Below are 61,225 nucleotides of genomic sequence, written 5' to 3'. Positions count from 1 at the left end.
AAATATGTTGTTTGTGTGCGTTAGCACTCTTTCCTACATTCAGGAAGATGGAAGATATGGACCGGATTTATTCACCTTTTAACGTTTATTGATTAGTAATGGGAAGTAGTTAGACAATATTATTTATTCGTGCAGAGCAGCGCCTAATGAGTAACCATGTTACAACTCGTGGAACTATATCTTTCCTACAAATCATTCAGCATTGAAGAGCAGTTATTGTTGGAAAGTATTTTCCTGTTTTTCGTTGAATCCATATTGATTTCATCAGACTTGTATCATAACGCAAATGAAATATTTCGTAGGATAGTCTATCATAAGAGGGAAAATATTTGATGACTGCCGGCTAATCAAAAATATACATTTCAAGTGTGCTACAAGAACGAACTGAGCACAATGCCAAAGGAACAGGATTTAAAAATGCCATCGGCAGAACTGAAATCTAGTTACGGTCTTGACAAAAAATAAATTTTATCCTCTTTAATATTAAAGTGTGCATATCTTTGATGTCTCCCTCGATTCGAAACGGGAATCAAGAAAAAACAGACATGTTAAGAGTGTGTGGCGCACAGAGGCTGGAGACGACATTTCTGTATTGCTACTGCATTGTTGTGTCACATCTCGCCGACAGACCGACTGTCTCTCTCCGTCAGTAATTCTCTTTTGCGTTAGTGGAATACTTGCTACGAAAGTGACAATGGTAGCAGCAGGTAACCCACCGATTTAGCAGAACTAAACTAACAGAATCCGGTGATGGTATAATTACAGCACTGGGTGAGACGATCGGACTCCTCGCAACGCAGCAGTCTCTGTGATAAGGAGTAGTGAAGATCTGCTATATGTTGTCACATAGGAGTATCATTAAGCTATGGACTACAAAGTAGCAGAATTTGGAAACGTAATAAGCAAATTGTTAACCTATGTTCTTCAACAGAAGAAGCAAAAGTGTTCCACTATCTGCATTTACCACCTTCTTCCTCCATAGCTAAAGCCAGCAAAAATAGTTGGAGATGACAGCCAGTTGTACCGTTGATATATTTAGTCCACCTGAAGATGCTGCTGTAAACCAGAGAAGAGCCAGACATAAAAATAACACGAATGAACTTTTATAAAATAATATGTGAGACGCGCTATGTAAGCGAAAATGAGTGAGAAACTCAGCAAATGAACTCGCAATTGGGAATACGGACTACCATCAGCTGTAGAATGGAATGACGACAATGAAAATTCGTGGCTGACCAGAACTCAAACCTGGATTTCCCACTTATCGCGAGCAGTCGGCTTACCATTTTTTTCCCTTTCTTTTCCTTTGTTTTTGCTTTTTATCTTTTAATTTTGTTCGGTATTGTTCGTTGTGTTTGGTCTGGGCGGACGCCACAAGACATCCGTTCAAGTTGATCGTCCATTCATTTACTCAGGTTTTTATTACAGAGGGCGGACCGCCCTCTGACCGAACACGCTGAGCTACTGTGCCGGCTTACCATTTGACTATCCGTGCACGACACACGGCCACACCCAAACTTCCATATGTCGTCAACCATACGTCTACGACCTGTACTCGTACATCCATTATGTATATTCCCGTACAGGTCAACGATGTACTTGAAACTCCCTTGCCCAGAATGGGCCGAGAAATGAAACATTGCAGTTTCAGTCAGCGACCTATTGGCTGACGTCGTCTCACAGCCGTCTATTCTCTTGCCTTCTTCATCTTCGTACCAGTGCTTATGGCTACCCTGGAACATCTGTAACGCCGCCGCGTTATCTAAGCGATCCCGAGACGGAACGCGCGCATCTTCTTTGGATATTCCCGACGTCTTCAAGTAATCCAACCTCCCCAACCGCCCAACGGTTAAGCGCTTTCTTTTTTCGACGAATTACAGTTTCTTAACCTTCTTCCAGTTATAGTCATTCCTTGCCTATGTAATGGAACTCTCGTCTTGGTCAAAAAACTTTTATTTTGTTTCTTCCTTAACGCGTTTCGGAATTACTCCATTTCACTTTCGCTCAGTAGGAGTAAGCTGGACGCGATACTTAGTATCAACAGTGTTCTGATACTTTGACAGTGGCGTAGTACCGAAACGCCTAAGGAAGAAATGAAATAAACATTTTCAGTCAAGATGACAGTTTCATTATAAGTGCAGAACATGACCACGACGTTTCACAAAGTCTTCATGCAGTATGTGTTCTTTTCTTGCAATCTGCTGTACGTGGTCATCGCACTTTCGGTCACTCTGGATGGTTGCTGATAGGTATTACACGGTTGTTGCTGTCCCACTAGTTTCTCGCCAGAAGCGTGACTGAACGTGATTGCTCTCCTCGCCTGTTTGCGCATAGTGTGATACTTTCGTTTACGCGTAGTATCTTACAGCTATTTGCACTGTGGATCAACTGCTACTCCCTCTATTAACCGCCGATCCTCCGTAGTTTCTTCTGCATTTAGTTACAATGTTCTGCTGTGTGAGCCTTGCTAAAAGACTACACAGTGGTCTGAGAAATGCCTCATGGAGCCTCTGGCTTCTACGCTACATCATTTATTTGTAAGCACCACCGGCCCTATAACACCCCGTTGGAGTACTCACGTATCGATTGAAGCCAGCGATACCTTTCATCGTAACGTGCTGCAGAAGCCGCTGCATAGCCTGGAAAGGCCTACGGGCGCTGTTCTGTCCCGTCCTTGTCTCCGAGCGGTGCTGGAACTCTGCGGCCTGCGGTTGACGCAGGGTCACATGTTGAGAACCGTTCACTAACAGAGGCGTCTGACCTACGTCCCGTGTGAGCTGCGGCCGTGAACGGACCTCTGCCTTCGCAACCTGATATCAGCAGTGGAAAATTCGAAAAAAATTAAAAGATGAAACGGCCCAGTACTCCTCTCTAGCTCAGTTGCGCACCAACTGTCATAGGACCGCCATATTTTAACAACTGCAAGAGGAATTTTAAAAAACTAATAACGTTGGATTACTAAGCCCTCGTAAAATTTAATGTAGTAGTTGGTAAATAAGTACGCGTGGGGAAGTTGGAGTCAGAAGAATTTGAAATAAAGAACAGACTTAAGCAAGGAGATGCCCTGTCTCCGCTACTTTTCAATTTAGTCCTAGAATATATTATACGAATGGCAGCAGATAATTCAGAGGGTGTGGAGTTAAATGTAAATATTAAGATATTATGGTATTCAGATGATCTAAACATCATTAGCGATAGGAAAGGATCTGTAACAGCAAATGCGAATACGTTAATCAAGGCTACTGGGGATGTAGGTCTAAGCATAAGTGAAGACAAAACAAAATACCTGGTTACTACTAGAATGCCAACAGCAGTAGATCAGGAAATGTTACGAGTTGGACACAAGCACTTTGAAAAAGTGAACACATTTAAGTACCCAGGCGCGGACATCACTTCGAGAAATTAGATTGAATCCGAACTGAAGGAGAGATTACGGGCGGGAAATGCGTGCTATTTCTCACTCAATAGATTACTTTCATCATGGATATTGTCTAGGAATTTTAAGATTAGAATACACAAAACTATTATTCTACCAGTTATGCTGTATGGGTGTGGGACTTGGTCTCTCACTGTGCAAAATGAAAAGCCGTTTCGAGTATTTGAAAACAAAACTGAAGGAGCAAATAGGGATGACATTAGCGGAGAGTGGCGAAAACGGCATAACAAAGAGGTTCACGAACTCTATTCAAACCCTGATATAATCAGTACTATTAAATCACTTTGGCTGTGATGGCAGATCACGTAGCTCGAATGGATGAGGGCAGGGCAGCGCGCAGAATACTGGTAGGGCACCTAGAGGGAAAACGTCCTGTTGGGAGACCAAGGCGTAGATGGGAGGACAATGTGAAGGCTGATTTGAGGAGCCTAGGTACTGAAGGGGAATGGCAGAAAATAGCCCAAGACAGGGACAGGTGGCGAAAATACGTTGCTGCGGTAATGGACTCTCGAGTCCGGTATGACCAGCAAGTAAGTAAGTAAGTTGGTATCTCTTTGCGGTTGCTGCCAATCAGTATACAAGAGCCACACATGCTTTTTAGTACCTGCATGGCGAACATTGTTGTTAGAAAAGGCTGATTGTCCGACTCCAACGGTTTCCTGACATTGGTGGTGTGCCTGTTTTCTGACAGTCGGTATATTTGTTTTATATCTTACAATTTATGTTAATGTGGCAACTTAGGTGAAATATGAAGCAGTCACAGCATTTGTGGTGCTGATGTTGGTTTTGGCACTAACGTATTCGGTGATTTGTTTAAAGAATCTGATAAAGACACAGACAGTATAGAAATTACGGAAGACAACTTCCTCAAGGGAGCAAAATATGCTTGTTTTGTCGTTGGATCAAGCGAAGAATAACAACGATGTTATGTAATCACTGCTAAAGAGCAATTTGTACACGACACAGAGCTGGGTCTTGCTTAGACTGCAAATAACAGTGTCTAAAGCAGAATACTCTCTGTTAATTTGTGTGTAAAATACTCCTGGAGTTAGTGTGTAAAATGATTTCTTCTTCAATAACGTTCTGAGCTCTAAGACACGACATTCTGTGCTTATTTCGTACGGTACGAAACATACAACAGCAGATCTAACAACTGTAATCAACTAGTGCATGTTGTTGTTGTCGTCTTCAGTCCTGTGACTGGTTTGATGCAGCTCTCCACGCTACTCTATCCTGTGCAAGCTTCTTCATCTCCCAGTACTTACTGCAACATACATCCTTCTGAATATGCTTAGTGTATTCAGCTCTTGGTCTCCCTCTACGATTTTTACCCTCCGAGCTGCCCTCCAATGCTAAGTTGGTGATCCCTTGATGCCTCAGGACATGTCCTACCAACCGATCCCTTCTTCTAGTCAAGTTGTGCCACAAACTTCTCTTCTCCCCAATCCTATTCAATACCTCCTCATTAGTTACGTGATCTACCCACCTATTCTTCAACATTCTTCCGTAGCATTACATTTCCAAAGCTTCTATTCTCTTCTTGTCCAAACTATTTATTGTCCATGTTTCACTTCCATACATGGGTACACTCCGAACAAATACATTCAGAAACGACTTCCTGACATTTAAATCTATACCCGATGTTAACAAATTTCTCTTTTTCAGAAACGCTTTCCTTACCATTTCCAGTCTACATGTTATATCTTCTCTACTTCGACCATCATCAGTTATTTTGCTCCCCAAACAGCAAAACTTCTTTACTTCTTTAAGTGTCTCGTTTCCTAATCAAATTCCCTCATCATCATCCGACTTAATTCTACTACATTCCATTATCCTGGTTTTGCTTTTGTTGATGTTCATCTTATATCCTCCTTTCAAGACACTGTCCATTTCGTTCAACTGCTCTTCCAAGTCCCTTGTGGTCTCTGACAGAATTACAATGTCATCGGCGAACCTCAAAGTTTTTATTTCTTCTCCATGGATTTTAATACCTATTCCAAATTTTTCTTTTGTTTCCTTTACTGCTTGCTCAATATACAGATTGAATAACATTGGAGGGAGGCTACAACCCTGTCTCACTCCCATCCCAACCACTGCTTCCCTTTCATGTCGCTCAACTCTTATAACTGCCATCTGGTTTCTATACAAATTGTAAATAGCCTTTCGCTCCCTGTATTTTACTCCTGCATACCTTTAGAATTTAAAAGAGAATATTCCAGTCAACATTGTAAAAAGTTTTCTCTAAGTTTACAAATGCTAGAAATGTAGGTTTGCCGTAGCTTAATCTATTTTCTATGATAAGTCGTAAGGTCAGTATTGCCTCACGTGTTCCAACATTTGTACGGAATCCAAACTGATCTTCGCCGAGGTCGGCTTCTACCAGTTTTTCCATTCGTCTGTAAAGAATGCGTGTTACTATTTTGCAGCTGTGACTTATTAAACTGATAGTTCGGTAATTTTCACATCTATTAGCACCTGCTTTCTTTGGGATTGGAATTATTATATTCTTCTTGAAGTCTGAGGGTATTTTGCCTGTCTCATACATCTTGCTCACCAGACGGTAGAGTTTTGTCAGGCCTGGCTCTCCCAATGCTGTCAGTAGTTCTAATGGAATGTTGTCTACTCCCGGGGCCTTGCTTCGACTCAGGTCTTTCAGTGCTCTGTCAAACTCTTCATGCAGTATCGTATCTCCCATTTCCTCTTCATCTACATCCTCTCCCATTTCCATAATATTGTCCTCAAGTACATCGCCCTTGTATAGACTCTCTATATACTCCTTCCACCTTTCTCCATTCCCCTCTTTGCTTAGAACTGGGTTTCCATCTGAGCTCTTGATATTGATACAAGTGGCTCTCTTTTCTCCAATTTTCCTGTAGGCTGTATCTATCTTACCCCTAGTGAGATAAGGCTCTACATCCTTACATTTGTTCTCTATCCATGCCTGCTTAGCCATTTGGCACTTTCTGTCGATCTCATTTTGAGGGCGTTTGTATTCTTTTTTGCCTGCTTCATTTGCTGCATTTTTATATTTTCTTCTTTCATCAATTAAATTCAATATTTCTTCTGTTACCCAATGATTTCTACTAGCCCTCATCTTTTTACCTACTTGATCCTCTGCTGCCTTCACTACTTCATTCCTCAGAGCTACCCATTCGTCTCCTACTGTATTTCGTTCCCACATTCCTGTAAATGTTCCTTTATGCTGTCCCTGAAACTCTGTACAACCTCTGGTTTAGTCAGTTTATCCAGGTCCCATCTCCTTAAATTTCCTACTTTTTTGCAATTTCTTCAGTTTTAATCTACAGTTCATAACCAATAGAGTGCGGTCATAGTCCACATCTGCCCCTGGAAATGTCCTACAAATTAAAATCTCGTTCCTAAATCTCTGTCTTAGCATTATATAATCTATCTGATACCTTTTAGTATGTCCAGGATTCTACCATGTATACAACCTTCTTTTATGATTCTTTAACCAGGTGTTAGCTATGATTAAGTTATGCTCTATGCAAAATTCTAACAGTCTGCTTCCACTTTCATTTCTTAGCCCCAATCCATATTCACCTACTATGTTTCCTTCTCTCCCTTTTCCTACTGTCGAATTCCAGTCACCCATGACTATTAAATTTTCATCTCCCTTCATTACCTGAATAATTTCTTTTATCTCATCATAGATTTCTTCAATTTCTTCGTCATCTGCAGAGCTAGTTGGCATATAAACTTGTACTACTGTAGTAGGCATGGGCTTCGTGTCTATCTTGGCCACTGTAATACGTTCATTATGCTGTTTGTAGTAGCTTACCCGCACTCCTATTTTTTATTCAATATTAAACCTACTCCTGCATTACCCCTATTTGATTTTGTATTTATAACCCTGTATTCACCTGACCAGAAGTCTTGTTCCTCCTGCCACCGAACCTCACTATATCTAACTATATTCCCACTATATCTAACTTTAACCTATCCATTTCCCTTTTTAAATTTTCTAACCTACCTGCCCGATTAAGGGATCTGACATTCCACGTTCCGATCCGTAGAATGCCAGTTTTCTTTCTCCTGATAACAACGTCTTCTTGAGTAATCCCCGCCCGGAGATCCGAATGGGGGACTATTTTACCTCCGGAATATTTTACCCAAGAGGACGCCACCATCATTTAACCATACAGTAAAGCAGCATAACCTATAAATAACGACTTCCATTGAATAAAATTTGGGATAGTAATATTTAGGGGAGTTTTGTAGAAATGTAACATTTTCTCGCCTTCGATTCACAAGACCTACGGGAGAGGAAAGTAACGAGCAACGATGACATACCTGTATAACTGAACATGGATGACATACGTGTAGCTGATTATCATACGGGAGACACTACTTGTGCTGAAGTGAAGAAGAAGACAAGCAGAAGGGTGGAACGGGTGCAACGCAACCTTAGGTTTGAAAGCTAAGGAAGAAGAAGAACTGATATGTCCCTTTCTGATATCTTTCTCTGGGTTATGAATAAATCAAGATATATGAAGGCGGTGTAATAATGAGATGAAAGAAGTCTCATTGGTGTATACAAAACCCTGTCCTACTTGAATTCTACTGTTAGACAGACGGCATGGTCAAACACCGCCTGCAGAAGGAGATACCTGTGACGTAGCGCTTCGATACACAATTGACTCATGCAAGATTAGCGAGTGAAACATGAAGTGTATGAAGGTGTTTGCTTTTAACAATGAACCGCAAGTCATTATTAGGTAGAGGAAGTATACCGATCAAATGTAATGTCACGTTAAGAGGCGAGATTATGATGCCTGGAATTTGATAAGGCGACAGCTGATGGGTGAGACAAGCGGAGGACTCAAGATGGCCTGCACGTCCTCCTCAGATGGCAACGTGTGCCGCGACAAGTGGCTTATACAAGCCGATCGTTTCCTTCATGCGAGGCACATTGCTCACGATATCAATATGTTCATTGGTAGTGTATGGTTACCATAAACAATACACTGTACTAGAAAACTTTTTCTCAATTGCTACCGTGGTAGCTGTCACTATCTGACGAGAATAGATCCTAGGTAATGTGTTCGCCCCTCCAGTATTCCTAAACCGTGTCTTCGCAGTATGCGGAAAGTGGGTATATCATGTCACACCCGCAACGACTAAGGCATCAATGTCATGGAGACAACTACAGTCACTATCTTTATTGCTGTACTACCGCACAGGACAAGATAATGCAGTTAATAGTAACAAATAAAATTTTTATCAAACAGGGTGAAAAAGGCGAAGTATTAGGTGGAAAATACAGATTTCAGTATTTACAGCTACATTATTACGATTATACCACACATATGTATTGTCTCCTCCAAACACTGGAAGCAAAAAGAATGAATGCTGGATATCCGATAGTTGCGGATTCTACCAATGTCCCTAAGTTTTACGACAAGAAATATTTTTTGAGCTTCTTTACAAGAAAACAGGGATGAGGTAAGGAAATATTCTTTCAATTACTGGAAGATCTTAGTGGTAAATTAGTATCATAAAACACTTTTTTTTAATGATTCAAAGCCAAAGTGAGTATTTTTTAACCAACACACTGGATTCATTGAACCTTCCGTTCAGAAATACTTTAACGTGTTTGTAAACAATGGTTATTGGTCTTTTTACGTAGCCGATCAGTTCAGTATCAAGTGAGTAGTCTTCCTCGTCGTGTTTACAGGATGAAATTAACTTCTATAGACGTATCCACAGCCGAGAGTAAGCTGGAAGAAATTTTGATCCTCAGCGTACGTCACGTAACTGCACCATAGTCATGCGTGTTTTCTCAAACCTGACCACCGAGACTCATTGCGTAAGGGGCCGGCAGTGGTTAAGTGGACGATGATGGTAAGCGTGCAAGTGGCCTTCATGATAATTGAGAATAGGATGTTTTCACCAGTTATCGTTCCTCATTTTCTTTTATTCACGTAATCATCTGCCTATTTCCAGCCATACCACTACTTTGCACAACCCTTCTTTACACTCGTTTCGACGAAAGAGATGCGTCTTTACTACACAAAGGAATTAAGGGAAACACTGTCACAAAATAAAAGTCGTCCGGATAATATTTCTAAGACTAACGCATAAACTGTTCCTGTTAATGATCAGGAGAACTATCCATTACAGGAAATACTGGAAACCGAGATTTCGATGCACTAGTCCGCTGCAACATGTTTGTGGATGCGCATCTTCAAATGGCTCTGAGCACTATGTTACTTAACTTCTGAGGTCATCAGTCGCCTAGAACTTAAACATAACTAACCTAAGGACATCACACACATCCATGTCCGTGGCAGGATTCTAAACTGCGACCGTAGCGGTCGCTCGGTTCCAGACTGTAGCGCCTAGAACCGTACGGCCAATCCGGCCGGCGATGCGCATCTCCCAAATGCTCTGTCCGGAGCACTTGGCTGCGTATTTTCGTTTGAGTGAGAAAGAAGAGCAGACTTATTTAGTGACCAGTGAGGTGCAACACAAAACTGTGTTCATGATAAATCAGCCCGCGTTCATTGTCGAGAGCAATGCGAAGGACATTTCGTGGAAAATGTGTACGGAGATCTTTAAACAGGAGTTTACTGGTGAAACTGCTTACCCAAAACCTCCAGCAACGTACGCAAGAAGCAAAGGAGCAAAGTGGTGCGAGATAGTATGCAACAAAAAACAAGGAGCAAAATGCCGCGAGCTGGTCCCTTTAGCGAATAAAAGTCATAATTATATGCAAAGAGTTCTAACACGAAAAATTTTTGCTAGTCTGAAGTAAAGCCTGCAATGAAGTCCGTGAGTCCAGTGAGGATTAAGAAATGTTCGTGTCGGAACATTAGCTAAAAGGACTTGTATCTGTATGCTTACAAATTTATTGGTCTGCCTGAGTTACTGTGTCCAGGCGAACTTCTGCGTTATCTGCTCGTGTTTCTGAATGAAATGGATCCAGGACTGTTGGATATTCAGTTTTTTGTGTCATCGGCTGAGACCGTTATGCACCAGAAAATCATTTGGATTACTCTGTATTTAAGGAAGGCCCTAGGAAACGACTGCCATTGAATTGAATCTAGTAACTAGAAGGCGTCTCTGTCTCCCATTTTAATTCCTGATGGATTGCCGCACAGGATTCCTTGCTCGTGTGCCGCTGCCACAGGTGAAAGTACCGGAAAAACAGGTAGTAAGGATTCTTCGGAGCGCATCTTGGTGAGCTGCCAAGCCTGGCGGTGTCGATGGCCCATGGAGCGCGAGCTGGCTGCCGACCTTGTCCGGCGCGCGGCGCTGCTTGGAATGAATTCCAGCCTCACCTCGCGCTACTGGAAACTAGTCCAGGAAGCCCGGCGTCACGCCGACAGCGGATTACTCACCCTGACATTCTCTCCGTCTTTTACGAACCTTGCTTCCGGCACTTTCATTTCTGTCAAACTCTAAACACACGTGGCTTCTGGGTAGGCCGCCCGTACCTCCCTAAATTTTCCATCGTCTCTATTTGTGACAACCAGAATTCACCTGAAAACTATTCATCACCATACAACGATGACAAAAGACGTACTTAAAACAACACATGTGCCGCAATAATAGTGAATTAAAAGGCAAACAAGGAGCTTTCGTGTAAAATTAACACATTTAAATGAACGTTTTCCGTCTTCTGAAAGCCAAGCGATGACTTTTTCATGTATATGTATAACCCCTATACACATAGATGTATCCTCGCAGATATTCCGACGCTGCCATTCCGTGTCACTCTAGAAAATCGTGGTCCAGACGCAGCCGACAGCTTTAAGCTGTTGGTCACCTTAGTGGGACGATGATCAGAGTTTCAGATCCCGTTGGTGGGCAATGAAGGTCCACCAATAACAATGTTGCGAGGGCCCACAGTAGTCATAAACAGCCTCTCACTCTGTGCGATCACGAGATGGTACATAATGAACTGTTGTTTTACGCAAGTTTCAGTAAGGGCTATAGGAATTATTTCTGTACTGCGGTTATCTACTTGTTTATAAACCACACGTGTTACACCTACATCTACATCTACATTATACACTATGTGATCAAAAGTATCCGGAAAACCACAAGAACTCACGTTTTTCAAAGTAGGTGCATTGTGCTGCCACGGTGAGAGAGTAGAATGGGGGACTCCGCGGAACTCAAAAAATGGTTCAAATCGCTGAGAGTTCAATGGGACTTAACATATGAAGTCATCAGTCCCCTAGAACTACTTAAACCTAACTAACATAAGGACATCACACACATCTATGCCCGAGGCAAGATTCGAACCTGCGACCATAGCGGTCGAGCGGTACCAGACTGCAGCGCCTAGAACCGCTCGGCCACAATAGCCGGATCCGCCGAACTCAAGGTCTTCGAACGTGGTCAGGTGATTGGGTGTCACTTGTGTCATAAACCTGTACGCGAGATTTCCACATTCCTAAACATCCTTAGGTCCACTGTTTCCGATGTAATAGTGAAGTGGAAACTGAAGGGACGCGTACAGCACAAAAGCGTACATGCCGACCTCGTCTGTTGACTGACAGAGACCGCCGACCGTTGACGAGAGTCGTAATGAGTAATAGGCAGACATTTATCCAGAACATCACACAGGAATTCCAAACTCCATCAGGATCCACTGCAAGTACTTTGACAGATAGACGGAAGTTGAGAAAACTTGGATTTTATGGTTAAGCGGGTGCTCATAAGCCACACATCACGCCGGTAAATGTCAAACGACGTCTCGCCTGGTGTAAGGAGCGTAAACATCGGACGATTGAACAGTGGAAAAACGATGCGTGGCGTGACCAATAACGGTACACAATGTGGCAATCCGATGGCAGGGCGTCGCTATGGCGAATGCCCGGTGAAAGTCATCTGCTAGCGTGTGTAGTGCCAATTCGGAGGCAGTGGCGTTATGGTGTGTTCGTGTTTTTCATGGAGAGGGCTTGCACCCCTTGTTGTTTTGCGTGGCGCTATCAGAGCACAGGCCTACATTGATGTTTGAAGCACCTTCTTGCCTCCCTCTGTTGAAGAGTAATTTGGGGGTGACGACTGGATCTTTCGAAACTATCCAGCACCTGTTCATAACGCACGGCCTGTTGCGAAGTGATTACTCGACAGTAACATTCCTGTAATGCACTGGCCTACACAGAGTCCTGACCTGAATGCTATATAACGCCTTTGGGTTGTTTTGGAACGCCGAACGTCCCAGTTCTCACCGACCGACATCGAAGGCTCTCCTCAGTGCATCACTCCGTGAAGAATGGGCTGCCATTCCCCAACGAACCTCCCAATTCCTCATTGAACGCATGCCTGCGAGAGTGGAAGCTGTAATCAAGGCCAAGGCTGGGCCAATACCATATTTAATTCCATCATTACCGATGGAGAGGCCGCGAACTTGTAAGAAACTTTCAGCCAGGTGTCCGGACACTTTTGATCACATAGTGTACATACTCCGCAAGTCACCATATTGCTCATGGCGGAAGGTACCCTCTATCTCTACTAGGATTTACCTAACAGGTTCCATTCGGAAATGTAGCGAGGGAAAAACAAGAATAACAAGTGTCTATATGTTTACCTAGGAGCCCACATACGGATAAGAGTGGTCACTTTCCTGAGAGCCATCTGACTATACGTTTGTCTACGATGAACACTCGTCCTCAAACACAACATGTTGTGTTCTATTACTTAAAACCTTAAAACCACTCTCATATCTGAGAAAGTATTCCGTATGACCCGATCTTTGTTAACAGTCTACACAGATCTGTAAATTTTTGTCACTTAACGCAGTAAATTGTGTCAGTGTTTTTAAAACACAGCTAACAGAGACTGCGAAGAAAATGGTTTGAATAAATCAGTTCACTTTTTACGTTCAAAAATATGAAATTTCTTATTCAACTCATAACTTACCTGAAAGACAATATTTCTGTTATTTGATGCATTACATTCTATCGGTTACTTACAATTACAATTAAACTCTTCTTCTTGTTTTACTTTTGCTCCCCTTCTGTCACCAGCAGTCAATATACTCATGACTTCTACCCTGCAGTTACTCTAACGTAATAGTTATTTCGTCTGTTAATATTCGTTACTCCACATGGAACTAAAGGCCGTTTACTTAAGGCGATCGTGCGTGCACTGTACCATAACTCATTTTCATAAGCAACAAGCATTTGTTCTCAATTTTAGATCTGAAGCTTCTGCCATTTCTCCATGTTTTAAATCCTCTCTCCTGTATTTGTAGCTAAAACTGACCACAATAATGTCATAGCCATAGCCTAGTCTCCTACTCGGTTACACACATACACTGGGTTTCCGGAAATTCCCTTTACAAACGTCTTGTATTTGTAGAGGGGAGAGAACAAAGACTGGTTTGACTAGCAACTCGTGTCCGGAAACGTACAGTCGCCGTTCTAGGACGCGTTCAGTGAAGAAGCTTAACTCACCCACTTCTGATTCATGTCTGAATTATGTGTAACGCAGTACAATTATTAGGTAAAAATTCGAAAGGAAACATAACGAAACATTATCTATCAGTTAAGAGCATTTGTTTGTAGTGACACTTAAACAGTACATGTTTATATTATTCCGAAACAAAGGAGAACCGAGAATACTTTACGTACAGAACAGTACTGATACATTACAACAGTGGCTCGAAGTGGCAACCACCAACGTTTTTACAGACATAGTTCTTACGAAGCACGTTCTGGTACACACTCTCCATCCCACCTCTTACTTTTCAGTTTCTAGTGCAGTGGCCAGATTTTCCTCTGTCTCTATAGCAGTCCCGTGGGTTTAACTTTGCATATGACTCCACAAAAAGTTATCCATAGGAGTTAAATCCAGTGACCCATTCGAATTGCTACCTAATAATGGTACGGTGTCACGCCTACGTCAGTTCTTCAAGGAGAAATTGATGAGTTAAACCTGTGAATTGAAACCGCCGTAGAACGGAAACAGTACGTTTGCGGACATAGGTTATTGTTCAAAATCGGTACATCAGAACTCCTGAAAATAGACGTTCACTGTGAATATTGTATCACAGACACAGTCCAGTTGACAGTTCATAGACGTCAATAAACCTATCCAAAGATGTAAACAACCATTCAAGAGTGGCGCCTATTAGACGGAGGGGGCCCGACAGCCGATCAGTTCCAATCATTTCCACGAGGAAGGCCAGGAAGGAGGTACATGGCTCGCGTTGTCTATAATTCAACCATGCCTAGGCTGTCAAAACCGGAGTTCGATCGCGTCCTCATTGTTACTTTGTACCAGGAAGGGCTCTCAACAAGGAAAGTGTTCAGGCGTGTAGGAGTGAGCCAAAGTGATGATGTTCGGACATGAAGGAGATACAGAGGGACAGGAACTGTCGATGGCATGCCTCGCCCAGGCCGCCCAAGGTCTGCTAATGCAGTCAGTGACCGCTACCTGCGGATTATGGCATGGAGGAACACTGACAACAACGCCATCACGCTGAGTAATGCTTAGGGTGCAGCGACAGGACGTCGTGTTACGACTCAAACTGTGCGCAATACGCTTCCTGATGAGCAACTTCCCTCCCGACGTCCATGGTGAGGACCATCTTTAAAGCCACGCCACTATGCAACACGGTGTAGATGGGTCCAACAACATAAAGAACAAACCGTCAGGATTGGCATCACGTTCCGTTCACCGATGATTGTCGCGTATGCCTTCAAACAGACAATACTCTGGAGGCAACTTGACACTGTCCAGTGATTGCAGCAAGGTGGAGGTTCCCTGATGTTTAGGGGTGGCATTATGTGGGGCCGACGTACCCCGCTGGTGGTCATGGAAGGCTGCGTAACGGCTGTGCGATACGTGAAAGCCATTCTCCGACACGACAGTGGAACCATATCGGCAGCATATTGGCGAGGCATTTGTCTCCATGGACGACAATTCGCTCCCCAATCTTGCACATCTTTTGAATGACTTCCTTCAGGATAACGAAATGGCTCGATTACAGTGGCCAGGATGTTTTCCAGATATGAACCCTATCGCACATGCCTAGTATAGATTGAAAAGGGCTGTTTATGGACGACGTGACTCACCAACCAATCTGAGGGATCTAAGTAGAATCGCCGTTGAGGAGTGGCACAATCTGGGCCAACAGTGCCTCGAAGAACTTGTGGATAGTATGCCACAGCGAATACAGGCACGCATCAATGCAAGGATACGTGCTACAGGGTACTGAAAGTGCTGGTGTTTTCACCAATCTGGTCCACCACTTCTGAAGGTTTCGCTGTATGGTGATACAACATCTGTGGTTTTCAATAAAAAGGGCGCAAATGATGTTTATGTCGATCTCTATTCAAATTTTCTGAACAATTTCCTCAACTCTCGGAATCGAGGATATGCAAAACTTTTTTTGATGTGTGTATGATGTACTGATTCCCTCTACAAGTTCTAGAAGTTGGGAGTTTCGGAACGCTCTGTAGGGTGCGTCAAACTACTTAAATTATTTTTATGATCGAGGTCTTTACGTGAAGTTCCTCTGAACGTTACATACAGACGGATCTGTAAGCGTTTTCAAACTAGTAAACAGTGTTCTCTTTTACGTTGAATGATGTTCTTAAACCAATCTATGATTAGTGCACAGCATTCTGAATCTATGTGTATTGTTATCTTGGACTGAGCTGTAAAGATTTCCAAACTAACTTTGCTCTCAGTTGTCATGGAGACCCATTACCCGCATTTAATTCGAGCAACGGGCCGCAGCAGCTGTGTCTGTTGTTTTATTTCATACGTGCTTCATCTTTGCAGTATCGGCGTAAGAATATACATCCTAACTCTGTCTTAGTTTACAGCATCTTTTTTCTCAGTACTGGAGGAGTGAATCTGCGTATTCTGTCTCTATGGAAACTGTAGACAGTTCTGAAAGTATATTAGACAGTATATAAAAAAGGAAAGTACAACGGAAGACAGTATCATTGTCTTAGTTTATTGATAATATTGTATAATATATACATTCTTCACAAAGGAACGTTGTTCAGGATGACATTTCAGCCCAGCAGAGCAGCCTTAGCGTGGAGGTGGGCAGCAGCGGCGAGAGCGCCAGGGGCGGCGTAGGCAGCGGGGGCGGCGTAGGCAGCGGGGGCGGCGTAAGCCACGGGAGCGGGAGCGGCGTACGCCACAGCGGGGGCGGCGTAAGCGTGGCCGGCGTAGGCGTGGGCAGCGTGGGCGGCCAGAGCGGCGGCGCCGTTGACGACGGCGTCACGGGCCTGAGTCTGGGCGACGGCGGTCAGGTGGGCGGCTTTGGTGACGGCGACGTCAGGGGTGTCAGCCAGGTAGCCGTCGGAGCGCACGGCGATAGGGGCGGGGCCGTAGGCGGCGTAGCCGGCGTGCACGGGGGCGGCCACCACGGCGGGGGCGGCGTAGGCCGCGGGGGCGACGACTGCGGCGGGGGCGGCGCCCAGGTAGCCGGGCTTGGCCACGGCGACGGCCAGGACGGCGCTCAGGACGATCTGAAAAACGAAAAAGTATCGTTAGGCAGTGCTTTACTACTCAGTTAATTCCCTAAATCAGGAGTCCTCCATACGGAGATACACAGTTTGTTGATGCAGTGAGTTATAACGATCTACACACAGTGGTAGCAGTAAGTACCAGGGTGTTCATGGCTGGGTGAGTTGTTGCTGCTGCTACTGCTGCTGCCGAAATGTGCCTCTGCTGTGTTGGGCACGGCTTTTATACACGGCCGGACCAGTGCGCGTCACCTAACGTGAAAGTATCACTTCTCACGTCGTGGCCTTGTGTGAGGTCCCGTGCTGGGCGTTGTCTCGTGCCCGGCGGATTTGTTCCGCACGCTGCACTGACCTAGAGGTTCTCCTGAACGGACGAGGTTTCAATACACCCTATGTTATACGTATCTCTGCTGACGTTTTGATCCAAGTATTTGCTCGAATAATACGACAGCATGGAGGTGTAGAGGACGACGTGTGACGGTGATGTGCAGTCTGGCATACACTGTTTCAATGTGAAAACCTTTTAATATTTAAGTGTGTATGAAAGTTGCACTCCGCCTCCGTAGCGTAGCAGTAGCGTTACCGTGTTGATTCCCGGCACGGGACTGGATGTTGTGTGCCATTCATCATCATTTTCATGATTCATCCCCATTACGGCATAGCAAACTGCTTCCACTGGGACCTTGCCTAGTACGGCGGTGCAGGTCTCCTGCATTGCCCCCTATGCTCTGTCAAGGAGTATGGGATCTCTTTATCATCATCATCATCATCATCATCATGAAAGAAAAGGGTCAGTATGCAACATCTAGTTGTGCTCGATCAATGAAAACGAAATTATGTCGATGTGAAAATCCTACAAACATAATAATAAGTTATTCAAACTAATGTTGACGTACTTCATAAGCCACGTTGTATAGCTTAATGTAATATTTGGTATCGTTTCGGCTTTCGTCCATAAGTCAGTAAGAAATTCCGTTCTCAGTGTCCCCTATGTAGACTGTAATAACACCATAGCTACCTGAACTGAATCAAATCTACATCTACATGGGTACATTGCAAATCACATTTGAGTGCCTGGCAGAAGGTTCATTGAGCCACCTTCTCAACTCTCTTTTATTCCAATCTCGTATAGCGCGCGGAAAGAATGAACACCTATATCTTTCCGTACGAGCTCTGATTTTCCTTATTTTATCGTGGTGATCGTTCCTTCCTATGTAGGTGAGTGTCAACAACATATTTTCGCATTTTGAGGAGAAATTTGGAATTTCGTCGGAACGAAAAACGCCTCTCTTTTAATGATGTCCAGGCGAAACCCTGTATCATTTCTGTGACACTCCCTCCTATATTTCGTGATAATACAAATCGTGCTCCCTTTATTTCAACTTTTTCGATGTACTCCGTCAGTCCTATCTGGTAACGATCCCACACCGCCCAGCAGTATTCTAAAAGAGGACGAACAATCGTAGTGTAGGCAATCTCCTTTGTAGGTCCGTTAGATTTTCTAAGTGTCCTGCCAACAAAAAGCAGTCTATATTTAGCCTTCCCCACAACATTAGCTAGGTGTTCTTTCCAATTTAAGCTGTTCGTAATTGTAATACCTAGATATTTAGTTGGATTTACGGCTTTTAGATTAGACTGATTTATCGTGTAAGCGAAGTTTAACGAGTTCCTTATAGCACTCATGTGGATGACCACACACTTTTCGTTGTTAAGGGTCAACTGCCAATTTTTGCACCCTTCAGATATCTTTTATAAATCGTTTTTCAGTTTGTTTTGATCTTCTGATGGCCTTATTACTCATCTGCAAACAACCGAAGACGGCTGCTCACATTGACTCCCAAATCGTTTATATAGATAAGGAACCACAAAGGGTCTATCACACTACCTTGGGGAAGGCCAGAAACACTTCTGTTTTACTAAATGACTTTCCGCCAGTTACTACGAACTGTGAGCTCTATGACAGGGATTCACAAATCCAGTCACATATCTGAGACGATATTCCATAAGCACGCAACTTCACTACGAGCCGCTTGTGTGCTACAGTGTCAAAAGCCTTCCGGAAATCCATAAATACGGAATCGATCTGAAATCCCTAGTCAATATCACTCCACACTTCATGTGAATAAAGAGCTAGTTGTGTTTCACACGAACAATGTTATGTAAACCCATGTTCACTGTGTGTCAACAGGCGGTTTTCCTCGAGGTAATTCATAATGTTCGAACACAATATATGTTCCAAAATCCTGCTGCATATCGACGTTAACGATATGTGCCGGTAATTTTATGGATTACTCCATCTTTCTTGAAAATTGGAACGTTCCAGTCTTTGAGTACGTATCTTTCGTCGAGCGAACGGTTGTATATGATTGTTGATAGAGCAGTGATCGGAACAGCACCCGATTGCAATGAATGATGAAAGGTTCAGTGATAGCGACAATATTTTACCTATTAGCTGTTATATAATATTTCCACTGTGTGTGTCTAAACTTGTCACCCGCTTTCTACAACATACAACAAAGGTTATTTTATATTAAAATCTCACTTGCTGTCAGTTTTACGGAAACCCACATCAACGAATATGGTTTACGCAGCAAAGTTAAGCAAGGGTACGACTGCAGCTGGACCTTCAGCACTCTGCGACATGAAATGTTGCAGAAAACCAACACACACAAACTGATAAACAAGAAACTCATGCTGAAAACCACCTGACCACCTGATGGAAGAACCGATAGAGTCATACAGAACCTTGCTCGCTAACTGGCAGGAGGATATCCAGCATCCACAGCAGGGTGAGCATAATCACTGCCAGCGCAAATTGCATCTCCCTGAGGAATAACGCTGCAAAGAGGGTGGCGCTTTTGTAATTTTCTTAACAATTTCGCATTATGTCGCGACAGTACAGCCAGACGGATATTGATAAAATGCAACACAGTTTATTGTGTTCTGTCGAGACAGAAACTGATGAAGCTATTTTAATTTTTAATGAAATAGCACTGATGTGAATTTTGTATACGTAGAAATAGGTGACAAATAACGTTGCTGGATATATGAGTAATGATATTTAAAGCTTTCCCGCGTACTGATTGTTCCATAAAAACACGGGAGAACTGCCGGTTATCAGTAACGTCATACCACGATATTCCGGCTCAGAGTCTTCTGGCCATCTTCAAGTGAGTGCCACTATATTAGTATTGGTGAGTACGCGCTGAGCTCCGCTATTTAAAGCCATACTGAAGTGACTCAACGTATCGCAAAATCGATAAGGGTCCCACGAGCCGAGTGGTGCGAAATATAGCGGAACTTTTATCGAGTACTTCTCTACTGAAGGAGGTCATCAAGAGACTGAAACCAAACAGTTCAGTTCCACCTAGTCTATATGGACTGCCTAAGATCCACAAGGAGAATGTGCCATGACGTCCAATTGTGAGTAACATTGGACCAGCCACCTACGACGAGGCAAAATTCTTGGCATCTTTGCTCAAACCAATGATAGGCAAGTGTGCACATCACATAAAGAATTCTGGTGATTTTATCAGTCTGCTTCAGTCACTACAACTGCAAAGTAATGACTTATTGGTCAGTCTTGATGTGGTTTCACTTTTCACAAAGGTGCCTCTGGTGGACTCACTACACCTCATTGGCAATTAGTTTGGTGAAGACATTATAGCGTTGTTTGAGCACACACTCTCCTCCACATATTTTATATTTAACAATGAATTTAACGAATAATCTGACGGTGTCGCCATGGGGAGTCCTTTGTCTCCTCTGATGGGTAATATTTTTATGGAGGATTTTGAGGAGAGAGCACTCGACTCTGCCACTTTTAGACCGACAGTATTTTGGCGATACGTTGACGACCCTTTTATAGTGTGGCCTCATGGTCTGGACTGTCTCCAAGAATGTTTACGTCACATGAACATACATAAAAACATACACTTCACAATGGAGATAGGGAAAGATGGTTGTCTGCCATTTTTATACGTCTTGGTTCGACGGAAGAGTGATGGAACACTTTGTCACTCGGTGTACAGAAAGCCCACTCATACAGACCTTTATCTACGAGCTACTAGTTGCCACCATCCAGTACAAACAATGGGCGTTCTCAAAAGCTTGATTCACCGTGCCCATACCATCTCTGACGCCGACCGTCTTCAAGCGGAACTGGAACACCTGCAAAAAGTATTTCTGAAGAATGGATTTTCACCTAGGCAAGTGAACAGAGTGATGAAGACCTACAAACGACGGAACAAGGAAGAGGAAGGGGCTTTCAGGTCGACTGCTTATCTAACATTTATTAGGAATATTTCTTCACAGATAGGCAGAGTATTGAGAAAGAATCAAGTGAGAGTCATCTTTCGCCCTCGTTCCAAAATTTCATCACTGGTGGGATCCGTTAAAGATGTAATGGGCCTGCGTAAGTCAGGTGTTTACAAAATTCCGTGTGAATGCGGCAAATCGTATATAGGGCAAACAACACGAACTGTGCAGGAATGCATTGTGGAACACCAACGGCATTCTCGCCTTCTCCAACCCACCAAGTCCGCAATCGCCAAACATTGTATTTCCACAGACCACTCCATGAATTACAACGACACAAAAATTTTGGCACATACAGCAAACTTTTGGAGCTCGATTATCAATCAATACGTGGAAATAAGATTGTCTGACAACGAGATTCCTATCCGTCGAGATAGCGGTTATCAGCTAAACTCTGCTTGGAATCCTGTTATAGAGAAACTTCGTAGTCGACGTAGTTATCTGCATAAAGATGAAAATCGACCTGATATCGATACGCGAGGCTTTCACCGTGTAGGGCGCGAGGCGCAGCGCACGGAGCTGTAATGAACGCGCACGTTGAGCAGCGCATGCGAAATGTCACCTCAGTATGGCTTTAAATAGCGGAGCTGAGCGAGTACTCGCCAGTACTACTACAGTGGCACTCACCTGAAGATGGCCAGAAGACTCTGCGCCGAAATATCGTGGCAGGACGTTACTGATATCCGGCAGTTCTCCCGTGTTTTTCTGGAACTATATATGTAATATTAAATTATAGCCGTAAGAGTACTAGGCTCACAAAAAGCACGATCTTAGCTAAATGAAGTCATCTGCAAAGGTAAATTGATTTGGTAGAGCAGAGAAATTCAGGTTTTTTTTTAATGGCATATCTTCGAAGCAGATCCATGGCTGAGGGAGGTACTCTGAGCTACCTATTATTTATGCTACAATCACTTTCTCAAGACATGGCAGTAAACGGTTTCGGCATGTATTCGCTATCTTCCCATACTATTCCTCATGGACGGCAATGGCTGAAAAAAACGTTCATTTCATGCATAGATATAACTGCATGCGAGACGTTGTAGTACTACCGCTACACGCTTAGATATTTTCTACACTGTCTGGCCATATGCACCACTTGCCTGCACCTATGGCTTAGGAGTAACGTCTTTCACTAGTAATCAAAACACCTTGGTTCCTGACAAGGGAACCTCCCCATCGCACCCCCTCAGATTTAGTTACAAGTTGGCACATGGCATATTCATCCCATGTAGGCTTTCACGGCCGGCGTCTTCATCAGTAAACACTTCCGGGCTAAATTGCCGTGGTCGATCTGTAGAACTTCTTCTCCCTGACGTTTCGTTCTCAACTACGGAGAACATCTTCCGAGGTGAGTGGACGACTGCCTGCTAGGTGCTGGGGCCGCCGCTTATATGCAGATCGTAGAGGGCGCCACCGCACGTCACGTGGCGTCGATATGTAGTTCTCTCTGTCTATCGTCTGTTGTTTTTTAATATTATTTATTTCTCCTGTCCAATTTTATTTAAGTCATCCAAAGCACTTTTAAATTCTTATTGTAATACAAGATTCCCTGTCTCTTCCCAATCGATCCCTCTTCCTGCCGCTGCTACGTCATTAGACAAGTCCTGCAATCGAGAGAACAGACGATTGCCAGAGATAGCTACATATCGACGCCACGTGACGTGCGGCGGCGCCCTCTACGATCTCCATATAAGCGGCGACCCCAGGTCCTAGCAGCCAGTCGTCGACTCACCTTGGAAGATCTTCTGCGTAGTTGAGAACGAAACGTCAGGGAGAAGAAGTTCTACAGATCGACCCCGGCCATTTAGCCCGGAAGTGTTTACTGATGATTTATCAGGCTAGTCAGGATGAGATGGTGGTTAGGTGGAAACAGTGCATTGAAGAGGAGGACTTGTCTAATGACGTAGCAGCGGCAGGAAGAGGGATCGATTGGGAAGAGACAGAAAATCTTGTATTACAATAAGAATTTAAAAGTGCTTTGGACGACTTAAATAAAATTGGACAGGAGAAATAAATAATATTCAAAAAAATGGTTCAAATGTCTCTGAGCACTATGGGACTTAACATCTGAGGTCATCAGTCCCCTAGAACTTAGAACTACTTAAACCTAACTAACCTAAGGACATCACACTCATCCATGCCCGAGGCAGGATTCGAACCTGCGACCGTAGCAGTCGCGCGGTTCCAGACTACAGCGCCTAGAACCGCATGGCCACCACGTGCTGCTAAAAAACAGTCCTCGGAATTTGTAAGATCATTGCGGAAAGTAGCAACAAAACGGCTGTTCATGTTGGTATGTAGAATTTATGGGACTGGTTATATACCATCGTACCTTCGAAGATATCAAGAGCCGACAAGAGCGAGAATTAATGCACAGTCAGCTTAACAGCTCATGCAACCAAGTTGCTGTAATATACAGAGGAATCGAAAAGAAAATTGAGGATGTGTTACATGATGATCAGTTTGGCTTCCGAAAAGCTAAAGACCCTAGTGCTCGAATTAAAAAGTGTGTAATCTAGGGAAGGTAGTCTTTCGCCCCTCCTGTTCAATATATACATACAGGGTGAGGTTTATTGAACTATATGAAAAAAAACCTTTAAATTGACTACAAACTACGGCGTGTACACATATTATTCAATACATAAACTTCACTACAGATATTCCGATTTAGCTTCGATATGCCTGCCACAATTAGCGAGGCTGTGGCGCAGACGAATAGCAAATTTCTGCATGACCCGCTGAAGCTTGGGAACATCGATGCTGTCGAAGACCTCCTTGAATGGCTTTTTTCAGCTCGGAAATGGTTTTGGGGTTATTGCTGAACATCTTGTCTTTAACACAGCCCCACAAAAAGATGTCCCATGCTATCAGATCAGGAGAATACAGTGGCCAATCGAAGCCTAAGCCAGTGGCCTCTGGGTACCCCAGAGCCAGAATGTGGTACCCAAAGTGATCCTCCGGAACATAAAACATTCTCCTGCTCCGATGGTTTGCAAGAACCACTTCTTGTGAAAATCAGGATCGCTTTGGGTAATGGGTATGAAATAATCTTCCAAACCCTTCACGTGCCGTTCGGTAGTCACCGTGCCATCAAGGAATATCTCACAGATTATAGCGTGACTGGACACTGCACACCACACATTCACCTGTTGAGGGTGGCTTCTCGATAGCGAAATGCGGATTCCCACTCCTCCCAAATGCGCCAGTTTTGCTTATTGACGAACCCATCCAAATGAATGTGGGTTTCGTCCCTAAACCAAACATGCATGCGCTTACTGATTCTCAACATGCCCAGCGGACAACCGTGTAGTTTGAACTTCACAACCGATCCGAAGTTATGACGATTTTGTTTCATACAAACATGCAGATATTAGAACTCGTTTGCAGATTGTCTGCGGAGACCTATCGCGGTGAGTCGTTGGGAGAGGTGTGTGTTGTCCTCGCAACAAGGTAGAGCATAACTGTGCGATTTCCTGCGTTCCGGCCGGCCGAACACAACTGTGACACCTGCAATGTTGGAACGTGCGGACACTCTCATTCGAGGAGATCAATGGATCAGGGTATAACTCCTCACTGCTCAGCTGTTGAAGATTGTTAGTAGTAGCGACACATTCGTCCACCTGTTGGGCCCACTGGGTTCCTTCCTGCATAACACAAGACCATTAAGAGCAACGAAGGACCATCTGTGCGGTATTTCTCGCACAATTACGAGGCTGATCGTGACAGTTTTTTGTCTAAGTCGTTACAGGTGAACCGGAAACAAATGGCAACCATGGTGTGGTGCCTCACAACCTCTCCTCCGAATGGGAGATAAAATCCCTACACAGAGCCGGTAGTCATGGCGACGACACCCTGGGACTCTGATTCGTTTGATGTCCTGTTTCATGGTCCAACTATCAACTCTCAAGTGTACTGTGCCACCCTCAAGAAACGGAAGAAACAACTTCAGCGTATTTGTCACCACAAAAATGCAAACGAACTTCTCCTTCCCCATGACAACGCAGAGACCTCAAGCATGTCTGCCCACCCGAGAGCAACTCAGGAAACTTAATTGGACTCTTCCTTCTCATCCACTCTACACACCGGACCTCTAGTCTTCCGACTGGCGTCTATTTTGGCCAATGAGGGCTGCATTCAACGGGAAGCAGTACGTAGAGATTACTGATGGGAGATGACGTTGGTTCCGACGTCAACCTGTTGAGTGGTCCCTGTAAGATGTCATAAGGGTAGTCGCATTGAAGGGAGAGTACGTTGAAAATAGGGTTTCACAGTCAAAAGGGAGGGGAATAATATGATGTACTGGTATCAAGAATAAAGCGAACCTGCTTACAGAAAAAAATGTGTCGCATTACTTACTGAATGCCCCTGGTACAAGTTTTTACCTTCAGAGATGAACTACTGATTCTAGAATTCTCCCAATCTATCAAAGTCGAGCACTTGCCTTTCCCACGACCGACCCGGCGTGCTCGTACCATTTCATGTCGTTTTGCGACGTTACGCCTAGATACTTAATCATGTTAAGTGTCATGACAAGCAGTATACCATTAATACTGTATTCTAACAAGACTGTTTTCCTACTCGTCATCGTTAACGAAAATTTACCCACATTTACACCAAGCTGCTGTTAATCGCTCCAAATAAAAAACACTTCCAAGTGAGCCTGTATCGTCCAACAGACAGTCAATCACAACACTTTCTCGTACACCACGGCGTCATCAGTCAACAATTGCAGTATTATTTCAAGAAATACAGCAACAATCACTTCGTTATGCAAATAAGCGTTTCGAACTTTCGCCCATCTTCATTTGGCAGCAATATGGTGAATACTGCGCTGGTTTTGTGGAATATGCAGAGAAAACATGTTGCTCGACAGTTGTAAATGCGAAAAATTGAAGCCACGACAAGTGAGATAGAAAGGGAGCTGCAGCATACAAACTGAAGTCGATATTTTAGCGACGGGCTAACTCAATGTTAAACATGTGCTATGCCAACTGAAGGTGGGTGAAAGCTCGAAACGCGTAATGGTATCAATAAAAATAGATAAAAATTAGGTGGTTGCAGTATTTCGTAAAATAATATAAACCATAGCCACGCAGCTCAACAACCAGTAAAATGGAGAATCTAATGTAAATAGCCGCTGCTAACAGTATCCATCAGATCGTTTCTGTACATAGGGAACAAGAGTGGTCACTTTCCTGAGGCCCACCTGACGATACGTTTGTCTCCAATGAACACACGTCGTCGAACACAACGTATTGTGTTCTATTACTTAAAAGTCTTCAAACTACTCTCATATCTGAGAAAGTATTCAGGATTCCCAGATCTTTGTAAACAGTCTACACAGATATGCATATTTTTATCGCTTATCGCAGTAAATTACCTCAATATTTTTTTAAAAGCCGCTAACAGAGATTGTGAAGAACATGGTTTGAATAGATCAGTTCATCTATTACGTTCAAATGTATGAAATTTCTTATTCATCTCATAATTAACCTGGAAGACAATATTTATATAATTTCATGCAGTGCACTCAGTCAACCTGCTTTCAGTTACAATGAAACTCTTCTTCTCGTCTTACATTTAGTGTCCTTCTTCGCTTACTTAAGGCGATCGTGTGTTCTCGGTACCACAACTCATTTCCATAAACTACAAACATTTATTCTCAATTTTAGATCTGAAGCTTGTGCCATTTCTCCATATTTCATATCCTCTCTCCTGTGCTGCTGGCTAAAACTGACCTCAGTAATGTCGTAGCCGTAGCCTAGCCCCTTAGTAGGTTCACACACATATACGGGGTTTCCGGAAATTCTCTTCTTGTAGAGTGGAGTGAGCACGTACGGATTGCACAAGAACTCATATACGGAAACGTACAGTCTCCGTTCTAGGATACTTTCAGTGAAGATGTTTAACTCATCCAATTCTGCCTGATGAACTGAATTAGGTGTAACACAGCGCATTTATTAGATAAAAATTCGGAAGGAAATATAACGAAACATCCATTTATCACTCAAATGCATTTGTTTGTATTAACACATAAACAGTACATGTTGACATTATTCCGAAACAAAGAACAACCCTGCATACTTTACGTACAGAACAGTACTGATGCGTTAAACAGTGGCTCGAAGTGGCAACCACCAATGTTGTTACAGACACTGTTCTTACGAAGAACGTTATGGTACACTCTCTCCATCCCACCTCGTACTTTTCAGTTTCTAGTGCAGCGGCGAGAACTCGTCCGAACATATTTTCCTCTGTCCCTACAGGAGTCCCGTGAATTAAACTTTGCGTACTACTCCACAAGAAGTAGCATAGGAGTTAAATCCAGAGACCCATAAGAATTGCTACCTAATAATTGTACTACGTCAATTCTTCAAGAAGACGTGGATGAGTTAAACCTGTAAATTGAAACAGTCGTAGAACTGAAACAGTACGCTTGCAGACATGGGTTCCTGTTCAAAATACGCGCATCAAAAAAAATTTGGTATCACCCCGGTTCCCAGGACTCTAGAAGATAGCCGTTGACTGTGGATATTGTATCACAGACACATTTCCTTTGACTGTTCATAGATGTCACTAAATCGGCCTAAAGATGTAAACAACCATGAATGAGTAGCGCTTATTAGACTGAGTGGATCCGACAGCTGACCAGATCCAGTCATTCCACCAGGAAGGAAGTAGACGGCTCGTCCTGTCTGTTGTTGAACCATGCCTACACGGTCAATACTGCAGTTCGATCGCGTCCGCATTGTTACTTTGTGCCAGGAAGGGCTCTCAACAAGGGAAGTGTCCAGGCGTCTCGGGGTGAACCAAAGCGCTGTTGTTCGGACATGGAGGAGATGCAGAGAGGCAGGAGCTGTCGATGACATGCCCGGGCCGCCCAAGGCTACTACTGCAGCAAATGACCGCTGCCTACGGATTATGGCTTGGAGGAACCCTGACAGCGACGCCAGCATGTTGAATAATGCGTTTCGTGTAGGCGCAGGATGTCGTGTTAATACTCACACTGTGGGCAATATTGTGCATGATGCGCAACTTCACTGCCAACGTCCATGGCGAGGTCCATCTTTCCAACCACGACACCACGCAGCACGGTACAGACTGGTCCAGCAAGATACGGAATTGACCGCTCAGGATTGGCATCACGTTCTCTTCACCGCCGAGTGTCGCATATGCCTTCAACCAGACAATCGTCGGAGGCGTCTTCGGAGGCAACCTCGTCAGGCTGAACGCGTTAGACACACTGTCCACTGAGTGCAGCAAGGTGGAGGTTTCCTGCTGTTTAGGCGTGGCATTCTGTGGGGCCGACGTACGCCGCTGGTGGTCATGGAAGGCGGCGTAACGGCTGTGCGATACATGAATGCCATTCTCTGACCGAAAGGGCAACCATATCGGCAGCATATTGGCGAGGAATTTGTCTCCATGGACGACAATTCGCTCACCAATCTTGCGCATCTTGTGAATGACTTCATTCAGGATAACGAAATCACTCTATTAGAGTGGCCAGCATGTTTTCCACACATGAACCCTATGGAACATGCCTAGGATAGATTGAAAAGGACTGTTTATGGACGACGTGACTCACCAACCACTCTGAGGGATCTACGTCGAATCGCCGTTGAGGAGTGGGACAATCTGGACCAACAGTGCCTTGAAGAATTTGTGGATAGTATGGCACAGCGAATACAGGCACGCATCAGTGCAAGAGGACGTGCTACGGGGTGTTGGAGGTGCTTTTGTATTCAGCAATCTGGACCAACACCTCTGAAGGTCTCGCTGTATGCTGGTACAACATGCAATGTGTAGTTTTCATAAAAAAAGGGCTCAAATGATGTTCATGTTGATCTCTATTCAAATTTTCTGTACAGCTTCGGGAACTCTCGGACGCGAGATGATGCAAAGGGTTTTTTGATGTGTGTAAGGTGTATTCATTCCCTCTGCAAGTACTGGAAGTTCTGACTTTACGAACGCTCTGTAAAGTGCGTCAAATTATTGAAATTATTTTTATGACCCAGGTCTTTACGTGAAGTTCCTCTGAACCTCACATACACACGGCTTTGTAAGCGTTTTCAAACTAGAAAACTTGAAAGTAGGCTGCTTATTTTGGTAACGCCACGTAGCGCTGTGAATGAAAATCACTGGCTGTGCTGTGTGCAGTCTATGGCTGGTTGGCATTGTTGTAATATTTGTTTTCGTAGTGCTGGGCAGTTCGATGTGAACAGAGCGTAGCGTTGCGCAGTAGGAGTTGAGCCGCCAGCAGTGGTGAAGTGGGGAGAGAGATGGCGGAGTTTTGAGAGCGGATGATCTGGGCATGTGTCCATCAGAGACAGTAAATTTGTAAGACTGGATGTCATGAACTGATAATGACTTTTGAACACTATTAAGGTAAATACATTGTTTGTTCTCTATCAAAATCTTTCATTTGCTAACTAGAAGTGCATTCAGTAGTTAGAATCTTTTAGTCAGCTGGCAGTATCGGCGCACACTGTATTGCAGTAGTTTGAGTAACAAAGATTTTTGTCAGGTAAGTGATTCATGAAAGTTATAGGTTATTGTTAGTCAGAGCCATTCTTTTGTAGGGATTTTTTAAAGTCACACTGCGTTGCGTTAAAAATATTGTATGTCAGTTTAAGCACAGTCATTTATAATTTTTCTAAGGGGACGGTTCATAAACTGTGTTCTCTTTTACGTTGAATGATGTTCATAAACCAATCTATGATTAGTGTTCAGCATTCTGAATCTATGTGTATTGTTAATTTGGATTAAGCTGTATAGATTTCCAAACTAATTTCTGCTCTGAGTTGTCATCGAGACACATTATTTCATCGAACAATGGGCTGCGACCGCTGTGTCTGTTGTTTTATTACATACGTGATTCATCTTTGTAGTATCGGAGAAAGAATATGCATCCTAACTCTATCTCAGTTTACAGCGTTTTTCTTCAGTTCTGGAGGAGTGGATCTGCGTATTGTCTCTCCATGGAAACTGAAGACAATTCTGAAAGTGAATCAGGCGGTATAGAAAAATGGAACGTACAACCAAAGACAGTTTCATTGCCATAGTTTATTATTAATATTGTATAATATATACATTATTCACAAAGGAACGTTGTTCAGGATGACATTTCAGCCCAGGAGAGCAGCCTTAGCGTGGAGGTGGGCAGCAGCGGCGAGAGCGCCAGGGGCGGCGTAGGCAGCGGGGGCGGCGTAGGCAGCGGGGGCGGCGTAAGCCACGGGAGCGGCGTACGCCAAAGCGGGGGCGGCGTAAGCGTGGCCGGCGTAGGCGTGGGCGGCGTGGGCGGCCAGGGCGGCGGCGCCGTTGACGACGGCGTCACGGGCCTGAGTCTGGGCGACGGCGGTCAGGTGGGCGGCTTTGGTGACGGCGACGTCAGGGGTGTCAGCCAGGTAGCCGTCGGAGCGCACGGCGACGGGAGCGGGGCCGTAGGCGGCGTAGCCGGCGTGCACGGGGGCGGCCACCACGGCGGGGGCGGCGTAGGCCGCGGGGGCGACGACTGCGGCGGGGGCGGCGCCCAGGTAGCCGGGCTTAGCCACGGCGACGGCCAGGATGGCGCTCAGGACGATCTGAAATTGGTAATGTATCGTTAGGCAGTGCTTTACTACTCAGTTAATTCTCTAAATCAGGAGTCCTCCGTTCGGAGATACACAGTTTGTTGATGCAGTGAGTTATAACGATCTACACACAGTGGTAGCAGTACGTACCAGGGTGTTCATGGCTGGGTGAGTTGTTGCTGCTGCTACTGCTGCTGCCGAAATGTGCCTCTGCTGTGTTGGGCACGGCTTTTATACACGGCCGGACCAGTGCGCGTCACCTGACGTGAAAGGATCGCTGCTCACGCCGTGGCCTTGTGTGAGGTCCCGTGCTGGGCGTTGTCTCGTGCCCGGCGGATTTGTTCCGCACGCTGCACTGACCTAGAGGTTCTCCTGAACGGACGAGGTTTCATTACACCCTATGTTATACGTATCTCTGCTGACGTTCTGATCCAAGTATTTGCTCGAATAATACGACAGCATGGAGGTGTAGAGGACGACGTGTGACGGTGATGTGCAGTCTGGCATACACTGTTTCAATGTGAGAACCTTTTAATATTTAAGTGTGTATGAAAGTTGCACTCCGCCTCCGTAGCGTAGCAGTAGCGTTACCGTGTTGATTCCCGGCACGGGACTGGATGTTGTGTGTCCTTCATCATCATTTTCATGATTCATCCCCATTACGGCAATAGCAAACCACCTCCACTGGGACCTTGCCTAGTATGGCGGTGCAGGTCTCCGCCATTGCCCCCTATGCTCTGTCAAGGAGTATGGGACCTCTTCATCATCATCATCATCATCATCAGTCATCATCATCATCATCATCATTATGAAAGAAAAGGGTCAGTATGCAACATCTAGTTGTGCCCGATCAATGAAAACGAAATTATGTCGATGTGAAAATCCTACAAACAAAATAATAAGTTATGCAAAATTGAGCATTCGCTAATGTTGACGTATTTCATAAGCCATGTCGTATAGCTTAATGTAATATCTGGTATCTTTGCGGATTTGGTCCATAAGTCAGTAAGAAATTCCGTTTGCAGTGTCCCCTATGTAGCACCATTGTTACGTGAAGTGAATCGAATGATGGGAACATCATCCGATTGCAAAGAATGACGAAATTTTCAATGATAGAAACGATATTTTACTTATTAGCTGTTACATACATAAACTCATCACTCGCTTTCTATAACATACAATGAATGTAATTATCAGAATGACGTTTTCACTCTGCAGCGGAGTGTGCGCTCGTACAAAACTTCCTGGCAGATTAAAACTCTGTGCCGGATCGAGACTCGAACTCGGGACCTTTACTTTTTTTTGCTTTTTTTATATAATGTGGGACCGGGACTCAAACCCGGACTTCCCAGTTTACGCGAACGGTTGTTTTAACAACCTTTTTTTCTGCTTTTTTTTACTTTCGTTCTATTTTACTTTTATACAAATGGAAAAAAGGAAGGCCGTTCCTCTTCGGCTACATAAACAGAATAATATAAAGTCGTCCCGTTACGACAAAGGATGCTCCATACTATAGCCCGCTGCGAATTTTTCGATGACTGTCTTCTCGGTGCTGTGTTGTTTCCGTTCTTTGTTCAATCTCATAAAAAAAGGAACTGGGAAGAGGTGCTATGGTTATCTTCTCATGTCATCGATAATCCAGCTGCGAGGCGGATTATGGAATGCGCTCCAAAGGAAATTAGAAAAATATTGCCTATATTTACGGTTATTGACGATCGCACAATGTCGTTCGTTGAGGTAATACCAAAAATCGGGTACCGTCTTTTCGCCATAACTGAAGAGGTAGTGAACAGCGAGGCCGCAGATCCACGTCACAGAGTTCGTTTTTGCTCTTGGGAAATAAATCTTAAGGGGGAAAAGAAGTGTTCGGGTAGTTATCCTGTCGGGAGTCGTGTGTGAAAAGCCAATATCTGACGCACCTAATGCCATACGTCCTTTGCCGACCCGCATTCGAAACGATGTTCATCCGTGTCAATCACTTGGCATGTGGCACACAAGGGGGAATCAGCGAGGTGGATGCGATGTAGGCGGGACTGGCACAACTGTTTCCCATTAACAGTTACGTACCGTGCAGATTGCACGTCAGTATCAAGGGTGGTGGCATTCACTGCCTGCCACACAGCGCGCCACTTTGTATAAGGGTGTTTGCTTTCAATCACATTCGGCGTCATGTTCATTTGCATGGCAGCATATATCGCCCTCGTCATCATCAAGCGTCTGGGTAGTAGTGCAGTGCGAATGTAGCTTAATTCCATGAAGAATTGGCCAATGTAGAAGAAAGGTGCAGGGATGTCCGATATCATCACAGGGGGTGCGAGTGAGGTTGGTCGTAAGGCTTCCAGTAAGACACTTGTGAGGCACGTCGGACTTCGTCGCCACTGTTGCAGGTGACAGCTGACGAACAGGGCCTTCGCTCTGTTCTGAACGTGACAAAGGCCTAAACCCCCTCTGCTCCTCGGGAGGGTTAGGGACTCGTAACGAATCTTAAACAACATGCCCGTATTAACAAAGAATGCCAAAACCGCCAACATGCGGTGAGCCAGGGTAGGTGGAATGGGGAGTATCTGTGCAAAATGGGGGATACGTGACGCCAAATAGACGTTAGCATATCGTATTCGTTGCAGGAGGTCTAGATGTCTCAGACGGTGGTCACTTATTCCTGCTCTCATGTGATTCAATAAACGTCTGTAGTTAAGGGGTGTTGAACGCTTCATGTCAGATGTGAAATCAATGCCAAGACAGCGGATTGTGTCACTGATTAGTAGCGGTGCGACGCTCTCGTCGGGTAGGCCTCTGCCTATAGAAAGAGCGTGTGATTTATGGGGATTGAGATGGCTCCCCGATGCCGCGCCGTAGGTCGCCACCCACGCCAGTGCTGCACGAACATCGTCATTACTGCGAAGAAGGAGTACCAGATCATCCACATAGGCAGTGCAGCAAAAAGTGTGTCCACCAAGGGACATCCCAGTCAGGCGTTGTCGGAGGCCGCAGAGGAGTGGTTCCAAGACGAGGGCGTACAATATCGCCGAAAGAGAGCAGCCTTCTCGCACCGATCGCTGGATCTGTTTCGGCGGCGTAAGACGGCCATTATATAACACCTTGGACGTCGCGCCGCGTAGGAGACGCATCAGTACATTAACTATTACGTCCGGATACCAAAGCTGTCGCAGTACCTCCATCAAAACTTTGTGTTCGACTTCGTCAAAGGCCTGGCTAAAGTCGAGTGAGGCCAAAACTCCTGGCAGTTGGCGAGCATTGGCTAGCGCGATCATATCTCTATATCGGCACAATGCAGTGCGAATATTATGGTCACCACCTAACGATGCCTGGTCCTGCGACAAAACACATCGTACTGATCGCTTTAGGCGTGCCGCCAGAAGCCGGGTGAAAGTCTTCAAGTCACTATTGAGTTAGGTCAAGGGCCGATAGTCACTGATCCTGGATCCGCCTCGTGGTTTGTGTATGGGCACAATCAGTCCTTCTAGGAAGGCTCCAGGTATCTGCGTCGTGGGAGACATAAGATCGAGGCAAATATCAGTGCACGCTGGTGGCAGCAATTGTTTAAACGTCCGGTAAAATTCCAGAGGAAGGCCATCAGGTCCCATCGACATATGAGCAGCCCCAGCCTGTTTTGCTTCAATGATATCCTCTCCCGTTACATCTGCAGTCAAGTCCGCCGCCGCTGTCGGAGAGATCGAGCCAAAAGTGAGTTGAGAGACTTCGGCGATCACCTCTGGCGGATGTCGATGTTTCGAGTACAGCCTAGTGTAGTGAGCATCAAGGGCGTTTCCTATGTCGCGCTGGGTATGAAGGCGTCGTGCGTCTTCCGTCGTGATAGCTTGGATCAGTGTCCTGCATCGGCGCCGTCGTTCTGCAATGACGTGGTACGTAGACGGTTCCTCCTGGGCCACTCTGTCTTGAGTGCGCGCTGTGACGCTCGCACCCTCAAGGTGGCAACGTGTTAATCTGATGAGCTGTGCCTTGGCACGGTTCACCGTCCCTGCAGTGCAGGTGAGTACGGCAGTGCTGCACATTCCCTTAAGATGCTGTAGTAAAAGTCCGTGGTATGTCTCTCCCGTGCTGCAACATCTCGGCTGTAACCTATCAACGTCTTCCGGAGGGCTGGTTTGGCGCAGAGTAACCAACACGACAGTGCAGACCGGTAGGTGCCACGCCGGCGGCTGCAAGAGTCCCACGTGTTCTCTATAAGGCGGCGGCATTCCTGAGAAGCTAGGTGGGCGACGTTCAACTTCCAAGGACCACGGCTGTGCCATATCTTCTGGCCGACGAGGGTAATAGCGCAGATGTAGGCCTCGTGGTCAGAAAAAGCTGTGGGCCAAACTTCGGCAGCTCTTGTCCCCACAGCTATGGAGCGCGAGATGTAAATCCGGTCGATGCGGCTGGAGGAATGGCTGGTGTAGTGAGTAAATCCGGGCCGATCGCCACAAACATGTTCCCACGAGTACACCAATTGAAGATTATTTATAATTGTCGTATGTTCTGCGCAGGGAGAATGATGTGGTAACTGATCCTTAGGTGCTTGGCTACAGTTGAAGTACCCTCCCATTATCAAGGCGTCCTGACGGCCCATAGAGAGGGGCGTGATTGTATGAGCGAAAAAGGTGGATCGTTCGCTACGCCGACCAGACCCTGACGGTGCATAGATGTTAATAAGTTTGACTCCTTGGATAGTGAGAGCCATGCCTCTGGCATCAGGGAGATACTCGACGTCTTCTGCGGATATACCTCCGCGGAGGAGGATCGCCACACCACTGCCATTGGCAGACGCATGTGAGACCCAAGTCTGGTAGCCATAGGGTCCCTTGACGTCGGCGACATACACCTCTTGAAGGAGCGCAATGTCGATGTCTGCTGTGTTGAGTAGATCCTGTAGCATCGCTAGTTTATGTCGGGCATGTATGTTGTTGATGTTAATCGTCGCTAGACGGAATGTTTGGTCAGCCAGCTAGGCAAATGAGTTGTGTAGGAGGCCAGGTGTGGGCGGCAGGGGCGGCCCCACAGAGGCTGACGATACACTGTTGTTGGCTGGTGCTGGGTACAGCCGAGGGAGCATCTGTGCCTTCGGCATCCTCCAGGTGCTGTGGCTCATCCTCGACATCATCCGCCCAAGAAACAGATGCAGCAATTGGTAACTGCATATTGCACCTCAAGACATCATTGGGATTCACTTTTCTATAACACAAAGTGTCGTCTACATAAAAATGATCAATGAAAAGGCGTGCACTGATGTTGTGTGACGACACGCTCATGGACTTAAATTTAAGCATTGTGATGGTCACATAGGAACTGTCACGATCGATCACGCTGGATTAGGATTTCACACTCTGAGGGTCTTCGAGCTGCCATTCGAAATCCCGCCAGATGTTGTGATGACAGCTTTCAAACCGTACGGCAACGTGCTAAGCCACTTGGCTGAAAAATGGCAAACGTTTGAGACGTACCCCATCTTAAATGGAGTGAGACAAATTAAGATTGAACTGACGAAACATGTGCCATCCTATCTAGTAATTGGCGGCTGCAGAGCCATTGTCATGTACGACGGACAACCATGTACTTGCGCCGGCTGTGGCCAGGAAGGACATGTCCGATCGGTCTGCATTCAACGCCGACTGACTCAGACACCGGATAGTGAAGTTCCATCCCCGGCGACGCCTACTTCACTTCCCATTACGTATGCAGCGGCTGCTGCCGCAACAGCTGCTCCTGCCCAGGATCGTAACACCATATTGCAGTCAGTGGTCGATGAGAGTGTGGCGGACAGCATATCCCCCTCTACGACGTCTTCGGCAGACTTGCCTCAAGACGGTGATCAATTGTGCCACCAAGACGAGCCTAAAGAGAAGATGGAAGTAAAAACTAACATTGTCCCGACCTCTGCCTTCCTACCAATGGAGACCGCATCAGATGATTGTCGCCCGCACTCTGACACAGAACAACATGTCCGGAAACAACGGTCCCCTCCAAAACGCAAGAATCGGCGCCATACGCTATCCGATGATTGCCAGCTCCGGATGTGTGACCCAGACGAATATCCGGCGTCGAACGACACTCAGGACGCTACCACCACAACTCAACCTTCCCATCACGATGCTACGGCGGATACAATTTCTGAGCCTCGGTCTGACAACATCACATCTGCTACTGAACATACGCGCAAGCGCTCTACTGACAGCACTAACCAACAGTTACCAATTGCTGCATCTGTTTCTTGGGCGGATGATGTCGAGGATGAGCCACAGCACCTGGAGGATGCCGAAGGCACAGATGCTCCCTCGGCTGTACCCAGCACCAGCCAACAACAGTGTATCGTCAGCCTCTGTGGGGCCGCCCCTGCCGCCCACACCTGGCCTCCTACACAACTCATTTGCCTAGCTGGCTGACCAAACATTCCGTCTAGCGACGATTAACATCAACAACATACATGCCCGACATAAACTAGCGATGCTACAGGATCTACTCAACACAGCAGACATCGACATTGCGCTCCTTCAAGAGGTGTATGTCGCCGACGTCAAGGGACCCTATGGCTACCAGACTTGGGTCTCACATGCGTCTGCCAATGGCAGTGGTGTGGCGATCCTCCTCCGCGGAGGTATATCCGCAGAAGACGTCGAGTATCTCCCTGATGCCAGAGGCATGGCTCTCACTATCCAAGGAGTCAAACTTATTAACATCTATGCACCGTCAGGGTCTGGTCGGCGTAGCGAACGATCCACCTTTTTCGCTCATACAATCACGCCCCTCTCTATGGGCCGTCAGGACGCCTTGATAATGGGAGGGTACTTCAACTGTAGCCAAGCACCTAAGGATCAGTTACCACATCATTCTCCCTGCGCAGAACATACGACAATTATAAATAATCTTCAATTGGTGTACTCGTGGGAACATGTTTGTGGCGATCGGCCCGGATTTACTCACTACACCAGCCATTCCTCCAGCCGCATCGACCGGATTTACATCTCGCGCTCCATAGCTGTGGGGACAAGAGCTGCCGAAGTTTGGCCCACATCTTTTTCTGACCACGAGGCCTACATCTGAGCTATTATCCTCGTCGGCCAGAAGATATGGCACAGCCGTGGTCCTTGGAAGTTGAACGTCGCCCACCTAGCTTCTCAGGAATGCCGCCGCCTTATAGAGAACACGTGGGACTCTTGCAGCCGCCGGCGTGGCACCTACCGGTCTGCACTGTCGTGTTGGTTACTCTGCGCCAAACCAGCCCTCCGGAAGACGTTGATAGGTTACAGCCGAGATGTTGCAGCACGGGAGAGACATACCACGGACTTTTACTACAGCATCTTAAGGGAATGTGCAGCACTGCCGTACTCACCTGCACGGCAAGGCACAGCTCATCAGATTAACACGTTGCCACCTTGAGGGTGCGAGCGTCACAGCGCGCACTCAAGACAGAGTGGCCCAGGAGGAACCGTCTATGTACCACGTCATTGCAGAACGACGGCGCCGACGCAGGACACTGATCCAAGCTATCACGACGGAAGACGGACGACGCCTTCATACCCAGCGCGACATAGGAAACGCCCTTGATGCTCACTACACTAGGCTGTACTCGAAACATCGACATCCGCCAGAGGTGATCGCCGAAGTCTCTCAACTCACTTTTGGCTCGATCTCTCCGACAGCGGCGGCGGACTTGACTGCAGATGTAACGGGAGAGGATATCATTGAAGCAAAACAGGCTGGGGCTGCTCATATGTCGATGGGACCTGATGGCCTTCCTCTGGAATTTTACCGGACGTTTAAACAATTGCTGCCACCAGCGTGCACTGATATTTGCCTCGATCTTATGTCTCCCACGACGCAGATACCTGGAGCCTTCCTAGAAGGACTGATTGTGCCCATACACAAACCACGAGGCGGATCCAGGATCAGTGACTATCGGCCCTTGACCTAACTCAATAGTGACTTGAAGACTTTCACCCGGCTTCTGGCGGCACGCCTAAAGCGATCAGTACGATGTGTTTTGTCGCAGGACCAGGCATCGTTAGGTGGTGACCATAATATTCGCACTGCATTGTGCCGATATAGAGATATGATCGCGCTAGCCAAAGCTCGCCAACTGCCAGGAGTTTTGGCCTCACTCGACTTTAGCCAGGCCTTTGACGAAGTCGAACACAAATTTTTGGTGGAGGTACTGCGACAGCTTTGGTATCCGGACGTAATAGTTAATGTACTGATGCGTCTCCTACGCGGCGCGACGTCCAAGGTGTTATATAATGGCCGTCTTACGCCGCCGAAACAGATCCAGCGATCGGTGCTACAAGGCTGCCCTCTTTCGGCAATATTGTACGCCCTCGTCTTGGAACCACTCTTCTGCGGCCACCGACAACGCCTGACTGGGATGTCCCTTGGTGGACACACTTTTTGCTGCACTGCCTATGCGGATAATCTGGTACTCCTTCTTTCCAATAATGACGATGTTCGTGCAGCACTGGCGTGAGTGTCGACCTACGGCGCGGCATCGGGGAGCCATCTCAATCTCCACAAATCACACGTTCTGCCTATAGGCAGAGGCTTACCCGGCGAGAGCGTCGCACCGCTACGAATCAGTGACACAACCCGCTGTCTTGGCATTGGATTTACATCTGACATTAAGCGTTCAACAGCCCTTAACTATAGGCGTTTATTGAATCACATGAGAGCAGGAATAAGTGACCACCGTCTGAGACATCTAGACCTCATGCAACGAATACGATATGCTAACGTCTATTTGGCGTCACGTATCCCCCATTTTGCACAGATACTCCCCATTCCACCTACCCTGGCTCACCGCATGTTGGCGGTTTTGGCATTCTTTGTTAATACGGGCATGTTGTTTAAGATTCGTTACGAGTCCCTAACCCTCCCGAGGAGCAGAGGGGGTTTAGGCCTTTGTCACGTTCAGAACAGAGCGAAGGCCCTGTTCGTCAGCTGTCACCTGAAACTGTAGCGACGAAGTCCGACGTGCCTCACAAGTCTCTCACTGGAGGCCTTACGACCAATCTCACTCGCACCCCCTGTGATGATATCGGCCTTCCCAGCACCTTTCTTCCACTTAGCCAATTCTTCCTTGAATTAAGCTACATTCGCACTGCACTACTACCCACACGCTTGATGATGACGAGGGCGATATATGCTGCCATGCAAATGAACATGACGCCGAATGTGATTGAAAGCAAACACCCTTATACAAAGTGGCGCGCTGTGTGGCAGGCAGTGAATGCCACCACCCTTGATACTGAGGTGCAATCTGCATGGTACGTAACTGTTAATGGGAAACAGTTGTGCCAGTCCCGCCTACATCCCATCCACCTCGCTGATTCCCCCTTGTGTGCCACATGCCAAGTGATTGACACGGATGAACATCGTTTCGAATGCGGGTCGGCAAAGGACGTATGGTAGTGGCTTTTCTCACACACACGACTCCCGACAGGATAACTACCCGAACACTTCTTTGAATACTGCGCTGGTTTTGTGGCATATGCAGAGAATACGTGTTGTTCGTCAGTTATAAATGCGAAAAATTGAAGCAACGACCAGTGAGATGGAAAGGCAGCTGCAGCATACAAACTGAAGTCGATGTTTAGCGATGGGCTGACTCAATTTTAAACATGTGCTATGCCAACTGAAGGTGGGTAAAATCTCGAAATGCGTAGTGGTATCAATGAAAATAGATAAAATTTAGCTGGTTGCTGTGTTTCTTATAATAATATAAACTGTAGCCAAGGAGGTCAACAACCATTAAATGGAGAACTAATGCTAACAGTATCCATCAGATCGTTTCTGTACATAGAGAACAAGAGTGGTCACTTTCCTGAAGCCCACCTGACGATACGTTTGTCTCCAATGAACACTCGTCGTCGCACACAACGTATTGGGTTCTTTTACTTAAAAGTCTTCAAACTTCTCTCATATCTGAGAAAGTATTCAGAATGCCCAGACCTTTGTAAACTGTCTACACAGATTTGCATATTTTATCACTTAAGGCAGTAAATTATCTCAATGTTTTTTAAAAGCCGCTAACAGAGACTGTAAAGAAAATGGTTTGAATAAATCAGTCCACCTTTTACGTTCAAATGTATGAAATTTCTTATTCATCTCATAACTAACCTGGAAGACAATATTTATATTACTTCATGCAGTGCACTCTGTCGGTTGCTTTCAGTTACAATGAAACTCTTCTTCTTGTCTTATATTTGGTCTCCTTCTGTCACCGGCAGTCAATACCCTCATGACTTCAACCGAGCAGTTATTGAAACGTAATCTTTATTTCGTCTGTTAATATTTATTTTTCCACAAAGAATTAGAAGGCGTTTACTTAAGGCGATCGTGTGTACACGGTACCACAACTCATTTCGCCGGCCAGTGTGTCCGAGCGGTTCTAGGCGCTTCAGTCTGGAACCGCGCGACCACAACGGTCGCAGGTTCAAATCCTGCCTCGAGCATGGATGTGTGCGATGTCCTTAGGTTAGTTGGGTTTAAGTAGTTCTAAGTTCTAAGGGACTGATGGCCTCAAAATTTAAGTCCCATAGTTCTCATGGTGTGGGTTCCTGTAGTCATGTCCTAGTTCATGAACCACGGGCAACGTATGACTGGCCAAGTAAGTGGTCCCGACAGTCGGGATACCAGTTACTTTGGAATAAGGCTGGGCATCTCGGACATATTCTAAATCGTGGTCACCTTTTTGCTCAGACGGCAAAGACTACCAAATGCACCGGTTACTCCCTCAACCGTTAGGGGTAAAACTTAATTGGACTCGGGGCAAGTAAGGCTAGCAGCCTGCTTCCCTCGTACTTTAAATATGATGCTGGCAACAATCAGAGCAAAATGCCCCGGACCTTTTGAGGTGACGGAGTCACACCTCTAACTGACAAACCAGGGACTCCTAAGGTACGACTTGGCAAACAAATGGTAATGAGATGGGGAGCTATTAATATCAATAGGGGCTACTCTGAGAAGAAGGTAGAGCTGGCAGAGGCTGCAAATAAGATGAGGCTGGACGTTTTAGCTGTTAGTGACATTCGGGTAAGCGGTGAGAAAGAAGAGGAAGTGGGAGAATACAAGGTTTACCTGTCAGGAGTCAAAGCAGGAACAGCACAATGGGGTGTAGGGCTTTACATCAGGAAAGAAATGGAACCCTGCGTAGTTGCAATAAGGCATGTAAACGAACGACTGATGTGGATAGATTTGACAGTGTCCAGCAAGAAAATTAGGATTGGGTCAGTATATTCGCATTGTGAAGGGACAGATCAAGATAAGATGGATAGTTTTTATGAGGCACTCAGTGATGAAGTTGTTAAAGGACAAGGACAGTGTTCTGCTCATGGGTGATTTTAATGCCAGGATTGCAAATCGAACAGAAGGGTATGAAAGAGTTATGGGTAAATTTGGAGAGGATGAGGCCAACAGGAACGGAAAACAACTCTTGGATTTCTGTGCCAGTATGGGCTTAGTAATCACATACTTCTTTTTTAAACATAAGAACATTCACCGGTATACTTGGCAAGGCAGGGGAACCAGACTTGGGAAGGCAGGGGAACCAGATCTGTCATAGACTATATAATAACAGATCAGGAATTCAGGAAGGCTGTGAGGGACACACGTGTATTCAGGGGATTCTTTGATGACACTGATCATTATTTAATCTGCAGTGAAATTGGGATTGTGAGGCCGAAAGTGCAGGTGGTCGGGTCCATATGTAGGAGGATAAGAGTGGAGAAATTCAGCATAAGGAAATCACGCACAAGTACATAACAGCGATCTCAGAAAGGTACCAGGTAGTTGAATGTAGTCAATTACAGTCATTGGAAAAGGAATGGACAAGGTACAGGGACACAGTACTAGAAGTGGCTATAGAATGTCTTGGAACAGTAGTGTGTAAAAGTAGGAAGAAGCAAACAGCTTGGTGGAATGACACAGTCAAGGCAGCTTGTAAAATGCAAAAGAAGGCGTTCAAAAAGGCTACATACTAGAACTCAGGTAGACAGAGAAAGTTATGTTGAAGGAAGAAACAAAGCCAAACAGATAATTGCAGCATCCAAGAAGAAATCTTGGGAAGACTTTGGAAACAGGTTGGAGACTATGGGTCAAGCTGCTGGAAAACCATTGTGGAGTGTAATTAGCAGTCTTCGAAAGGGAGGTAAGAAGGAAATGACAAGTATTTTGGACAGGTCAGGAAAACTGCTGGTGAATCATGTGGATGCCTTGGGCAGATGGAGGAAATATTTTGAAGAGTTGCTCATTGTAGGTAAAAATACAATCAGTAATGTTTCAGATTTCGAGGTAGAATGGGATAGGAATGATGACGGAAATAGGATCACATTTGAGGAAGTGGAGAAAATGGTCAATAGATTGCAGTGCAATAAAGCAGCTGGTGTGGATGAAATTAAGTCGGAACTCATCAAATACAGTGGAATGTCAGGTCTTAAATGGCTACACAGGATAACTGAAATGGCCTGGGAGTCAGGACAGGTTCCATCAGACTGGACAAAAGCAGTAATCACACCAATCTTTAAACATGGAAACAGAAAAGATTGTAACGACTACAGAGGTATCTCTTTAATCAGCGTTGTGTGTAAAATCTTCTCAGGTATTGTTGAAAGGAAAGTGCGAGTATTAGTTGAGGACCAATTGGATGAAAATCAGTGTGGGTTTAGGCCTCTTAGAGGCTGTCAGGACCAGATCTTTAGCTTACGGCAAATAATGGTGAAGTGTTATGAGTGGAACAGGGAATTGTATCTACGCTTTATAGATCTAGATAAGGCATATGACCGGGTTCCTAGGAGGAAGTTATTGTCTGTTCTACGAGATTATGGAACAGGAGGCAAACTTTTGCAAGCAATTAAAGGTCTTTACATGGATTGTCAGGCAGCAGTTAGAGTTGACAGTAAATTGAGTTCATGGTTCAGAGTAGTTTCAGGGGTAAGACAAGGCTGCAACCTGTCGCCACTGTTGTTCATATTATTTATGGATCATATGTTGAAAACAATAGACTGGCTGGGTGAGATTAAAATATGTGAACACAAAATAAGCAGTCTTGCATATGCGGATGACTTAGTTGTGATGGCAGATTCGATTGACAGTTTGCAAAGTAATATTTCAGAGCTAGATCAGAAATGTAAGGAGTATGCTATGAAGATTGGCATCTCCAAAACGAAAGTAATGTCAGTGAGAAAGAAATATAAACGGATTGATTGCCAAATAGGAGGAACAAAGTTAGAACAGCTGGACGCTTTCAAGGACTTAGGATGCATATTCTTACAGGATGGCAACATAGTGAAAGAACTGGAAGCGTGGTGTAGCAAAGCTAATGCAGTGAGCGCTCAGCTACGATCTACTCTCTTCTGCAAGAAGGAAGTCAGTACCAAGACTAAGTTATCTGTGCACCGTTCAATCTTTCAACCAACTTTCTTGTATGGGAGCGAAAGCTGGGTGGATTCAGGTTACCTTATCAGTAAGGTTGAGGTTACGGATATGAAAGTAGCTAGGATGATTCCAGGTACTACTAGATGGGAACAATGGCAGGAGGGTGTCCACAGTGAGGAAATCAAAGAAAAACTGGGAGTCAACTCTATAGATGTAGCAGTCAGGGCGAACAGGCTTAGATGGTGGGGTCATGTTACACGCATGGGAGAAGCAAGGTTACCCAAGCGATGGGTTCAACAGTAGAGGGTAGGAGGAGTCGGGCCAGACCAAGGAGAAGGTACCTGGATTCGGTTAAGAATGATTTTGAAGGAATAGTTTTAACATCAGAAGAAGCACCAATGTTAGCACTGAATAGGGGATCGTGGAAGAATTTTATAAGGGGGCTTTGCTCCAGACTGAACGCTGAAAGGCATAATCAGTCTTAAATGATGATGATGATGATGATGATGAGTTCTCAGAGCCATTTGAACCACTTGAACAACTCATGTCCATAATCGACAAACATTTATTCTCAATTTTAGATCTGAAGCTTGTGCCATTTCTCCATGTTTCAAACCCTCTCTCTTTTAGTGGTAGTTAAAACTGACCTCAGTAATGTCGTAGCCCTTGCCTAGTCTCTTAGTAGTTTCACACACATATACAAGGTTTCCGGAAATTCTCTTTACAGACTTCTAGTACTTGTGGAGTGGAATGAACACCTACAGATTACACTGAAACTCATGTACGGAAACGTACAGTCTCCCTTCTAGATGAAGTTTTACTCATCTACTTCTGCCTGAGGAACAGAATTAGGTGCAACGCAGCCATTTATTAGATAAAAAATTCGGAAGCAAACATAACGAGACATCCATTTTTCACTTTAGTGCATTTGTTTGTAATAACACATAAACAGTACATGTTGACATTATTCCGAAACAAAGAAGAACCCTGCATACTTTACGTACAGAACAGTGCTGATGCGTTACAACAGTGGCTCGAAGTGGCAACCACCAACGTTGTTACAGACATTGTTCTTACGAAGAACGTTGTGGTACACTCTCTCCATCCCACCTCGTACTTTTCCGTTTCTAGTGCAACGGCGAGAACTCGTCCCAACAGATGCCCCTACAAGAGTCCCGTGAATTAAACTTTCCGTACTACTCCACATGAAGTAGCATAGAAGTTAAATCCAGAAACCCAAAAGAATTGCTACCTAATAATTGTAATGCGTCAATTCTTCTAGAAGAAGTGGTTGAGTTAAACCTGTGAACTGAAAGTCGTAGAACAGAAACACAACGTTTGCGGAAATGGGCTCATGTTCAAAATACACACATCAAAAAATTTTTTCATCGCCACAGTTCCCAGATCTCTAGAAGACAGCCGTTGATTGTGGATATTGTATCACAGACACAGTCCCTATTCATAGATGTCACTAAATCGGCCCAAAGATGTAAACAACCATGCATGAGGAGCGCCTATTAGACGGAGGGGCTCCGACAGCCGATACGTTCCAGTCATTCCACCAGGTAGGAGGTGCACGGCTCTTGTCGTCTGTAGTTCAACCATGTTTAGACGGTCAAAACCGCAGTTCGATCGCGTCCGCGTTGTTCCTTTGTGCCAGGAAGGGCTCTCAAACAAGGGAAGTGTCGAGGTGTCTCGGAGTGAAACAATGCGTTGTTGTTCGGACAAGCAGGAGATACAGAGAGACAGGAACTATCGATGACATGCCTCACCCAGACCACCTCTGCAGTGGATGACCGCTACCTACGGATCATGGCTCAGAGGAAACCTGACAGCAACGCCACCATCTTCAATAATGCTTTTCGTGCAGCCACAGGACGTCCTGTTATGATTGAAACTGGGCTCAATTGGCTGCATCATGCGCAACTTCACTCCCCATGTCCATCGCGAGGTCCATCTTTGCAACCACGACACCACGCAGCGCGGTACAGATGGGTCCAACAACATACCGAATGGACCGCTCAGGACTGGCATCACGTTCTCTTCACCGATGAGTGTCGCACATGCCTTCAACCAGACAATCGTCGCAGACGTGATTGGACGCAACCTGGTGAGGCTTAACGCGTTAGGTACACTGTCCAGTGAGTGCAGCAAGGCGGAGGTTCCCTGCTGTTTACGTGTGGCATTATGTTGGTCCAACTTACGCCGCTGGCGCCGTAATGGCTGTAAGATATGTGAATGCCATTCTCCGACCCCCAGTGCAACCATATCGCCTGCATATTGGCGAGGCATTCGTCTTCATAGACGACAATTCGCTCCCCAATCTTGCACAATTTGTGAATCCCTTCCTTCAGAATAACGAAATCGCTCGACTATAGTCGCCAGCATGTTCTCCAGACATGAGCCCTATCGAACATGCCAGGGATAAATTGAAAAGGGCTGTTTGTGGTTGACGTGACCCACCAACCACTCTGAATGATCTACGCCGAATCGGGGTTGAGCAGTGGGACAATCTGGACCAACAGGACATTGCTGAACTTGTGGATAGTATGCGACAGCGAACACAGGCACGCATCAATGTAAGAGGACGTGCTATTGGGTAGTGGAGGTGCTGGTGTGTTCAGCAGTCTGCACCACCACCTGTGAATGTCTCGCTGTATGGTGGTACAACATGCAATGTGTGATTTTCATGAGCAAGAAAAAGGGCGCAAATGATGTTCATGTCGATCTCTATTCAAATTTTCTGTACACGTTCCGCAACTCTAGGAACAGAGGTGATTCAAAACATTTTTTTTTATGTGTGTGTGATGTAATCATTCCCCTCTACAAGTACTAGAAATTTGGAGTTTCGGTACGGTCTGTAGATTGCGTCAAATTACTTAAATTATTTTTATGATCGAGGTCTTTACGTTAAGTTCCTCTGAACGTTACATATACATGTATTTGTAAAAGTATTCAAACTAGTAAACTGTGTTCTCTTTTACGTTGAATGATGTTCTTAAACCAATCTATGATTAGTGCACAGCATTCTGAATCTATGTGTATTGTTATCTTGGACTGAGCTGTAAAGATTTCCAAATTAACTTTGCTCTCAGTTGTCATGGAGACCCATTATCCGCATTTAATTCGAGCAACAGGCCGCAGCAGCTGTCTCTGTTGTTTTATTTCATACGTGCTTCATCTTTGCAGTATCGGCGTAAGAATACACATCCTAACTCTGTCTTAGTTTACAGCATCTTTTTTCTCAGTACTGGAGGAGTGAATCTGCGTATTCTGTCTCTATGGAAACTGTAGACAGTTCTGAAAGTATATTAGACAGTATATAAAAAAGGAAAGTACAACGGAAGACAGTATCATTGTCTTAGTTTATTGATAATATTGTATAATATATACATTATTCACAAAGGAACGTTGTTCAGGATGACATTTCAGCCCAGCAGAGCAGCCTTAGCGTGGAGGTGGGCAGCAGCGGTGAGAGCGCCAGGGGCGGCGTAGGCAGCGGGGGCGGCGTAGGCAGCGGGGGCGGCGTAAGCCACGGGAGCGGGAGCGGCGTACGCCACAGCGGGGGCGGCGTAAGCGTGGCCGGCGTAGGCGTGGGCAGCGTGGGCGGCCAGGGCGGCGGCGCCGTTGACGACGGCGTCACGGGCCTGAGTCTGGGCGACGGCGGTCAGGTGGGCGGCTTTGGTGACAGCGACGTCAGGGGTGTCAGCCAGGTAGCCGTCGGAGCGCACGGCGATAGGGGCGGGGCCGTAGGCGGCGTAGCCGGCGTGCACGGGGGCGGCCACCACGGCGGGGGCGGCGTAGGCCGCGGGGGCAACGACTGCGGCGGGGGCGGCGCCCAGGTAGCCGGGCTTAGCCACGGCGACGGCCAGGACGGCGCTCAGGACGATCTGAAAAACGAAAAAGTATCGTTAGGCAGTGCTTTACTACTCAGTTAATTCCCTAAATCAGGAGTCCTCCATACGGAGATACACAGTTTGTTGATGCAGTGAGTTATAACGATCTACACACAGTGGTAGCAGTAAGTACCAGGGTGTTCATGGCTGGGTGAGTTGTTGCTGCTGCTACTGCTGCTGCCGAAATGTGCCTCTGCTGTGTTGGGCACGGCTTTTATACACGGCCGGACCAGTGCGCGTCACCTGACGTGAAAGTATCACTTCTCACGTCGTGGCCTTGTGTGAGGTCCCGTGCTTGGCGTTGTCTCGTGCCCGGCGGATTTGTTCCGCACGCTGCACTGACCTAGAGGTTCTCCTGAACGGACGAGTTTTCAATACACCCTATGTTATACGTATCTCTGCTGACGTTCTGATCCAAGTATTTGCTCGAATAATACGACAGCATGGAGGTGTAGAGGACGACGTGTGACGGTGATGTGCAGTCTGGCATACACTGTTTCAATGTGAGAACCTTTTAATATTTAAGTGTGTATGAAAGTTTCACTCCGCCTCCGTAGCGTAGCAGTAGCGTTACCGTGTTGATTCCCGTCACGGGACTGGATGCTGTGTGCCCTTCATCATCATTTTCATGATTCATCCCCATTACGGCATAGCAAACCACCTCCACTGGGACCTTGCCTAGTACGGCGGTGGAGGCCTCCCGCATTGTCCCCTACGCTCTGTCAAGGAGTATGGGACCTCTTCATCATCATCATCATCAGTCATCATCATCATCCTCGTCAAAAATGACGCTGAGGCCTATGGGACTTAACTTTTGTGGTCATCAGTCCCCTAGAACTTAGAGCTGCGTAAACTTAACTAACATAAGGACATCACACACATCCATGCCCGAGGCAGGATTCGAACCTGCGACCGTAGTGGTCGTGCGGTTAAAGACTGTAGCGCCTAGAACTACTAGGCCACTCCGGCCGGCTCATCATCATCATCTTCACCATCATTATCATCATCATCATCATGAAAGAAAAGGGTCAGTATGCAACATCTAGTTGCGCTCGACCAATGAAAACGAAATTATGTCGATGTAAAAATCCTACAAACAAAATAATAAGTTATGCAAACTAATGCTGACGTACTTCATAAGCCATGTTATATAGCTTAATGCAATATTTGGTATCGTTTCGGATTTCGTCCATAAGTCAGTAAGAAATTCCGTTTGCAGTGTCCCCTATGAAGCCTGTAATAACACCATTGTTACCTGAACTGAATCAAATCTACATCTTCATCTACATTGATACTCTGCAAATCACATTTAAGTGCCTTGCAGAGGGCTCATCGAACCACTTCCACAAATCTCTACTATTCCTATCTCCTACGGTGCGCGGATAGAATGAACAACTATATCTTTTCGTACGAGCTTTGATTTTCCTTATTTTATCGTGGCGATCGTTAATCCCTATGTAGATCGGTGTCAACAAAATATTTTCGCATTTGGAAGAGAAAGTTGGTGATTGGAATTTCGTGAGAAGTGCCCGTCGTAACGAAAAACGCCTTTCTTTTAATGATGCACATCCCAAATCCTGTATCATTTCCGTGACACTCTTTCCCATACTTCGCGATAATACAAAACGTGCTTCCTTTCTTTGAACTATTTCGATGTACTCCGTCAGTCCTATCTGGTAAGGATCCCACACCACTCAGCAGTATTCTAAAAGAGGACGAACAATCGTAGTGTAGGCAATCTCCTTAGTAGGTCCGTTACATTTTCTAAGTGTCCTGCCAACAAAAAGCAGTCTATGGTTAGCCTTCCCAACAACATTAGCTACGTGTTCCATCCAATTTAAGTTGTTCGTAATTGTAATCCCTAGGTATTTAGTTGAATTTACGGCTTTTAGATTAGTCTGATTTATCGTGTATGCGAAGTTTAACGAGTTCCTTTTAGCACTCATGTGGATGACTTCACACTTTTCGTTATTAAGGGTCAACTGCCAATTTTCGCACCTTTCAGATATCTTTTCTAAATCGTTTCCCGTTAGTTTTGATCTTATGATGGCTTTATTAGTCACCTGCAAACAACTGAAGACGGTTGCTCACATTGACTCCCAAATCGTTTATATAGATAAGGAAATGCAAAGGGCCTATAAAACCACCTTGGCGAACGCCAGAAATCACTTATGTTTTACTCGATGACATTCAGTCAATTACTACGAACTGTGACCTCTATGACAGGAAATCACAAATCCAGACACATAACTGAGACGATGTTCCATAAGCACGCAATTTCACTACGAGCGGCTTGTGTTGTACAGTGTCAAAAGCCTTCCACAAATCCAGGAATACGGAATCGATCTGAAATCCCTTCTTAATAGCACTCCACACTACATGTGAATAAAGAGCTAGTTGTGTTTCACAGGAACAATGTTATAAAAATGTTGCTGCATATCGACGTTAACGATATGGGCCTGTAATTTTGTGATTACTCCAACTACCTTTCTTGAAAATTGATGTGACCCGTGGAACTTTCCAGTCTTTCAGTATGGACCTTTCGTCGAGCGAACGGTTGTATATGATTGTTAATAGGGCAGTAATCGGAACAACATCCGATTGCAATGAGTGATGAAAGCTTCAGTGATAACAACGATATTTTACCTATTAGCTGTTGCATAAAATTTTCACTGTGTGTGTCTAAACTTACCACATGCTTTCTACAACATACAAGGAAGGTTATTGTATACTAAAATCTCACTTACTGAGAGTTTTACGGAAACCCACATCAACGAACATGGTTTTCGCAGGTAAGTTAAGCAAGAGTACGAGTGCAGTTGGATCTGCAGCAGTCTGGGATATTGGGTGTTGCAGAAGACCAACTCACACAAGCTAATAAAGACGAACCTCAGGTTGAACACCACCGTGATCCAGTCCAGGCGTGTTGTGACCTGTACACCCTGACCACCTGATGGAAGAAGCGATAGAGTCATACAGAACCTTGCTCGCTAACTGGCAGGAGGATATCCAGCATCCACAGCAGGGTGAGCATAATCACTGCCAGCGCAAATTGCATCTCCCTGAGAAATAACGCTGCAAACAGGATGACGTGTTTGTAACTTCGTTAACAATTTCGTATAATGTCGCGGCAGTTCAGCCAGACGGAGTTTAATAAAATGCAACACAGTTTCTTGGATTCGGTCTAGACAGAATCTTATGAAGCTACTTTTAATTTTAATGAAATACCACTGATTGAATGACAAATAACGTTTCTGTAATATTTAATTATTATTGTAAGAGTACTAAGTTCCCAAAGAAAACGATCCTAGTCGAATGAAATCATCTGCAAAGCACATAGGGAAAATATTTTCATAGAGCAGAGAAATTCAGAATATTTTTTTAACGGCATTCTTTCGAAGCATATCCATTGCTGAGGTACTGTAAACTACCTATTGTTTATGACACAATCATTTTCGAAAGACACGGTAGTAAACGGTTTCGGCCTGTATTGGCCATCTTCTGATACTATTGCTCATGGACGGCAATCGCTAACCAAAACATTCATTACATGCATAGAAATAACTGCATGCGACACGTTTTAGTACTACGGTTACACACGTAGATGCTATTCTGCACTGTCTGTTCAAATGCACCACTTGTCTGAACCTATGGCTTAGGGGTAACTTCTTTCACTAGTAATCAAAACAGCTTGGTTCCTGAGTTCGAATGGCGCCATTGTTTAAATTAACAATAACAGTCATCAGCAGTGTCGGCCAGAATCTTCTAGCCACTGGCCTTATCAAAGAGGGAGTAGAAGCGGACAGAGGTTCAGGGCACCCTCTTGCACGTGGGACAGGAAACTGCCTCTGAAAAGCCGAAGATTCAGCAGTGATCAACGGGATGAGGATGCAGAAGGCAATGGAAACCACCGCAGTAAACACACATAATGTGTACCCACAGGACTAGTGGCTTGTAATTGATGAAGTGTCATGATGAGATCCCCATTCGCATCTCCGAGAAGGAACTGCAAAGGGGGAGGTGACTATGAGAAAAAGATTTAATAATCAACAGGTCGTGGAATGTCAGAAGTTTGAACGTGGTAGTGAGGCTACAAAATCTGAAAAGTGAAATACTAAGGCCCAGCCTACATATATTCAGGGTGGGTAAAGTGAAACGGAAATAAGACACATTTTTCTTTCTTGATGAGTATTGGGTATTGTCAAAAGCAGCAGAACACTATAACAGGAGCAGAATTTGTTGTCAGTACTAAGATGGGACAGAGTGTGACCTACTGGGAACAGTTCAATGAGAAAGTTTGTCTTATCAGAATCAACATCAAATCAACACCGACGTCGAAAGTAGAAGCTTGAAACACAGATAAAATATATGACGATGTTGAACAGGAAATTCAGAACGTGAAGGCAAATGGAAATCTAATAGTCATAGGGAATTGGAATACCGTTGTAGGGGAAGGAGTGGAAGAAAGAGTTCCGAGAGACTATGGGCTTGGTGGAAGGAACGAGAAAGGATGAATACTAACTGAGTTCTGCAATAAATTTCACCTTGTAGTAGCGAATACTCTGTTCAAGAATCACAAGACGAGGAGGCTATATTTGGGAAAGACTGGCAGATACTGGAAGATTCAAGTTAGATTACATCAAGATCAGACAGAGATTCCGAAATACCCAGGAATAGATATAAACTCAGATCACAACATAGTAATGATGTAGAGTAGACTGAAGATTATGAGACTAGTCGGGAACATATGGCAGTTAGGTGGAGGTGGAAGCACTGCATTGAACGCCTCTGTGAGGAGGAGGATTTGTCTGACGTGACAGCGGAAGAAACAGGGATCGATTGGGAAATGACAGGGAATCTGGTATTAGAACAAGAGTTTGAAAGCCCATTGGAAGACTTAAGATAAAACTGGGCAGGAAAAATAAATCATATTCATCGGAATTTCTAAGATCCTTGCGGAAAGAAGTAACAAAATATCTATTCATGTTGGTGTGTAGAGTTTATGGGACTGGCTATAATATACCATCAGATTTTCGGAAGAACATCACGCACATACGTCCGAAGATATCAAGAGCAGACAAGAGCGAGAATTATCGCACAGTAAGCTTAACAGCTCATGCATCCACGTTGCTGACAATAATAGTATACAGAGGAATCGAAAAGAAAGTTGTGGATATGTTAGATGACGATCAGTTTGGCTTCCGGAAAGCTGAAGACACTAGTGCTGGGATTAAAAAGGGTGTAATACAGGGAAGGCAGTCTTTCGCCCTTCCTGTTCGATCTATATACAGGGTGAGATTTATTGAACTATATTAAAAAAATGTAAATTAGCTACCAACTATGGCGTGTACACATTTTATTCAACATACAACCGTCACTACAGATATTCGGATTTAGCTTCGATATGCCTGCCACAATTAGCGAGGATGTGGCGCAGACGAATAGCGAAATTCTGCACGACCCGCTGAAGCGTCAGAACATCGAGGACCACCTGAATTGCTTTTTGCAGCTCAGAAATGATTTTAGGGTTATTGCTGAACAACTTGTCTTTGACACAGCGCCACAAAATGGTGTCGCATGCGATCAGATTAGGAGAATACGGAGGCCAATCGAGGCCAACACCAGTGGCCTCAGTGTACCCCAGAGCTGGAATGCGGTCCCCAAAGTGCTTCTCCAGGACATAAAACACTATTCTGCTTCGGTGGGCCGAGCTCCGTCTTGCAAGAACTACACTTAGAGTAATGGAGATGAAATAATCTTCCAAAACCTTTACGTGCCGTTCGGTTGTCACCGTGCTATCAAAGAACATCGCACCGATTATACCGTGACTGGACGTTGCACACCACACAGTCACCCGCTGAGGGCGAAGAGACTTCTCGATTGCGATATGCGGATTCTCACTCCCCCCAAATGCGTCAGTTTTGCTTATTGACGAACCCATCCAAAAAGAATGTGGGCTTCGTCGCTAAAGCAAACATGCATCCGCATACTAATTCCCATCATGCCTAACGGAAAACCGAGCAGTTTGAACGTCCTGCCGCAAACCGTTCAGAAGTTATGACTTATATTTCATACAGTTCAGTAATCGTCACCTTGTACAAAAAACGGTTCAGAGGTATGATTAAATTACAAGATGAAAGGATATCTTCATTAAGTTGGCAAATAATTATGTTATGCGTGGAATGGAATGAATAGTCTGATGAGTGCAGGCTATGGGTTTAGAGTAAATCGAAGAAAGACGAAAGTAATGAGACGTAGCAGAAATGAGACCAATAAGAAACTTATCAGAATTAGTTAAGGAATTCTGCTATCTAGACAGCAAAATATCCCATGACGGACGCAGCAAGAGGGGCATAAAATGCAGACTTGCACTGGCAATAAGGGCACTCCTGAGAAAGTAATGTATACTAATAACAAAGACTGTTCGGAAGTTAAAGAAGAAATTTCTGAGAATATACAGTATTTTACAGTAGTGAAATATAGAACAATGGGAAAACCGGAACAGAAGACAATCGAAGTGTTTTAATTGTGGTACTACAGGAGAATGTTGAGAATTATGTGGACAGATAAAATAAATAAGGACTAGGTTCTTCGCATAATCGGCGAAGAAAGGAATATATGAAAAACACTGAGAAGATAAAAGGATAGGATGATAAGACAAGTGTTACGACAACAGGGAATAACCTCCGTTTTACTAGCGCGAGTTGTAGTGCGTAAGAACAGTAGGGGAACACAGAGATTTGTAAAGAGCCAACAAATAATTGGGGAAGTAGGCCGCATTAAACCAGACATAAGAAAAGAAAAAGAAACACATGAAAAAGAAAATAATGAGATACTTGGCTAGTCTGTGGTACCATCCACTGCCCGTTTATGTAAATGGATTACTTCCGCTCAATAAAAGGGTAAGTATAATTTTTTGTAAATTGTTATATTGTTTTATGGCTATACATCTGGAATCGAGTATTACGAAAATATGGACAACCTTTACAAACAACAGTTAATTCTCAAAATGAGTTTTACTTTGCAGCTGATTGTCTGCTCAAATATCTTCGCACATTAAAACCGAGTCTCAGACTGTGAATGGAACCCACGACCTTAGCCTTTTGCAGGCAGGTGTTTGACCGACGTCTTTTTCTTTCTAGCTATCTCCTACGTTTTAGCGGAGATAGCACTCCCGGAGAAAATAATATAGCGGAGGACCAGGGTTCGAGGCCTGGTACGACGCATTGTTTTAATATTCTAGGTAGTTAGAACACTTATTTTGCGAGTAGTCAGTAGGGGGCTAGCTATGTGTGTGAGAGGACATCCGTAAATAGGCCACAACAAATGGGTTGCCTGTACATTATGCTAGCATGGATTTGCTCCCTGACGAAACTGGAGGTGCAGGCAACATCTTTCAACAAATCCAAAGCTACAGTCACGTGGTGGAGAATAGTTTTATGGCAGTTAAACAGTATTGAGTTATGTATAATGGCCACTCAACAACTACATACATATCGCCAATGAGAATACAGTGATTTAAATTAAATATATGTCTCTGTCCGCATGGAATATTTTATCCAAGCCTAAAATCTGTTCGTCTGTCCTGAGTTATAATCAGAATCAGGAGGCACTATTCTTTCAGGGTTTCACCCTGGAATTATTCAAAATCCGTTCATGTAGTTACTGGCTCAAAATCATAAAAAAGCTAATATTGCATTGCCCTTCCAATTTACAATGGAATTACGACATATTTTCTGAATTTACGTTTCCATATGTTTAGATGACGTTGTTCTAATTATTTGGGTTCCATGTAGTATTATTGCAAGCATATGAATAAAGTTTGTACTAACACGAACGTAAATGCTTGACAGAGATTTTGCCACGTCGAACTAGTATCCAGTCTCCAGTTCTCGACGACCAAATAAGCGCCGCGTGTGCCTAAGAGCGCAGCACACCGCATCTGGTACACTCGGCTCTCGGGGACCACAGCACAGCTACGACACCTGAGGATGGGCTTATAACAGTCCGAAACCAGTCGTGTGAAAATGAAGTAGTTAACAACTGAAGCAGTCTTTTCAACCTCTGCTATAACACTCAGTTGCCGATGTTCTGCCAACAGGATTGTTTATAAAATCCAGAAAGAAACGACTTAAGGCAACGGCCTTGCCGCAGTGGATACACCGGTTCCCGTGAGATCACCGAAGTGAAGCGCTGTTGGGTGTGGCCAGCATTTGGATGGGTGACCATCCAGGCGCCATTCGCTGTCGCCATATTTTGGGGTGCACTCAGCCTCGTGATGCCAACTGAGGAGCTACTCGACCGAGTAGAGTCTTACCATTTCAGTTTGCTAAATATCTCCGTAAGGCTATCACGGTTACCAAATACCCCTGTAACGTAACGCGCCGTACCAGACCGGGTTGACGGAGGAGATAGGGAAGATCCAAAGAAGAGCGGCGCGTTTCGTCACAGGGTTATTTGGTAACGGTGATAGCGTTACGGAGATGTTTAGCAAACTCAAGTGGCAGACTCCGCAATAGAGGGGCTCTGCATCGAGGTGTAGCTTGCTCGCCAGGTTTCGAGGGGGTGCGTTTCTGGATGAGATATCGAATATATTGCTTCCCGCTACTTATACCTCCCGAGGAGATCACGAATGTAAATTTAGAGAGATTCGAGCGCGAACGGAGGCTTTCAGACAGTTGTTCTTCCCGCGAACCATACGCGACTGGAACAGGAAAGGGAGGTAATGACAGTGGCACATAAAGTGCCCTCCGCCACACACCGTTGGGTGGCTTACGGAGTTTAAATGTAGATGTAGATGTAGATGAATAGTAGCGGCTTCTGTCAAGAATACGATCATAAGGACCGGGAGAGCGGTATGCTGACCCCACGCCCTCCCTACCCGCATATTCCCCTGAGGATGACACGGCGGTCGGGTGGTCCCGGTAGGCCACTCGTGGCCTGAAGACGGAGTGCGGAGTGCTAGAAACAACATACGATACAAGATAGACAGCTAGTACTTGACAAACAGGCCACAAGCCAACTTGTGTGAACACTTGAATACACATGTTTACTTCCGGAACTTCAGCCACAACGATTTCCTACATGCTCGGCAATTGAACATTAGTATATGGGAGGGGGGGGGGGGGGGGGGAGCAACTGCGATATACTCGATAACACTCATTTGTGGGTTTGTATTCCTGGTGATGTTAGCAGCTCAGAAGAATTTCATGGTTTCCTACATGGTGCTCGTATATGACGTGCCAGACGCTCCTAACAATAGAATAATGAGTAGCTTCTCAGACAATGGACGAAACTGACAACACCAACTATTTATCATTTGTGTGTGATGAATAGATGGTAAATGAAACTTACTGAGCTGAGCGTACAGTGGAATAGGGACACCACTACCTCTAAAATCTAATACGAGTCTGAAAAAAGAACGAGGGAAATACCGCAGTCAGTGCCCTCTCATTTCGAACTGAAAGGCAAGCATAATCGAAGGCTGGATAAAGGGGCAGTTAACCGACTGGTTGGTGACATTGGCCTAGACTGAGGTGTCTGGCCGGGAATGGCGACCTTGCCTGTATGCAGCCGGCGAGGAATTTCTCGGTCGCCGTTGCGCAAGGTCGTGAGTTGGAGTAGCGCGACAACGGGACAGCAGCTGAGTCACCGCCTGCGACCACGACTTCTACAGAGTAACGACAGTGGAGTTCCCCGCAAGTCAGAAAAATGGGGTGTCGTTGCACGCTGAGAACAGTATATAATACGCTAGGCTGGCTTACAATTTAAAAATGATTTGCAAATTAAAGGCGACTGTACCAGCATTCGCCTTAAGCGATTTAAGAAAATCATGGGAAACGAGAATCGAGGTGTCCAGACGGAGAGCTGAGGAACTGTCTCCCTAAAATCGAACGCACTGTGTTTCTACTGCAGCCGCGCTGACTGTACACCTTGCCTATCACAAACGTAGGTAACTGAAATAGTGACACCACCCAAGTTACATATACATGTAACATGCACTACAGCACGGCGAACGTAATGACGTAGGTTCGACAATGCACTGAGAGCATCGGGGAACCATTCTTGTTCATGACTCCTTAACTGTGCCAACCAGTCACGAAGATGAGTGGAGAGCGTACACTTCTAGCTCGATAAAAAATCTGGACCTGCTCATTAGGATCGATCTGAGTTGAGAAACTGGCCCCCACGAGGTGGCCTCTGTTTATGCCATATTAAACTGTGCTATCAGAATTCTTGAGTCATGGGATGGTGTATTGCTTTACTATGATACAGATCGCCTGCGAGAATCTACAGTTATATTAGAACAAACGGCTCTAGATGATGGTATATAGGTGTATCGTTTACTGGTGGGACACCATGAGAAACACGTGAGGTACCCGTTTTAACACATGTAAGAATTCCCCTCATGGAAACGCGACTACCCTGTACCTCTGTATCTCAGTGGTTAGAGCGGCTGACTACCATTCGGAGGGCCCGATTTTGGTTCCCAGGACCGCCATCCATTTGTCGGTGATGGGATGACTGGAACGAGGTGCATTTAGCCTCATGATGCCAATTGAGGAGCTTTATGACTCAGTAGTAGCCGATCCAGGTCTCGAAAAATGACGTCAGGGAGAGCGGGGTTGACCCGACGCCCTTCCATACCGCATCCAACGACACCATAGGCGGAAGATGACATATCGTCGCTCAGTATTGTGGGCCAGGCAGGGTCTGTTGTAGGAATTTATGTTCCTGAGTCACATCCTGCAGAGAATCGGGATGAACCATCTCCTGTCGTTTGCAACGTACTCCCACACCTGTATCAGTGTGTAGTATTCCTTTTTTTGCAATGTGTTCCTTTTGCAACAACATTTTCACGAGAGACCGTGAAAATCGTAAAAATTAGAAGACAACATTCACCAAGCGTTAAATTGGTGTGGAGTGTAGTAGATATGGACATGTTGTTGTTGTTGTTGTTGTGGTCTTCAGTCCTGAGAATGGTTTGATGCAGCTCTCCATGCTAATCTATCCTGTGCAAGCTCCTTCATCTCCCAGTACTTACTGCAACCTACATCCTTCTGAATCTGCTTAGTGTATTTATCTCTTAGTCTCCCTCTACGATTTTTACCCTCCACGCTGCCCTCCAATGCTAAATTTGTGATCCCCTGATGCCTCAGAACATGTCCTACCAACCGATCCCTTCTTCTAGTCAAGTTGTGCCACAAACTTCTCTTCTCCCCAATCCTATTCAATACTTCCTCATTAGTTATGTGATCTACACACCTAATATTCAGCATTTGTCTGTAGCACCACATTTCGAGAGCTTCTATTCTCTTCTTGTCCAAACTATTTATTGTCCATGCTTCACTTCCATACATGGCTACACTACATACAAATACTTACAGAAACGGCTTCCTGACACTTAAATCTATACTCGATGTTAACAAATTTCTCTTGTTCAGAAACGCTTTCCTTGCCATTGCCAGTCTATATTTTGTATCTTCTCTACTTCGACCATCATCAGTTATTTTGCTCCCCAAAGAGCAAAACTCCTTTACTACTTTAAGTGTCTCATTTCCTAATCTAATTCCCTCAGCATCACTCGACTTAATTCGACTACATTCCATTATCCTAGTTTTTCTTTTGTTGATGTTCATCTTATACCCTCCTTTCAAGACACTGTCCATTCCGTTCAACTGCTCTTCCAAGTTCTTGGTTCTCTCTGTCAGAATTACATTGTCATCGGCGAACCTAAAAAATTTTATTTGTTCTCCCTGGATTTTAATACCTACTCGGAATTTTTCTTTTGTTTCCTTTACTGCTTGCTCAATATACAGACCGAATAACATCGGGAAGAGGCTACAACCCTGTCTCACTCCGTTCCCAACCACTGCTTCCCTTTCATGCCCCTCGACTCTTATAACTGCCATCTGGTTTCTGTACAAATTGTAAATAGCCTTTCGCTCCCTGTATTTTACCCCTTCCACCTTTAGAATTTGAAAGAGAATATTCCAGTCAACATTTTCAAAAGCTTTCTCTAAGTCTATAAATGCTAGAAACGTAGGTTTGATTTTCTTTAATCTTTCTTCTAAGATAAGTCGTAGGGTCAGTATTGCCTCACGTGTTCCAACATTTGTACGGAATCCAAACTGATTCTCCCCGAGGCCGGCTTCTACCAGTTTTTCCATTCGTCTGTAAATAATTCGCGTTAGTATTTTGCAGCTGTGACTTATTAAACTGATGGTTCGGTAATTTTCTCATCTGTCAACACCTGCTTCCTTTGGGATTGGAATTATTATATTCTTCTTGAAGTCTGAGGCCATTTCGCCTGTCTCGTACATCTTGCTCACCAGATGGTAGAGTTTTGTCAGGCCTGGCTCTCCCAAGGCTGTCAGTAGTTCTAATGGAATGTTGTCTACTCCCGGAGCCTTGTTTCGAGTCAGGTCTTTCAGTGCTGTGTCAAACTCTTCACGCAGTATCGTATCTCCCATTTCATCTTCATCTACATCCTCTCCCATTTCCATAATATATTCCTCAAGTACATTGCCCTTGTATAGTCCCTCTATATACTCCTTTCACCTTTCTGCTTTCCCCTCTTCGCTTAGAACTGGGTTTCCATCTGAGGTCTTGATATTCATACAACTGGCTCTCTTTTCTCCAAAGGTCTCTTTAATTTTCCTGTAAGCAGTATCTATCTTACCCCTAGTGAGATAAGCCTCTACATCCTTACATTTCTTCTCTAGCCATGCCTGCTTAGCCATTTTGCACTTCCTGTCGATCTTATTTTTGAGACGTTAGTATTCCTTTTTGCCTGCTTCATTTACTGCGTTTTTATATTTTCTCCTTTCATCAATTAAGTTTAATATTTCTTCTGTTACCCAAGGTTTTCTACTAGCCCTCGTCTTTGGACATAGAAATGATTATTATTTCAGCACAGCCGCTTAATGTGAGCTAAATAGTAGAAATACCATCTACATTTTGTGTAGACTTAAAGATTACGGAACAGGTTTCTCACGTAAGTCGCATCTGAGAGTTGATTGCTTGTGATATAATTGTGGGAAGTCTGACGTAATGTGGAGAAACGTATACCATACCATTTTCTGAATTTGACTGCAGAAGACGCTTTGCCTGTAAAGAGTCGCGTTTGTCCTTCCCAGTTAGTGTTGATCGTGTTGATAAGGC

General features: G+C 45.0%; 2 protein-coding genes across 3 annotated transcripts; both read right to left on the bottom strand.

The window, feature by feature from the left end:
• Positions 1-16,358: 16,358 nt before the first annotated feature.
• Positions 16,359-48,221, bottom strand: LOC126355499 (cuticle protein 16.5-like). Of its 2 annotated transcripts, none has more exons than XM_050005830.1 (2): positions 48,195-48,221; positions 16,359-16,902 (listed from the first exon to the last, which is right to left on the bottom strand). In XM_050005830.1, exons 1-2 carry the CDS (start codon positions 48,204-48,206, stop codon positions 16,441-16,443), a joined length of 474 nt encoding a protein of 157 aa, XP_049861787.1. In that variant the 5' UTR covers positions 48,207-48,221; the 3' UTR covers positions 16,359-16,440. The 2 variants fall into 2 exon arrangements, with proteins under 2 accessions (XP_049861787.1, XP_049861786.1); XM_050005829.1 differs by lacking the exon at positions 48,195-48,221 and adding an exon at positions 17,042-17,092.
• On the bottom strand, positions 30,260-31,016 carry LOC126355502 (cuticle protein 38-like). The gene is made up of 2 exons (XM_050005838.1): positions 30,936-31,016; positions 30,260-30,797 (listed from the first exon to the last, which is right to left on the bottom strand). The coding sequence occupies exons 1-2, from the start codon at positions 30,945-30,947 to the stop codon at positions 30,342-30,344; spliced, it is 468 nt and encodes a 155-aa protein (XP_049861795.1). The 5' UTR covers positions 30,948-31,016; the 3' UTR covers positions 30,260-30,341.
• Positions 48,222-61,225: the final 13,004 nt, after the last annotated feature.

This window comes from Schistocerca gregaria, chromosome 3 (genome assembly GCF_023897955.1).
Source record: "Schistocerca gregaria isolate iqSchGreg1 chromosome 3, iqSchGreg1.2, whole genome shotgun sequence".
Taxonomy (NCBI): domain Eukaryota; kingdom Metazoa; phylum Arthropoda; class Insecta; order Orthoptera; family Acrididae; genus Schistocerca; species Schistocerca gregaria.
Note: the sequence above shows the minus strand (reverse complement) of the source record. Positions and strands in the feature narration are given on the sequence as shown.